Source organism: Sapajus apella, unplaced genomic scaffold (assembly GCF_009761245.1).
Source record: "Sapajus apella isolate SASKATOON/1434 unplaced genomic scaffold, GSC_monkey_1.0 scaffold40, whole genome shotgun sequence".
Lineage (NCBI taxonomy): Eukaryota > Metazoa > Chordata > Mammalia > Primates > Cebidae > Sapajus > Sapajus apella.
This window is the reverse complement of record NW_022436980.1, coordinates 21,816,690-21,888,778: the sequence shown is the minus strand read 5'-3', so window position 1 is coordinate 21,888,778 and position 72,089 is coordinate 21,816,690. Positions and strand designations below refer to the sequence as shown.

Below are 72,089 nucleotides of genomic sequence, written 5' to 3'. Positions count from 1 at the left end.
ATAGTAAATAAAAAACAAAAAAATGGCATATATATGTATAAATATATCAGCAATTTAAAAAGCATAAATATGGATTAAAATTTCTATTAAAAGGTTGAACATGGCTGGCCATGGTGACTCAGGCCTGTAATCCCAGGACTTTGGGAGGCCAAGGTGGGAAGATCACTTGAGGCTAGGAGTTTGAGACCAGCCTGGTCAGCATAGTGAGGCCCCATTTCTATTTTTTTAAAAAAAAGGTTGAACAAAGATATGTATCTTTGTTCGCAATAAATATATATAGTGATATACGCATATCACTTTATTAGATTCCGTAGGAGTTAAAGAGGTAGAGCAGAACTTGTTTTTCATGGAGTTTAGGATCCACATAGTTGCTTTTTTCTTTTTTTTTGAGATGGAGTCTCACTCTGCGTCTCAGGCTGGAGTCTGGTGGCATGATCTCAGCTCACTGCAACCTTCGCCTCCTGGATTCAAGCAATTATCCTGCCTCAGCCTCCTGAGTAGCTCAGATTACAGGTGCTCACCACCAAGCCCAGTAATCCTAGCACGTTAGGAGGCCAGGGTGAGTAGATCACTTGAGGTCAGGAGTTCAAAACCAGCTTGGCCATCATGGTGAAACCCCGTCTCTACTAAAAATAGTTGCTCATTTTTTTTAATCAAATTATGAAATTCTGACACCCAAGAAGAGCTTGGTATATGTATACAATGAAAATTAGAAGTCAAATAACTTTCCTTGGTCTTTTCCAATGTTTAAGAGAAGCCCATACATAGTTCATATACAAGTCACTTATGCAACTGTCATTTTGATATGGTTATTTCCCAAACATTGTTATGTTTCCTTAAAATGTTCACATTAGCATCCTCAAATGAAAATGCTATCATTGTCTTTTTAGGTTTTAAGATGCCTGAGTCTTAAAAATCTATAAGACTTTATTTTAAATATATCAACTCCTTATTTTAAACACAAGAACACATCTTGAACAGTATTAGGTTTAAATTTATTTCCAAATGACAAACTAAAAAAGGTATGCAAAGCAAAGTAGATAACTCTACATGAACCTTACCCAGCACAGTGATTTAATGAGATGCCCTTTCATTTGCCCTTGGTTTAGAGCAAAAGCAAAACTGACTACTCAGGGGGAGAAGTGGTAAATGAGAAGTGAAACTTGGCCTGTGGTTTCATGTTTAAAGCAAAAACACGGATTCAGAGCATTTGAAAATAGACGAAAAATGGCCACCTCATTTATACTTTTAAAAAGATGTTAATGCACTTCGGACCTGACTTGTGTATGTTAATAGAAGTAGCTTAAAATCGGAAAATTAGTAAATAATTGAATAAAAGTCAATGTGGAACTCTATTGCTTAGTCATGAGGATTTCAAATCAATGTCTTTTCTATAATTCAAACACAGAAAAGAATATTGCCAAAAAGTTTGTAAATGTATATTTAGCATGATAAATAATATTAAAAAGCCAAAATATGGTTTTACCTATTACACTGACAAAGATTTAAACATCAAATACTAAGGTTGACCAAGATTGGGGCTGCAGCTGTGAGGGAAGCTTATTGAGTATAAATTGATTAAACTTTGTAGAAAAAATTTAGAAATCTAAAGCAAATCCACTTCTAAGATTTTACCATAGAAAATCATTATGGCCAGGTGAAAAGATATATGCACATGTATTTTTATTGCAGCACTGTTAATAAAAGCAGAAAAGTGAAAATAATCTAAATGTCCAAATTAACTGAATAAATTAAAGTTCATGTACTTTCTTATAATGGAATACTATGCAGCCTTTAAAAATACTGTACCACGTACTGAAGTGGGAAAATCTTAATAATAAATCAAATAAAATTAAGTGAAAAAAGCAGACAACAAAACTGTATCTGTAGGATGACCACATATTTATGACTATTTTATTCATATACAAATGCAAAAATACCAGAACCTTATACAGCAAAATGTTAACTTTGTTCATGACTAGGTAGTGAAGTTGCAGGTGATTTTTATTTTTATTCTTACTTGTATTTTCCAAAAAGAACATGCATTAACTTTGCAGTAATAAAAAAAGCTTAAATTCAGTTTAGGCTTTTAATGAAGTACACAAGATAAAAATAGTAGCTAAACTTATTATAAAACATTAATTCTGAGTTATATGTCCTCTAGTTTTTCAATCACTGTGTTTCTGACCTGTGAGTGAGTATAATTCCTACATTGGCCTTGAGACCTCCCCTAGTAATCATTTGATTCTTTCTAAAACAACGCTCGGTTTCCTTTACAAGTACCCAATTCCCTAAAAGCAACAGTTTTAGAACTGCTGTGCTTTAAAATTTGAAAATGGTGATGAACATCCCAGCAGGCAGGCAGGACCTTTATTTCCCTATAATGGCTCTTAGCAGAGTAGCTATTGCATCCTGCAGAGGGACTCATCTGGTGCCATGTCTATCTACAAGGTAGGAAGAGAGCTCCCTTAACCCTGGGGGTGGGGAACAGAAGAAACCACATCTTCATTTTTGTATAGCCACATACTTGCTTCTTCCATATCAGACATTCATCATTGTTGAACTAAACTGAACATGCTAGAAAAATCTCACCATTGATTAAAATTAAAAACATTTACAAATGTAAAATACTAAAATTTTATATTTATATTTTTGCTTGAATTTCTTTTGCTACTGATACATTGTAATTATGAGGGACAGGGAGTCTACTGCAGTCACAGGCCATTAGGAACAATCTAGCCACTGTCTTTTCACTTTTTAAAATTATTCCAGTTGCATTTGACTAGAGAAATAAGTGATGAATAGTGCAATATCTTTTACTTGATTCCAATTCAGCCCTTTCTTGGTGTGACTTTGATTTTCTATTTAAATTGAAGACTTTTCTGAATGCAGATCCAATATGACTAGTAACCAAAAATAGCGATTTCTAATCACTGTGTGATAGCCAAGAGTCGCACCAGCCATTGCCAGGGAATTATAAATCCACAGATTCCAAACCTATATTCCATATTAGATAATAAGTAGCTTATATGACTATGCATTTTTGAGAGAGAGTGAGGGTGACATTATGAAGTCAAATAATTGATCAGAAGATAAATTCCATAAAGGCTGTTGCTGTGTTTTGAATCACCTGCCAAAGCTCGTGTTGAAATTTAATTGCCATTGTGACAGTGCTGACACTTGAGACCTTTGGGAGGTAATTGGGCTAAGAGGACTGCGCCCTCATAAATGGATCAGTGCCATCATTGAAGGAGTGGGTTCATCATCATGGAAGTGCGCTAGTTATCACGAGTTCTATGCTCTTATTCTTTTTCTCCTCACCCTTCCAGCTTTCTCACTTCTGCCATGGGATGACCCTCACAAGGCACTGGTGCCATGCTTCTGTACTTACAGAACTGTGAGCCAAATCAACTTTTTTCTTTATAAATTACTAGTTTACGATATTCTGTGGTAGCGGCAGAAAATGAAATCAGAAAACTGATACCAGGAAGTAGGGCTATTGCCATAAGCAATATCGAAGCTGTGGAAGTGGCCTTGGAACTGGGTAATGGATAGAGGCTAAAGGAATTTGAGGAGCAGGCTAGAAAAAGTATAGGTTTCTGAGAATGGACATTAAGGGTGATTCTGTTGAGGGCTCATAAGAAGACCACAGAACTAGTAAGAGCCTGAATCTTCTTAGATATTAAGTGGTCCTGACCAGAGTGTTGATACAAATGTGGACAGCAAAGGCTATTCTCCTGAGATCTCAGAGAAAAAAGAACAAGGTATTGGAAATTGGAGTAAAAGCCATATGTGTTAGAAAATAGGAACCAGGGGTGGTGGCTTACACCTGTAATCCCAGCATTTTGGGAGGCTGAGGCAGGTGGATCACCTGAGGTCAGAAATTTGAGACCAATCAGCCTGGCCAACATGGTGAAACCCCCATCTCTAATAAAAAAATAAAAATAAAGACTAGCTAGATGTGGCAGTGTGCACCTGTAATCCCAGCTATTGGGAGGCTGAGGCAGGAGAATTGCTTGAACCTGGGAGGCAGAGTTTGCAGTGAGTCGAGATCATGCCACTGCACTCCAGCCTGGGCAACAGAGTGAGGCTCTGTCTCAAAAAATAAAAATTAAAAAGAAAAAAAAATAGGAAAGACTTTGGCAGAATTGTGTTCACGTTCTAGGACTATATGAAACGCAGAACTTAAAGAGTAAATAAACTAGGATATCTAGAGAAAGAAATATCTAAGCAGGAAAGCATTCTGGCTGCTACGTGGTTACTTCTAACTGCATAATGGGATGACTTAAAGATGAAATTTATCATTAAAAGAGAATTAGGACATAAAGGCAGAAAATTCACAGAAATGGTTAGGTAAAGAGTGAAAACGTGTGTTTGGGAGAGAATATTAAGGGTGTGTTGTTAAAAAGAGATTAATATGGATACAAAAAAAGCCAAGTGCTAATCATTCAAACAGTGGGAGAAAGACCCCAAAGACACTTTAGCAGTCTTTAAGACTACACCCTCATCACAGGTCTGGAGCTCTAGAAGGGCAGAATCATTTCAGAGGATGGACCCAAGGCTCCCTACACAATCTTGTTGCCAAGAGTCACCGTGGGACTCTGTTCCCCACATTCTGGTGCAACATTCTTTGGCTGCCCCAGTTGTGACTCAGGTGGCTCAGCCCACTGCTCCAGAAGATACGGGCCATAAGCTTTGGCAATGCCCATGTGGTATTTAGTCTGTAAGCGTGAAGAATGCAAGAGCCATGTGGCATAACTGCCTCCACTTAGGTTTCAAAGTGTAATGTCTGGGGGAGCTGTGAAAGTGGAGTGACCCCCAAGATTACAGAACTATAGGAATATCAGTGTGAAACCAGCTTGAGAGAGCTGAAGCATGGGCTGAACCCAGCAAAGTCTTAGAGACAGGGCTGTCAGAGGCCTTGGGAGCCCATCTCCCTGCTCAGTGTGCCCAGGATGCAGGACATGGAGCCCTATTCTCTAGATTTAAGACTTAATGTTGCTTTCCATGCAGGGTTTTGGACTTGCTTGGAACCAGTTACCCCTTCCTTCCTGCTTCTCTCTTTTGGAATGGAAACACATGTTCTATGCCTGTCCCACCATTGTATTGTGGAAGTAGATGACTTGTTTTGATTTCACGGGCTCACAGCTGGGGAGAATTAGTCTCAAGATAAATTGTACGTGGAGTGTCACCCATATCTGATTCAGATGAGACTCTGTACTTTGGACTTTTGAGTTGATGCCAGAATGAGTTAAGACTTAGAGGGCCCTTAAGATGGAATGAATGTATTTTGTACTTAAGAATAAGATAAATTTTGGAGGAACAGGGATGAAGTGCTGTGATGTAAATGTGCCTGCCAAAACTCATGTTGAAATTTAATTAATTTCCACTGTGACAGTGTTGAGAGGTGGGACCTTTAGGAAGTGATTGGGTCAGGAGGACTCCACCCGTATGGATGAATTAATGCCATTATTATGGGAGTAGGTTAGTGATCATGGCACTTTGGCTGTTTCCCTCTCTTTTGCCCTTCCACCTTCTGCTCTTCTGTCACGGGATGACTCTCACCAGATACCAGCACCATGCTCTTGGATTTCCCAGCTTCCAGAACCATGAGCCAAACGAACTTATTTTCTTTATAAATTACCTAGTCTGTGATATTGTGTTGTAATTGCAGAAAATGGAATAAGATAGCTGTCAAAGTGCTTTTCTGACTAATTTCCCCTTATTGGCACTTCCGAAAAAGGGCAGGGTTAACTCAGCTATCATGATATAAAATGTTTAAATCATCAATTCACAATTTTTGTTATGACATAGCTGCTGCCACTGGGAGGGTAAGATAGCATTGTGGTTAGAGAACACTGAAAGACCTGAATTTGCCATTTATTAGCTATGGAAGATGAGAAAATTTCTTAACTTTCCTGAGCCTAATTTCTCTCTATAAAATAGGAACAGTTATACTTGCCTTAGAAAAACACTGTTGCTTCTAATTAATTAAGATGAAAATGTAAGGAATTTGGCAAAGTACCTGGTACATACTAAGAGTTTAATAAATAAGAGTTGAGAAACATCCCCATTTTATAGACAAAGAAAATAGCCCTCAGAGAAATCATTTCACATAATTATTAATGGACTAAACCAGAAATGAAACCCTGATTTCAGTTAAGCTCAGACCTATGTGATCGCAAAGCTCATGGTATTTCTGATTCCCAGATTTGCTCTTTCTCTCTCTCTCCCCCACTACCTTTGCCTAATTGCAGTAATTTTCCAATTATTTTTCTTATTTTCTTCAAAGCAGATATCTCAAATCCTTTGCCTATTAATATAAAAAAGATGCTTCTTGAGGGAAAAGGAAGTCCATTTTATTAAAAATATAACTTTTTCTAAAAACTGTAACATGTTTTTTTCCTGTTATATAATCTTTTAATTGTGATCTATCACAAATGGCATCTTCTATTCCATCGATGGCCACTGAAAGTCTGTAGTCAATTCAAAATATGTGACACACAGGAAATGGACAGTTATCTATTTTGCTTAATCTAACACCCAAATCCACACTAAAACACGAATGCTATGACACCTAAGACAGTGTCCTTCACCAGAAAACTTTTTTTAGATAGAGTAGATATGGCTTGAACCTGGGAGGTGGAGGTTGCAGTTAGCCAAGATTGTGCCAATGCAGTCCTCTCAAAACAAAAGGGGTGGGGGAGAATATGTACTAAGTTCTATTATCTCATTTTCTCTATCCCTTAAAATTTTTCTGGTCACAGGTTTCTTATATACCTATGGCAACAAAGAAAGAAAAATAAATGTAACCCCGAATCTCACACCCTAGATTTTGTGCCTAACTGGCATTAGGAGTTTAAACTTTTACCATCTTCCTTATTAAATGTTACTTGTTAACGAGCTGCCCTGGGCCATGTGCAGAAGAAATATGGTAGATAATGCTCTTGTCTTTCTGGAACTTCATTTACACTTTTTGGAAGGCACATTTGTGTTAATGATTTCATTATTTTAATAGAACTCCCAATTGTAGTTTTAAGAGACAAGGGTTTTGCTATGTAGAACATTATAAACTGCCCAAAACAGAAACTTGATTTAAAGTTACACTAAGTAAGAAACAGCGTATTCTGTGTATCACTTTTAAGAGAAGTTAAGAATGTTATGAAGTAAAATAATGAGTTAATTAATCACTGACCCACAACCAAGGAGAAAAACATAATTTTTTAAAAGAGTGTATGATACTAGAGTATTAATCCTAACATTTATTTTTAGCATTAAGGAATAATTATCCCGGCTTACTTTATTAAGATACATAGGAAATACATTAAAATGTTAACAATGGCTCTTCTAGGTATTAGAACCAAGGACAAATTCATTTTTATCCTTAATTTGTTTTTCTTCATATTTTTCTGAATATTTTACATGTTCTATATTGAATATGTACTTTTAAAACATTAAAATAAAGGATGTTGGAATAAATGTCATGCATCACATAAAACAAATATTTTTATATATTTATATGTTATATAAAGTATAAATATTATATATTGTATTTATTTTGTATATTTGTTATATTACAATAATATGTATAATTTTTGCCTTTTCTTTCAAAATCAAAATAAGAATTTTTTAAATGTCACATCCAATTTTACATTTGACATCCATGACTGATATAATTTAAGTTCAGAAAAAATTATGTAAATTAAAGCTCAATCAAATAATATTTGTTCTCATATCAAGCACAGCAAATCATTGTTTTGATTCAAAGTTTCAATTTTGCTTTTACCAAGTTGACTTGTCTATTAAATCAAAGGTCATTTAATTTGTTTATGTCCATTAAATCAAAGGCCAATTTAATTTATGTAGACACAACTTTCATTTGATTTTAAAGTATTTCCACTTTTAGATTAAGTGTAAATTAGAATTGGTTGGACAGAATAATACTTTGAGCGTTACTATTTATTTCAAATGTTCTATTCTAAAATATTTGCAAAGAGCATATTTTATAAAAATACAAAGATTTTTAAAGTAAAATATTTTTTAAATAACATTTTTATTTAAGCAGACATAAGAGGAAAATGCCATCTCTGAATGCTTTCGCTTTCCCTTGGGTTTACCTAGAAAATTTTCTAGCTTCAGGTATGTCTGAAGATTGCTCACTAAGCAATCAAAGAAAGAGAATCACTGATCTGACATCAGTTTTCCATTACAACGGTACAGCTTTGTTACAAGAAAAATGCAAAGGGAGATGACTTGCAGCAAGTATCTACAATTCTCATTGCAATAATTTTTAAAAATTGAAATTAAAACCAAAATCTATGTTTATGGAGTATTTATTTAGCACCCAGGAACTGTTAAATGATTCACATGTTATCTCAATTGAATTCACAAACAACGTGTGAAAAACAATCTGTGTACCCAGTTCTCCTTCCTTTCCTCTTTTTTCCACATGCAAGTCAGACCTTCACCCCAGTCTGAGCGTTCGCTCCATCTCTTCTAGCTCCCTCCCCCAGTTCTTGCCTAATCCCATTTTGGGTTCTTCTGTGCAAACCTGAGCTAACATATATAGAACAATTTTTTTTTCTGAGAGAATATAAATTTTCTGAAGGTTAAAACATCTTTTTGAGAAGCGCTTTCAAATATGTCAAAGACATTAGCATACTATACAATGGAATGATAAGTGTTTTGTGCATGTTCATGCTACTAAGGTCATGTATTAAGCAAAGCAGAGAATTGTAAAAAAGTGCCCCTAATATACCTCTTGGTTAACTGGCTTTATAAAATAGTCCTCAATAACTCCTTAGGCTGTATAGGTAATCGTTTTTAATACTATAAATACAACTAATATCATTGCTATGACCAATGTTTATTTATTTGACTTTCCCACTATTTCCAACCTTTTTTTTTCCTATTTCCCTGGATAACTACAATGGGGATTGCCTTAAAAATAATGAGCTGGGACCGGCCATGGTGGCTCACACCTGTAATCCCAGCACTTTGGGAGGCCAAGGCGGGTAGACTGCCTGAGATCAGGAGTTCAAGACCAGCCTGGTCAACACGGTGAAACCCCATCTCTACTAAAAAAAAAAAAAAAAAAAAAAATACAAAAAGTATCCAGGCATGGTGGCTCGTGTCTGTAATCAGCTACTCAGGAGGCTGAGGCAGGAGACTCGTTTGAACCTGGGATGTAGAGGTTGCAGTGAGCCAAGATCACACCATTGCACTCCAGTTTGGGCAACAAAAGCAAAACTCCGTCTCAAAAATAATAATAATAATAATAAAATGAGCTGGGCACAGTGGTGTGTCTATAGTCCCAGTTACTAGGGAGGCTAAAAGCAGGGGGATTGCATGAGCCAGGAGTTCAAGATCAGCCTGGACAACGTATAGCTGGTTCCCCTTTCTAAAAAAAAAAAAAAAAAAAAAGGGCAGAGAGAGAGAGTAAAGTAAAAAAATATATGGAATGATAGAGTGGAAAACATAAAGGCTTTAGAATTAGAAAAATGAAGTTTGAAACCATAACAGCCTACCACTAGCAAAGTCTGTGTGACCTTGGACAAATTATTAACATTGTTCTTCAGTTCTCTTATCTGTAAAATGAAACTAACATTATTTAACTTGGGATTATTGAGAACTAAACAAGAGAAGTGACTTACGTCGGTCTTACAACTAATGTTTGTTTTTATTTTATATTCTTTTTTGGCCCTGTCTGCACTGAGACAGATCTATAAATATTCAAAAACGAATTTTAATTTAAAAACAATTTAAATGTGGGGACAATGTTTATCAAGCTGTTGTTGGAAGCATACGTATAAACTACATATAACATATATTAGGCATAATATGTACTTACCCACATATGCAGACCTATTAGAGCCATTTGTGGTACTCATTTGTGGTTAATAAATTTATTTTGGCCTCTGGGCAACAAATTTTATAAATTGTATTTCAGAACTATTTTTGTTGAAAGCATTATGAATGCATTTTTCTCTCTATGTAATGCTGTAAAGAAAACACATTTAGAAAGATAAGATCATTCATCCCTATACCTGTGGCTCTTTTTCCTTAGAAGTTTCTCTAAGTAAAGTTTTTCATCTGATTTGATTAACACAGATGTGTATATACATACAACTATATCAGAAATTATATATAAAGAGAAGGAGAAGGACTTAGGGCTTTGCTTAGCGATTGGTTTTGCTCTGAACATAAGAGAAAATTCTAGCTTTACGCAAGAAGTTTTCTCTTCAAAGGCCAAGAGCTTTTCTTATCTTTGATATCTTTGGCAACTTGTTCAGAAAAATCTACAAATCTAGATCTGTGAATGTTTGAAATGCTCCATTAGACATACCAAAAATTCAAACTACTACAAACATGTATGTCTCTGTAGAAACAAATAATATATATTATTCTTTCCTCCTGTCTGTAATTTTGGTGCCTGCAACACTGCCCTCCGGGATAATCAACTGATTTTGGGCAAGATGGGTAAAGGAGGACAAAGAAAGGGGTGGGAAGTAGGAAACAGCATCATGATTGTTGCTGATTTCCCATTTATTTTGGGGGAAAAAGATTGTCCTCTGAGGTTTTTGTATCTAAGATGACAAGCCAGGTAATAACCTAAGAGACTGGGTAGACTTCTCAGGAAGTGTCACAGTGGCAGGTGGAACCCTGAAGAAAAACCCATGCCCTGTCAGAGCATCTGAACCCGTGGGGTGGGGGAGTGGGAATGACCTGTGCCTACTACCCCCTTCCTCTCTCTCTACCCTTGGACAACCTTGCCAAAGGCAGTTGCTGTAAATGAATGACTTCAGCCACTGAACCTTCCTTAGGCAAATGAATTTCCTCCATCTTAACTCTAATTTTCCTTTAGCTATTTCTGTTTTTGTGCCTCCTGAGTTCTCATTAAGGTCAAAACAGCATTAGTGGTTTTTAAAGTGTTAAGTTGATTGGTATTTTCTCACATTTTACAGGCAAAACAGAAAATGAGAAACAAGGTATCCTTCATGGTCTTAAAAACAATCTACTTGAAAATTTCAGTGTGCAGATCCAGTTAAATTTAGACTTAAATTCAGTTAAATTTAACATGCCAAATTTCAAATGGAAATTTTGTTCTGTACATTTTAAAATTTGTAACAACTGCTTACGATATTCTATTTAAAACATTATCACAATGTGCATGATAGAATTAAAGGGTCATTTGTATAAACTGTTATAGACTACAACACAAACATTGCTTTCAGAGGAATTGTTAAAATCATCTAATCCAACCTACTCATTTTTAAAATGAGGAAACTAAGAGAAATGGAGAGTCTATTCAAAAGCAAAATCACATTGTGGTTTGTTTAAAAAAAACAACAACAACATTCAGCTGATACACATGTGTACAAGTATAAAGGTTGTTAAAAAATGTTGATATATTTCTGCTTCAGTGGGTAAATTGCCACTGCCCTGTGCCCTCTGAGTGCCCCACTCTATCCTGGTCTCCCGGCACCTTCTCTAGCAGCTTTTGGGCCCTTCAATATAGCAACTAAGGCATTAACATCTTGCAAACAAGAGATCCCTGGGAGCCAGGCTTCTCCATTGGCAGCCAGGTCCTTTCAGTTTGGCTGATTGCATAAACATGCAGACTGATAGTTTTGGTATCTCACCTGCATGCAATCAATGACAGAAAATTAAATAATGGGAGTGAAAACTTGCTGGGCTACCCAGCATCCATTCTCATGCTTTCATTTTTCTCAAATTAATTCAGGACTCCCTACTCTCATCCCCAGGCAGTCATCTACCTGGTCTTTCCCATGCAGCTTATGTGTTTTCTTAAAAGTTGAACCCACTCTCAGCCTCGTGACAAAGCCTTGATAGACTTCACTATAGGGTGAACATGTGACCAACCAATCATGCTGTTTGGAATGCCAGGACAGCATTGCTCTCTCTTCCTCTGTGCCCTGTTGAAGCCACCCTATTAAACAAGGGTACCAGACTTAATAAAGTTTACACAGTTGACTGTAAAGAGAAAAGACAAAGACAAAACTAAGCAACACAACACAAAACAAAACAAAACATAAAAACGGGGTCCTTGCTGGCATGACAACTTCTAGATTAACCAGCCTACACCTGGACCTTCCAAATAACTGAACCTATAAACTTCTTTTGTTATTGAATCTTGTTTGAGTTGAATTTTCTTTTGCTTGAACTCCTAAGGGACCTAACTTATAAACTAGTTCCGAACCAGAGCTTTGCCAAAATTCTCTAATGCCATTCTTTAGTTACATGATAAGGTAAAATTTCTTAAATATGTTCTGAAAAATACAAATTCCAAGAGAAATTAATAGTTATGGTTCTGGAGAGGAACAGCTCAATAAACAAAGTTAGACAGACAGACCTGGATTATTTAACAAAGATTTGTGGGATATGCAGAACATCATTTTCATTTATTATTCCCATCCTATCCTTTTAAAATTTATTCATTAGAGCACTCTTCTTCTGCCCTTGCCTGAAGAATTTGGCAAGTCCATTGACTTTTCTTCTTCTTCTTTGGGAAGAGCTTTGAAGCATAAAACACAGTGTTGATTTTGTTCTTTCCTTCCTCTCACTATTCACCTACTCACCAGCTGCTCAGAGAAAGGTGGAGTGGGGGTAAGGTTGCCAGATTTAGTCAATAGACATACAAGATGCCTAGATAAATTTAAATTTTAGATGAATAGTAAATTATTTTTTAGTATAAGTATGTCTCAAAGAGTACTTGGGATATACTTATGACAAAAAGTATTCATTGCCCATCTGAAATTCAATTTTAACTTATATTTTTAACTTAAAGCCTTATATTTTTTCTGATAACCTTAGGTGAGGCAGACATAAGAAATAAGGGGATTTGGTTTGTTGAACAGCTTCCTGTTCTTTGGGCATGGCAAATGGCGAAGTAGTTATGCAGCTGAGCCAATTTTGAGGGTTCTTTGAACATTTCATCATAGGAGATGCCTCCAGCATCAACTCTCAAGACTTAAGTGATGCTCCTCATTCCCCCAGGATGTCCACCCCTCTTTAGCCTCTGGTCCACCAGCAAAGGGACTACACACCAGTTACTACCCTGATCACCATCCCCTAGTTGATAGGCAACAATGAAGCCTCTTTGCCCTCATGCAAAGTGGATTCCTGGCTTGCCCATCAAAGTCCTAATGAACCAGCTTCTTCATTTAGATTTTTCAGGAGAGAATCAACTTGTCTAGAGTGGCCTGGCATACTGGAAACACACATTAAACTCTTTAAGGAGTCCCACGGAAGCCCCTGCCAGCCTGCTGGGTTTGGTGTAGGAGACAGTAACTTTCCCAGGTGGATAGCACAGCTACTAGTCACTCCTAAGGAAAGCTCACAAAAACCCTCTCTTTATTCTCTGAAGGGATCCAAGAGTTAGGAATCCATTCCCAGATATTATGCTTGTACCATCTGCATATTGTGATTTAGCAACTTACTTGAGATTTTTGCATTTATTTTCTCTTTATGCCTTGTTGAAATTTCAATTTTGACATTCTGTTATATAGCTTTCTTTTCTGGGAAAATTCTCACAACTTTTAATATAGCATGACTAAAGCAAACCTGAAGGAGAACTGAACTGCCTTCCTAGACTGGCTGTCTCATGCATGACCTCTACTCCTGACTATTTGCTGAAAATATCCTCCCTGTAACAAAATACTGCCAGGCATTTTAGGGGACTAGATTATTATAAGATTCCTGGTGAAACCACAGTTCTCATACCATACCTTGAAAAATTTCTGCAGGAGTTAAAAGCGTTTCCCCCTTATTTTATTCTTCTAATCTCCCATCTCATTCTACAAAACTCCTCCACAGAGGCCTTTGCTCCTCAGGCTTCTTATCTAAGTAGTGCCACGTGTCAAGTCCAAGGTCCCTGAACAGAAAGATTAGACTGGGGAAAACAGGAGTATATGCTTCACCGGATCTGTGACCCATAATAACCTCTAACTATGAAGCGTGGGTGAGAAACTTCTTCATCCGGCTACAAAGACCTCAGTTTCTTAGGTGTGAAAGGAGGAAGTTGAACTACTAGCATCAAATGACCCCTCCAACCTGAAAATCATGTGACTTTGATTCTAAATTCATAAAGGAGTAGGACATGGATGCTACAATAGTCTTATACCTTACGTTAATTATAAGAATTAAAAGAAACTTCACTGAAAGGAAAGTGACATTGACAAAGGGAGGAAGAATGTTTTTGTGGTAGATTTCTAAGGAAAATGTTGCAGAATTAAATGATCCTACTTGGAAATAGAGAAGACCTGTGAGGACAGCAGACCAAGCTATTTCCAGGAAGTGGATTTCACTGGGCAAGCAGAGACCTTGGTGTCTCTCACTCTGTTTGGCCCACTTTCCAGAGTCCGTGCTCTGCCAGTGTCACTGAAACAACAAAGGTTTGGTCTAGGTCCTGCTGCTCACAGCACAGAAAGCCAATCCCTGAGACAATGATTACTGCCAAGGAAGAAGACTTTAATAGAGTGCCACAGCCTAGGAGATGGGAGATCAGTCTCAAATTCATCTCCCTGACCAACTAAAATTAGGGGTTTATGTAGCAGAAAAGAAGTGTAACTATGAATGGAAAAACAGGAACTTGGGAGGGATAAGGGAACAATTATGATGAATGAGGGGCTCTGAATCTCAGTGTATGGATGCTATGATCTGGTGAGTTTCAGTTCTGTTACACTTTTTGAGAGGGCTAGGGGTCCTCTTCTCCAGAAGAAACTCAGATAAAACAAATGTAAGTTTCAAGCTTTAAAAAGAGAAGGAACGATTTCTATCTTTATCCAAAATAACTGTTTGTAAAACTATTGGGTGGGTTTCCCCGAGTTTGAGTCCAAAGCCTATCTCAAGTTGGGTAATCCATTAATGGAAGTGGAATCTCAATCTCTCTCCCTCCCTCTCTCCCTCCCTCTCTCTCTCTCTCTCTCTCTCTCTCTCTCTCTCTCTGTCTCTGGTTGTGGCAAACTCTTAGATCACACTAAAAATGCCTCATTTTTCATGGTATTAGGTGGTTTATCAGGACCCCAGGAGGAAACAGCTTGCCAAAATTAATCAAAGGGTATTTTCCAAAGGAGATCACAAGGGACAGTGCAGTGGCCTGGGGTTTCTAAACACAAAACTTTTATCTACATCCAAAAAGAAGAAGAGAGAGCAGTCCTGAGCCCCTGAAAGAAGACAGCATGGTGCCCTCTCCACTTTTCTCTAGAGAAGGCTTCCAACCTGAAGCAGCCCTAAAGGGAAAGTGCCAAAATAAGTACCCTTGAAGCCATTAAAAGACATTTTGAAGTCATCCCAGTCCTTGCTAGCTAAAGTACTTTTCAAAGCAACTCTCTTAATGCTTCCAGTTCGTTGAAAGTGTCTCCTTTCGGAGGAGAAACCAGAGGCAGTAAAGTCTTCTAGCAACGCACACGCAAAACAATGCTGACTTTCTGATGTGGGTTGGGGCCAGTACAATCTTAATCTAAAATGATTCCTTAAATATGTTCCTCTATCCGAGATTAACGTACTAGGCAGAAAAAAAGTTCTGAAAGTTTGCTACTTGGTATTCTTTCTAATCAAGTACAGGAAAGACTGATTTTTCTTTGGATATACTCAATGTGAATAAAATTAACCTATGACCTAACTCCTAGATTTAAACTGGAAGAAAGTAAGCTCTAGAGCCTTGTCTTACATTCCCACCATTGTTTCAGAAGGCCACTGGAGTCAAACTGTCACAGCCTTAGCATAGACTTGTTTCATCTGAGGACCGTCTCGTGTGTCCTGCTCTATCCACTGTATTTCTTCGTTTAAAAATTTCAGCTGGATCTTTTCTCTTCATTGCATTTTTACCCAAAAGAATAAGCCAAATTCCTGCAAGATTTAGCAAATATAAGGCAAAGTACTTCCTCACTTCACTCCCATACTCACAACAGATGTGGCTAATCAACCGTTTCTAGTTTCTGGAAATCGTAAAATATGTCAGTGAGTTTCTCCGTCAACAAATTCTGTTAGCCAAAGGAAGTAGCTTCTGTGCCCTGCCTCTTTTAGTCCTTCACGCCTTTCAAGATGCTATTAAATAAAAGCTTTGTTAGGCTCTATTATAATAAATCATTACTACATAGAAATAGCTCGTTCCCCTGTAATTAACTTTTAACCAGCATTACTAATCAATTATGCTTCTCTTTCTTATCTGCTCCTGTTAATCTTGTAACATCCCTTATGTTAAGAAATAATCATAACTAATTAACATTTATCCTTTAGGTAGGTCAGGCTACTTACTAAAAATACTCTGCAAAACAATCTTTCTTCTTATGAGTTACTGTTTACAACCTGAGCGAGAATCCTTCCACTTCCGGGTAAGACTGGGGTTCAACTGGGATGGGGAGTACATCAAATAAGGGGGCATATCACTCCCTCCTTGTCTAATGCTTTAAGACTAATCAAATCAAATTCTGTAATATTAAAGTTGGAAAAAACTCTCTTAATGCCTAAGATAAGTAGACCATGTAATACACTGTACAAAAGGAAAGAAAAAAAGACAATGTAATGCACTTAGAACAAAAGACTTGTCATACACCATACATAACATAAAAGATTAGCTTTAAGAGAATGTAGGTAAGTACATGATGGTCAACTTTATCTTTCACTCATTTGTTCAACAAATGTTAACCATTACCAACCCAAACACTTGCCAGATATTGTTTTAGGCTTTGTTTATAGGCTCATCCTAGACTTGAAAACTTGTCTGGAGAGTAACCACCAGGTCACCATATGTAATATCCCCTGATTGGTCTAAAACAGGTAGGATTTGGGTGGACGGATTGTAAACCTGATCCAATTGGGTATTTCATATAATCCTATAACAATTCATTGTGTATATTGATTTAATAAAACATGCAAACATAATACTACCTGATGCAAACTCTTTGATCTGAGTGATAGAGGATTTGTATAAATAGACGAAAATAAGCACCCAAACTGAAGTCCTACCTGTTCACTTCGTTCAAATCATATCTCTTTAAAAGATGGATACTTCATCCAAATAGTTGGCTTTTTCTGTTCTATGTTCTGGGCTACACCAGTTTCTCCAATATCAGAGTTTCCTTTCCCACCACCTTGATTCACCATCCTGCTGTCCAAAGCTCTTAATCTTCAGAGGTTCACTTTGTCCAGACTTATATGCTGAATTCTAGTAAGCCAGAATGAATGCTCATGGAATACAGTTAGTGACCAAACAACACCAAAGTGCTATTGGTTTGCTTTCTTTCTAGAGGATGTACTTAAAGAACAATAATCAAAGTTCAAAGGGACCAAAATCCTTCTTCCCACTTCTCTCACATGAATTACCACCTCCGTTGTAAACAAGTGATTATTTACAAAGCTTGTTAAAAAAGTAGTTTAGGTAGAATTGCTCTATTGTTCCATATTTTGTTTTCTCCTATGATTTAAGAACAGTTTTATTGTACATATCTTTACAAATATTTAAAATAAAGAGAATTATTGTAGTTTTAAAAGTAGAAGCACAGGCCAGGCACGGTGGCTCATGCCGGTAATCCTAGCACTTTGGGAGGCCAAGGCGGGTGGATCATGAGGTCAGGAGATGGAGACGATCTTGGCCAACATGGTGAAACCCCGTCTCTACTAAAAATACAAAAAAAAAAAAGAATTAGCCAGACGTGGTGGCAGGCACCTGTAGTCCCAGCTACTCAGGAGGCTGAGGCAGGAGAATCACTTGAGCCTGGGAGGCGGAGGTTGCAGTGAGCTGAGATAGTGCCACTGCACTCCAGCCTAGGCAACAGAGCGAGACTCCATCTCAAAAAAAGAAAAAAAGAAAAGAAAAACAACAGAGGCAAAACATGGCATGGGTTATGAAAATAGTTACTGAAACAAAGCTTATCTCAGGTAAAAAAGGAAACTGACAGTGCTACGTACGCAAAAAGATCTTAGATTGTACTTGTTGACCAGGAGGTAACCGGTAATTAGGAGAGTAAACATTTCTGCCCTCATCAACTATGCAAAGTGCATTGTCTTTTCATAAAATTTTGCAGAATCTTACCTTAAATGGGAAGATCACAGGTTCTACATCACTGCTTTTTTATTCTAACTAAAAATCATACTTCAGTGTTTTTAAAAAGTTACATGAAATCTAGAAAGCCAAATAAGAGGCCAATAGAGAAAAAGAGAAGGAAGCCAGATGCATGCCTGTATTTCTGGAAGGAGAGTTTCTGAAAGGCTTTTTTTGAAACCTCCTTAGCTAGAGCTAAAGTTTGAGGTTAGCTGAGCATCGCGTGCCATTCTTGAAGGGTCCTAGCCACTGACTCATTTGCTTTATCATTTCTCATGAAAACAAGAGGTGGCAGCCATCACCAGAGAGCAAAGGGGTGACTTGGTGACTGATCTCGTTACTGAACTAAGGAGAGCACTCACACGCAAGGTTCAGAACCTCCCCATACCCAGAGAAACTCTGCCACTTTGCAGAAAAGAAATTATTTCTACCCAAGAAGACAAGTGGCAACTGGAAACAGATGTGAAGAGAATAAGAATAAAAACCTTCTTCAGAAATATAATGACTGTAACAAATAATCAGAGTTTTTCTAGTTCCCGCCTGTACATCATGCTCTCAACTATGTATCGCAGCTTAAAACAGAATTGATCACGGTTCTGTATTTTTTAATTCTCTCGCTTTCTAAATACATCAGATCACTTTAAACAGTCCAAAGAGCTCTTTATCATTTACTTCCTCTAGGGTAAATTCAGGTGCAATTTTAATAGACTGGTAGGGGCAAATGCCTCATGCCCACCCAAGGGGTTGAGGAAAGAGTGATGGACATGGTGAGCCAGGGAATGTAGAAAGTGATCAGAGCCCTATGGGAAATAATGGGAACGTCACAGGTTTCTTCTTTTCTGGGTCACTGGGGCATGACTTTCAATTGAGCTTAACTTAAGACACAGAGATTAATGTCATTGCCTGTGGATTTTGGAAAGAAATTGCAACAGTTTGGGTTGATCACTTACTGAAATCGAGACGGGGAGAGACAGATGCTTTTCTACTTTACAAGCATATCTATTTCAATCCCTAAAACAACCAGGAGAGTTAAGTATTTTTATTCCAGTTTTAGGATGAGAAAGTGGAGGCATGGAGTTAATGGAAAAGGAGAGTGAAAATGATGGAATCCAGGCAGACTGGCCCTTTGCCAATCCGGAGTCTGAATGTTTCAAAAGCACATCCGCCTTTTGAGTGACCAACAACAAGCATTCTTGTATAACTACAGTTAATGAAGCGTGTCCTCCTATATTATCTCTATTTATTCTCATTAAAGCACAGAGAGAATGCGCTATCCTTAAGTTTGTTACCCAGGTGAGAGAAATGAGTTTCAAGGAGTTCTCCAGATCACTCATCCAGGAAGTGACAGAGCCACCACCAGAAACCAAATCTTGTGCCTTCAAATCAAATCCTCCTCTTTCAGTTTTGCCTCTCACCTCTCGTCTCCACTCCCATCCTCTTATGATTCATGGGAAGGTTGTGAGCTGCCGTAGACTCACACCCACTTGCAAACCCAACTGGAGCTTCAGCCCGTCAGCTTTACAGCTTCCTTGTAGCACTTGTATCTTTCATCAGTTATTTGCACTTCAATGTGACAGAGGATCAGAGGTGAGATTTTTTTGTGTGTGACACATTGTAATAATCCAGAGTTGTTAGTTTACATTAGGGCTCACTGCTGATGTTGTATATTCTCTGGGTTTGGACAAACGTATAATGACATATATCCACCATCATAGTATCATACAGAGCCTTTTCACTGCCCTAAAAATCCTATGTGCCACCTATGAACCCCCGCTACTTCCCACAATCATTCATTTTTTTACTCTGAGGTGAGTTTTTAATGGTAGGGAAAAAAACATAAAAATTCGAACAAACAGCAATACAGAAGATGAGGGCATTTAGTACCTAAAATATGTGGGGTTATGTGGGTAGGAGAATTGAAGACCTAAGGAGAAACTTTGCAACTTTGTAAGTGAATTAGTGACACATCTTTCTCTTCCCCACCCATCCCACATCTTGCTAAAGACTCAGCTCAGTGGTTTGCAAACAGTTTTTCAAATTTTATTTTAAGTTCCGGGTTACATATGCAGGATGTGCAGGTTTGTTACATAGGTAAACATGTGCCATGGTGGTTTGCTACATCTGTCAACCCATCACCTAGATATTAAGCCCAGCCTGCATTAGCTATTTATCCTGATGCTCTCCCTCCCCCAACCCCGATAGGCCCCAGGGTGTGTTGTTCCATTCCCTGTGTACATGTGTTCAAAAACTCTATCGTGAAGTCAAAGCTTACATATGTATACATCACGTATTAGGTAAGAACATAATTGACATAAATTTATGTTAAAATGAAAGCATAGCTATTTTAATCAGATTTATAGTCCTATATGCACTTCAGCATTCACTTCAGCTGTTTGAATAAAAAGAAAAAAAGAACAAAATAGGAAGCTGGATCTCTCTCAACCCTTATGTCAAAATACATTTCTGGTTCAGTGATGTGCTAGAGTAGGTATATATCAGCTGGCAAGAGCCAAGTGCGAACATCTTTTCCTAACTTTATGCTCAGTGAAGTCACATTGGCAGCTAGAAATTGGAGATGATGGGAGTATTTACACTTTGGAAATTGGCAAATGCTACAATTCAGAGTTTTTTGCTGTTGTTTTGAGAGCCGATTTCATAGGCATCACTACTGGTAGGAAGAAAATTGGTATCTTATTAACTCTGAAGATAATATGGGAGTTTTCCTTTGAACCATTCCCAGTCCAATAGTGAAAGCTTTTTTATAAAATCTAAAATATTTTTTTAAAAGACACATTTTACACAGACATGTAGATTAATGGAAAAGAATGGAGAACTCAGAAATAAGACTGCATACCCACGACCATCTGATCTTCGACAAACCTGACAAAAACAAAGGGGAAAGGGTTTCCTATTTAACAAATCACACTGGGAGAACTGGCTAGTCATATGCAGAAAATTGAAACTGGATTCCTTCCTTATACCTTATACAAAATAAAAACTCAAGATGGATTAAAGATTCAAACGTAAAACCCAAAACAATAAAAACCTTAGAAGAATATCTAGGCAATGCCATTCAAAATATAAGCACAGGCAAAGATTTCAGGATGAAAACACCGAAAGCAATTGCAACAAAATTACTCCAAAACTTAAAAGTTTAAACACATAATAGACATCATTATCTCATAGAGCTTCTGTGTCTCAGTTACTGGAGAGCAATTTAGGCAAGTGGCTGTCTCATGGGGTTGCAGTCAATGTGTTAACAGAGGCTGCAATCATTTCAAAGCCTGGCTGGGGCTGGAAGATCCAATTCCAGTTTGACTTGCGGACTCACAAGTTGCAGGAAGGCTAAGCTCCTCACCCCACTTTCCTTCTGATATAACTGTTGGAGGATCCTCATGATATGTTAAACGGCATCTCCCAGAATGAGTAATTCGAGAAAGTACAAGGCAGAAGCCACTATGCTTTTTCTAACGTAGTCCTGGAAGTCATATGTTGCCATTTGCACAATGTCTTCTTGTTACACAGGACGGCCTAATTCAATGAGGGAAGAGAATGTACAGGGGCATGGTTACCAGGAGATAAGGGCTCACTGGGGGCCATCTTTTGAGACTGGCTGAAGTTTGGAAGAACAAAAAAAGCAAAGAATGTAAAAGTATCTTAATATCCATTAATAAAGTACTGGGTAAATAAATTTTTAAACTTAAATGTTATAGAGCATTTAATATATAGCTGAGTTAAATGTTATAGTTTTTAATATATATTTAATATGTAATATAAAAATATAATGTGTTTATCAAAAAGAAGGAAGCAGCCTAAATGTGTTGCTGTGGAAAAGTGCCCAAAAAACATTCAAGTATATAAAGCACATATTTATGCATTTATAATAAGACTCCCTCAATATTTTTATAAAAGTAGACATTTATGCATAGTTACATGCATAAGAGTGAGAAATTTCCTCAAAAATTTATAAGGAGATCTATCAGTGGGTGGTGAAACCCGGGGGTGACAGTGGTTAGGGATATATAACTTTTTATTTTATGCTCTGTACTTATACTAGTAATGTTTGAAAAAAGTTACACTGCAAATATATTACATGCATGATATTTAAAACTAGCTAAAATTATGTTCCACAGAGCTCTAGAGGACAGATAACCAAAGGGGAATATCATTTGAGCCAAGCTCAGACAGACTTCTCCCTGACTACCTCCTGTTCAGAGGAGCTGAGTGTGCAGACAGGAGAAACATATGTTGCTTTTCTGAATAGAGAACTGAGTGCTACCCAATCTCTTTAGTCTTCGGCCTTTACAAAGCTGGATTAACAAGACAGTGATTATCCCAAAAGTAGAATTCTATTGTGGCAGATTTCTCCCTACTCTGAAGTCGTAGGGTCCATTAGAGAATCTGGAAGCTGAGAATCTGCAGGGATGGGAGGGTGTGCAGTCAGCGGCAGTTACGCAGGAAAAACCTCTCAGCACCTTGGTGTTAGCAAAACTCAGCTCCAGTGGATTTCCAAAGCATCCACTACTATTATAGCAAGGCTGGGGCATCTGAACATCTGTCTTAGAAGATTTTCAGGAACTGTAGTGGCTGGGAGTTGAGTGATCACTCTTGATGAATTACCTTGAAGTGATGGAGACCCAGGTCAGTCCATGCTCAGATGATTACAAGGCCAAGTTTGGGGTTTGAAGCCTCAAAAGAAACCCTCCACTGAGTTGAGGAAAAGAATAGCTAAGAATTGTCTGCAGCAAGAAACCACAAAACCTCTGAGTCACAAAGCTTTAAGAAAGTCTTCTAATAGCTTGTATCAAAATACAAATAATATAATGATAAGAATTATACAGATGTAGTTAACATTTATTGAACACTTATTTTTCATTTACTAATTCATTTTATAGATGAAAAAGATGAGAATTGGAGAAGTTAAGCAATCTTCCCAAGGATATTGCACACCCTTTAAAATTTTTCAGTTTTAACAAACAATTCAAAATGGTCTTTGCAAAAAATGAAATTTTGATCAAACATTTTAAGAGCTTCTGAAACATTTCTATAAGACAATTGAAAAACCACTGCTTTGCTATTTAACCACTGGAACCAGTAGGTGAAATTTACAGAAAGGTAGATTTCTGTTCAATATAAAACATGTCTGTTCATAACTAAATTATCCAATTATAAAATGAAATTTTCTGAGAGGTAGTTAAGTTTTCCATCACTGGCAATGTTCAAGCAGAATCACTAGTATTACCTGTTAGGTATGTTAGAAGTGTGAACAGCATACAATTAGATTTCCTTCTAAAACTAAGATCTGATGTTCTCTGAGAACATCCACTTCACTTTGCTTTTTCTTTCTTTCTTTTTTTTATTTCTTTTCTTGAGATGGAGTCTTGCTGTCACCAGGGTGGAGTGCAGTGGCACAATCTCGGCTCACTGCAACCTCTGCCTCCAGGTTCAAGTGATTCTCTTGCCTTAGACTCCTGAGTAGCTGGGACTTCAGGCATGTGCCACCACACCCGCCTAATTTTTGTATTTCTAGCAGAGGGAGGGTTTCACCATGTTGGCCAGGCTGGTCTCAAACTCCCGACCTCAGGTGATCCACTTGCCTCGTGCTAGGATTACAGGTGTGAGCCACTGAGCCTGGAGTTCACTTTGTTATTCTGATTGCACAAGGCTGAACAAGTATATTTCCTGAAATTTTGGAATTTGAATACTAATAGTAAACATGTATAAAGCACTTATGTGCTCGGCACTGTTTTAATTGCCTTACATTTGTTAACATAGGTCCTCCTTTTACTGGCCTTTCGAGGTATGTATTATTTAGGCAGAATTACATTGAATTCTAACTTCAAAATCTAGCTACCAAGTTCATGTTCTTCAGCAGTCTGTGATATTTATGCTCCATATAGTGATACAATTGCAAGTCTATTACCCTGCAAGTGGAGAAGAGTTTAGCTAAAATACTGCAGATAAATGAATAAACAGATGCAGGAAGTGGTTTGTTACATAATAGGGAGTTTCTATCCATGTTTCTATAATTGTGTCACCAAACCACAGGTTGGTACTTTGAAAAAAATCAGTGCTATAAAAGCTTTCGTATCATTAATATTCCTTAATTCTGAACTCAGTAAAAGCTTAACCAAAGATAGTATTCGGAGAATACAAGTTCTCTAGCATTTTTTATTTGTTTGTTTCTATAACTGTAGGATTTGTTTCCAAAGAACAACAACCATAAGACATTAACAGTTCCTTTCTTGAATGCAAATGATGATTAGGGGCTGGGGGCACCTAAACGGTGAGACAAGGTCTTGATTCCTATTGAGCTTTTATAATTTTGGTTCAGAGTGATGTCAGAGGCCAGACTTTGTGTGTGTATGTGTGATAGGGTCTCCCCCTGTTGCCCAGCGTGGAGTGCAGTGGCGTGATCTCAGCTCACTTCAACCTCCGCCTCCCAGGCTCAAGTGATTCTCCTGCCTCAGCCTCCAGAGTAGCTGGGATTACAGGTGCACGCCACCACACCCGGCTAACTTTTATATTTTTAGTAGAGAGTAAACAGGATTTCATCATGTCGGCCAGACTAGTCTCAAACTCCTAGTCTCAAGTGATCCTCCTGCCTTCGCCTTCTGAAGTGCTGGGATTGCAGAGAAGAGCCACAGCACTCAGCCCAGACTATTTTTTACTCAACACTTGGCTCTGTGGGGGTGGTTCCATCTTAATTTCCAGCCATTAGTTTCCCTTTGTCAACTTTTCTTATTTTTAATTGAATTCATCTCAGTATATTTTATGCATTATTTTATATGTCACCTTAATTCCTTTCTGGGACAAATTAGAAGTATGAATAAATAGATTCTCATCATTGGGAACAATTATGTAAGACTAGATTTAGACTCTCTACAAACAAAAAACAGACATATGAATTACACAAATCTAAAAATGAAGAGATACAGATTATAAATGACAAAATTTTAAAGATGTGCAGTAGAAATCCAAGCGTCTATGCAAGGGAAAGTAGTTTAGTCATAAGATAGAAAGTATTGAGATGAATCAAGAGGCTAAAACATCAAACCACACAGATGTAAGCAAGAAGCAAAAACTCTTCATTTAAAAAAAAAAAGGTTTACAAATCAGAGAAAATGCATTTTGTGTTAGTATGCCCACCTACATTTTTTGAACATGATATAATTAAAATATTTTCTGATGGAAGAAAATTAAGAGGTTCGAGAATGAAGATGTACAAGGTCCTGAAAACATAATGCTGTGTTGCCTTTGTACATATGTACAAAGACTGTAGAGTAAAATCTCTTACTCTAAAAAAATTCTGAACTAATAAAAATTCAGGTGTACTTTTGCTCTATGTCAGTAAGATGACTTGCTGGCCTTTCTGACCTTACCTAAGATTATAGCAAAGCACTAATAAATTGAAGAACAAACAACAATTAACTTAGACTGTCACACCACAAAAGCAGAGTAAGAATGAGAGGACTCCACCCCAGCTACCCACACAAGAACCTGGGCAGGCTAAAAGTCAAAGCCTGTTGTGGCCTGAGACACAGGGTTTGATTTTTACCCTTGCCAGATTCTTGTGTGGGGGTTTCATTTTTACCCTGCGCAGGTTCTTGTGTGGGTAGCTGGGGTGGAGCTGCCCACACTACAGGAAAAACATTGAGAGGAAGCCCAAAGGTGTCAGGAAGAAACATTCTTCAAATTGTTATCCATTTTTCCTAAACAGAAAGTGTCCTCGATCTCATGTCTTCGCTTATCCCTGTTGTATTTGCACCAGTCAGACCATGAGTGATGATGCTGTGTTGAGGTTTTCATTCATTGAGAGCATTTCCTTCAAATTGTCACTAAAATATAATTTGAAAAAAATAAAGTAGAGCTGTAAAAACTAGAATATGCTTTTCTCTTAATGTCGGTCTATACAAACACAAATATACCCAAGTTCCTCTGGAACTCATGAGATGCTTTCATGGGTAAGCCAGAGGGCTGCTGTGTTTGGAAAAGATAATACCAGACACAGTGGTCATTAATTTAAATGTAACTTCTAAACTCTGAAGCAGAAACTTTAAAAAGGTCATACATCTGGACTACTGTTTAGCATCCACTTTCTGAAACACCCTCCCCCTATACCTTGAGGTGTGTAAAAGCTGTGACTTAGTTTGCATTTTATGAACAACAGTTTTACTTATTAACGTAGACAGTAAAGTCATGTGGGTACCACACATAAAGTCCTATGAATCTTCAAGAATGATGGGAATCTATTAAAGAATATTTTTCTCTGAACGTGTCATAAAGTTCTACAAATGTTCAAGAACGATGGGAATCTATTAAAGAATATTTTTCTCTGAACATGTCTTACTTCTTAAAGTTAAAAATAGTTGGAAGATAACATGTATTTAATCCAGATCAACAGTGAGGTCAAAACAGGAAGCAGTCTTTAAAAACACTGACAAAGTAATGGTAACACATGATAAAAATTAATGTAGCAGAATGGAAATTTTTTTCTAATAAGAAACATCTTTATGATAAAAATGCACAATTAAAATGATGTTTTGAGGGTTTAAAAACATCCATGGCCTTTACTGTTTAATATTTGTATTAATCTAATAAATACAATCAGTTCAACGATCAAATAGTGGTAAAAGGTTATGATAAAAACCATCATTTCCCTTTCCATTTCTCTTCACTCCAGTCCCGCAGTCTAAAAGCAACAGCTTTTAAATCTTTTTTGGTCTTTCTATTACCTTCATATTTCTAAGTTTAATCTCTTATCTGGTCTATTATATGCTAATAAGAAGTCTGCCTGTCTGTGGTCTCTGCTTATTTTTTCTCTTTCTCTTACATTTGGAGATGTTTTCTTCAAATATCTAATGATCCTTGGCTATCTTATAAAGAGGCACTAAGAAGTAATGGGAAGTTCTGGGAGGAAAGAAGGGGTAAAATAAATAGCTCATCATTTTGTGGTGAAAACATCAAAGCCTCTAGCAGTATTTTTTTTCCTCTAGAACTATTCATCACTTATTTAAATACATACATACATAAAGCTCTTAAATCTCCTGTTCAGCTGGAGACCAAGTTCCCATAAAGAAATGAGACAGTTAATGGTTAGAGCCTTCAGTCAGCAGCTCACTTTCAAGAAACCTGGTATTTTCAGCCCCAGTGGATTATTTGCCTTTGAAAGGTTTGAATAACAGGTTTGAATACCTTAAGTATAAAAAAGAAAAAAGTGAGTATTCAAAATTATATGCATACCCATGATTTAACTAAATTAAAATATGTATAAAATAGCTTTATGAAATACATCAACATTTTAGTATTTATGGTTGCTTCTCAGTGGTGGAATATAATGTAATTATTTCTTTAATACTGTTGTTTATTTTCCAAAATTTCCACAAAGCATTCACACTAATTTAAACATATGGGAAAAAATACTTGATTTTTAAAGAAACACATATCAGGGTGCTAACAAGAAAACCGATAGAAGTGAATGTTAGTTTCAGAGTAAAATCATTTTTCTGGTCCTAGCTTAAAAGATTTTTAATTTCATCCTTGATATATACATGAATATTTATAAAATATGAATAGGATATTAAGAAATATTCTATTGATATATTGAAATGTTGAATTGGCCGCTTGTATATCAGAATCCAGCTGAACACTGCTAAGAACTTTGAAGCCATTCGTGAGTCCCGCCTCAGCTCCATTCTCCATTCACCTGAATCTGGTATTTCATTAGCTTTTCATTAGTTTTATCACTTATGTGTATCTTTAAATAGCCTATGACCTTGCTTTGCATCTTTTGAATTTTATACAAATGGAACCACATTGTATGTATTATTCTGCAGGTTATTTTATCTTCAATCAATGTCTGTGATATTCATCCATATTAATTTTCCCAGTTCTATAATTTATATATACATAATATGCATCTATGGCATTTCATTTTATTAATATACCTGAGTTTACTTATCTATTCTTCCATTGACTAAACTTGGGTTGCTTCTAGATTCTGTCATACAATTTTACCTCTTCTTTTCTAACCTTTGTATTTCTAATTCTTTTTCTTGTCTAAACTTATTAACTTAGCATCTCTAATACAACACTAAATAACAGTAGTGATACTGGACATCCTTGTCTTGTTCCTGCCTGCTAATTTCTCTTTTTCCTTTTCTTCAGTTTGTTTGGTTGTCTTATAAAATTTCTTGACTGAGAAGTAGTTTATTTTTTTCTTATTTATCAATATAAATATTTAAGCCTTTAAGAAAAACACTGTATTAGTTATGGGTTCTAGTAGCTATTGTTTATATTATCAGTATTTCCTAGATATGAGTACTTTTGTTTTATATTTCCTCTTTGTTCCAAGACTGGGCTAAGAAAAAAAAAATTTAATTTATAAGATGTTGCAGCTTTCAGATTTTAATTTGCTTCTTAATTTTTCTCTTATTATGATTACAGAATATTGTTAATATAATTTCTGTCTTTTAAAATTTCTTATGGAGTTTGTAATATAGAAAAGAATTTTGTTAATTTTTATGAATGTCCCTAGGTACTTGGAAGGGTTGTCTCTATTTTCAGGGTTCAGAGTTCACGATATATGTAAGTTAGATATACCTTGTTACTCATGTAATTTAGGTCTTTTACATCTTCAGTATGTTTCCCTGACTCACTCTGTCAGGGACAAAGTGAAATAATTCAACAACCACAAGTGTACGTCAGTCCAAATCCTCCCCAATGGATTTTTTTTCTCTTTGTGAATATGGTTATGTACTTTGGTCCACTGATATTTATACCTTTCTACATTCACATTTTAAGTACCCTTCTTTTTCTTATGTTACGCTTTTGTTTGTTTGTTTGTTTTGTTTTTTGAGACGGAGTTTCGCTCTTGTTACCCAGGCTGGAGTGCAATGGCGCGATCTCGGCTCACCGCAACCTCCGCCTCCTGGGTTCAGGCAATTCTCCTGCCTCAGCCTCCTGAGTAGCTGGGATTACAGGCACACGCCACCATGCCCAGCTAATTTTTTGTAGTTTTAGTAGAGACGGGGTTTCACCGTGTTGACCAGGATGGTCTCGATCTCTTGACCTTGTGATCCACCCGCCTCGGCCTCCCAAAGTGCTGGGATTACAGGATTGAGCCACCGCGCCCGGCCATGTTATGCTTTTTGATGTGAATTCCATGATGGCTGATGTATCATCACTTCTTCATTTTTTAAAATTTGTACTTGCCTGGTATAGCTATTGTTTTTTGCTTTCTGAAACATTTTGTCTTAAATGTATCTCTTTTATATAGCATCTATTTGAGTTTTGTTTTATGGTCCCATTTAAAATATCTTAAGTATGATACACTTTAATTTATTGATATGTATGTTATTTTTAAATTATTGATAGGATGGGTATGTTTGCTATGGCTTTATCATATGGCTCTTGTTATGTTTTCTAAATTTATAAAGTCTCTCACTTTAGTTTGGTTTATATTTTGATTACCTTTATTATATGGTATTTAACATCTATGTTCTCCATTTCTTTAGATGTGTCCATTAATTTCTTCTAAAACCAATGAGAAATCAGCATACTTTCATTTCCTCCCCTGTAACTCTGCCCAGAGGTAAGAAGCCAAGCTTTATAGTTATTACATGGTTTCCTTATCAAGACATTCTGCTTTCTTCTCCATTTTCATTTTTAGTCCATCAAAATGTAAAAACGTATACACTATTGAACAAGCAATTTTTCAATTACAAGCTGCTGATTTTGTACCCTCAAAATATACTTGCTTATTTGTGAATTAAATACCCACATAATTAGATTAATTTATTGTGGACATAATGAAATTACACGCAAAAACAGAGTTTTTTGTTTTCTTACCTTTCTCCACTGAATTATCAGACACACCCCTGGGGTAAAGACTCTAAACTGAATACACAAATTTAGATGAATAGTCCTTATCTTTTCAGAATTGTGTATCCTCTGAGAGTCAAATTTACATTATTCACTCTCAGACAAAAATGATCACATTTGCTCAGGCAACTCACAGTTCAGAGACTGCCAAGGAACTCAGATGCTTCAGCACCCTACTTTAGACATTCAATAGTATTGGAATTATAGACATTGTCGACTTTAGAATCTCCCAATCACAAAGTGAGGAATGAAACACAGTGGAGACATCTGAAAAGACATAAACAGCATAGTCAAATCAGCCATGCTTGATTAAATATGTAATAACTCCCTTGATAATCCAACAACAGCGTTGTTCAACAAGGGCCAGATTTCAGATGACTCTCATTTCCCTCCTTCTTTGCCTCTCCTCTTTTCCTGTCCTGTTCTCCACCTCTTCTCTCTTTCCTCCTTCTTCCTCCCAGCACTTTTTCATTCTCCCTTTTTCTTCCTCGCTTTTCTTTACTTTCTCCTCCCTCCACTCCCCACCAAAACAAAACAAAACAAACAACAACAAAATGCAGATTCGATTTTCTGCTCCACCTACTGGTTCTTTCAAGAATGTCTTATTCTTGAGAAACTGGAGACACTACCTGGCATTTAAGGGAAATAATTTTTCATCAAAATTTTAGTATCAGAGAAGACCTTGATAATTTATAGACTAGGATCATTTTTAAATGTTAATTTAAATCCCAATTTACCAAACATACAAACATAGGGTATAGATCATGTTAACATCTTCTATTTGGAAACAACCATTGTAATATTTAAACCCTTATTACAATTGCGTTCCACTGGTCTCTTTCAATTTCCTTCCTCCTATTCTATTTGTTCAGCTAGCTGCTTCTCAGCCGTCCTTCCTGATACCTCATCCCGTGTTCATTTCTCTGCCCCCAGTTCATTCTGTGATGCTCCTTTATAACATTGCATGTACTTCCTTGGGTGGCTTACCTTCTTCCACTTCAGTTATCACTTTTAAAAAATTTGTAGACTTATGTTTCTAGGCTGAGCTCTCCTGAGTTCACATCTCTAAATAGTGGTATAGGTAGCCTGCAAGCATTTCAAGCTCATCAAAACTGCTCTTCTCATTTTTGTTAATGACAATCTGCTTCAATTATGTATTGTTTAACAAACTGCTCCAAACTTAATGACATATAACAGCAACCATTTTATCATGCTCACAATTCTACAAGTCAGGAATTCTGATAGGGCACAGCAGTGATGGCTTGTCTTTGCTCCACACGATTAGGGCACATCAGCTTGCTGTTTGGGGAGATACCATATCTCCCACACATTACTAAGATGAAGAGTGGGGTGGGTGGCAGAGAAGTTAGGGATGAAGTAGGTCCTTATTTGCTTCTTAGAAATACATTATTTTTAAGCACCACACTCATGTTGAATAGCATATAAGATCAAGTACACATTAAAGAACAAAAAGTACTTTCAGCAAAATTTGTATTGAGGTAGTATTTCATTTTTATTTCTTTCTTTTTAAGAAACGGGGTCTTGCAATGTTGCCCAGGCTGGAGTGCAGTGGCTATTCACAGGCGCAATCCCACTACTGATCAGCATGGGAGTTTTGACCTGCTCCATTTCCAACCTGGGCCTGTTCACCCCTCCTTAGGCAACCTGGTGTTCCCCCACTCCTGGGAGGTCACCATATTGATGCCAAATTTAGTGTGGACACCCAATCAGCATAGCGCACTACGGCTCAGAACTAGGCTCAAGCGATCCTCCCACCTCAGCCTCCTGAGTAGCTGGGACTACAGGCATGTGCCACCGCACCCAGCTTTTTTTTTTTTTTTTTTTTTGAGACAGTTTCACTCTGTCACACAAGCTGGAGTGCCATGGCATGATCTTGGTTCATGTAAAACCTGCCTCTCAGGTTCAAGCAATTCTCCTGCCTCAGCTTCCTGAGTAGCTGAGATTACAGGGGCCTGTCACCACGTCTGGCTAATTTTTGTATTTTTAGTAGAGACAGAGTTTCACCATGTTGGCTGGGCTGGTCTTGAACTCCTGATCTCAGATGATCCACCTACCTCGGCCTCCCAAAGTGCTGGGATTACAGGTGTAAGCCACCATGCCTGGCCTGTATTGAGGTGGTATTCATTAAAATGTTCTTTGAAGATATCTGAACTAATTATTTTTAATAAACTACAGTTTGAACTATAAGGAATTGCTGAATTTGTATATTATACTAATGGTTAGAAGAATGTCAAGCAGCAGGTATGGAACAGATTCTAAAAGCCGGTCTGCCTTACCAAGTCATCAAATGGAAACAACCTTATCCAGATCTGAGCACAGATAAATTGCTAGAAAGACTTTTATTTATGAAAGCATTATTCACTTGCTGTTACATAAGAGGCATTCAGTCAGTACAGTTTTGTGAAATTTGATACCTCTCAACCATCTCATAAGAAAACACATCCATGACAGAGTCAATGCCGCGACTCTAAATGACTGCAAAGTCAGTTTGCTTTTTTGCTTTCCTAAGTGGCTGTATTTGCATCAACCCTTTGAAACCACGATGGGTTAGATTATGACAAGTTTTATGTTCAAACACATTTTGAAACATGAAGGGATTAACAGTAAAAGGATTATTTAAAATATTCACTGAATGAGCTTAACATCTAGAATAGAGCTGGCTACACTGATTGGAAGAGGAAATGATGTTCAACTACCTTGCTCTGCTATGTGTTAGTGAATATCCAGTATAAAACCACTTGTAGAAACAAGTCTGTGAGTACATTAGTCCATTTTCACACTGCTCTACAGAACTGCCTAAGACTGAATAATTTATAAAGGAAAGAGGTAATTGACTCATAGCTGGGAGGCCTCAGGAAACTTACAATCATGGCAGAAGGCAAAAGGGAAGCAAGGCACCTTCTTCACAAGGCAGCAGGAAGAAGTACTGAGCAAAGGAGGGAAGAGCCCCTTATAAAACCATTAAATCTTGTGAGAGCTCATTCAGTACCACGAGAACAGCAGGGGGGTGGCTACCTTCATGATTCAATTACCTCCACCTGGTCTCTCCCTTGACATGTGGGATTTTGGGGATTATAATTCAAGGTGAGATTTAGGTGGGGACACAAAGCCTAACCATATTGGTGAGGTTTTATGTTGTACAACCTATGACTTGATTTCAGGTAACAATACAAGGGAATTCAATCAAGCCATTTATAAATGTCTAATTGTCACTAACTTAAATGTGCTAATTTAGGTTTATTATGATCTGGATTGTTATGTGTGTTTCTTTGGGAAGAAAAATGAAATTTTTAAATGTGGGATTTCAAATGCGTAACTCATAGTTGTGGCAGGGATAATACATCCTTGAAAACAATTTCTAGATGGGCTTTTAGAGATACTGGGAACTTCTGCTTTCACAGACTAGGAATAAGACAGTTATACAGACAGCTAAACAACACTAAGCTTGATACCACAATATATTGCAAAACAGCGTTGGAAAACAAAGATTAACAGGTCATCCATTAGGTAGAGGTAGTATAAGGAAAGACCCACCTTCATATTTTGTAACAAGTGGAGTGTGGATTGAATTAAATAGACTATGTTGAGAGGAATACTAAAAGTAAAATGTGCTGAAAGGGTAGAAGAGATTGACTCTAAGGAAGGTTTCTTGAAGGAGATTTAAACTGGGCATGGAAGGGTGAACAGGTGTATAATACATTCCAAGCAGATGGCAGCAAGCAGCCTGAGAAAAGGCCAGAGGGGGTATAATTTGGGGGAAGTTCAGAAAAGTGGTGAGTGGTGGGCATATGGTCTGAGGCTGAAGTGCAAAGGGAAATGTAGATAAGGCTGAAAAGCGAGGTAGGGGTTAAATGGTAGATTGCTTGAATGTCGGACTGACTTTAGATTATCTTCCACTGGAAAGAAGAGGCTTTTGAGTTTTTCAGCAGGACAGTGATAATGGGACCTAGGAAAATAATTCTGAAGGGAGGGAAAGGTCAGAGTGCCCAGAAGTAGGGAGGGCATTGCAAAAGTTCAGATGAGAGAGTATGCGAGACTAATGCAGGGTAGTGGCAAAGGGCAGAGGAAGGAAACCAGGAGCCATTTCAAAGGTGGACTCAGCAGGAATTGATCAGAGCAATGCGGAGGGTAATAGTCCAATCTAGTGTGTGGTTCTGAGTGTGAAACACTGTGTGGAGGTTTTGAAGGTGACCACAAGTTTCTTGACTGCCCCCACCCCATTGAGATTTGGGATCCAATTCCCTTCCACTTGAATCTGGAACTGGCCTTAATGACAGACTTGTCAGGAGTCCAATGGAATGTGAAGAAAGTGAGGCAACATAACCTCAGAGGTTAGAACAAAAAACCACCACATTGCCTTTGCCTTGTTCCATGGAATTCATGTTCTAGGTCACCCATAGACAATAAGCCTGCAGTCCAAGGTGAGCTGGGCCTTTGACTCACCCTCATCTATGTAGACATGCAAGTTAAAAATATGCAGAAGATTCCTGTCTCTTTAAATTGTAACAGCAAAAGACACATGGAAGGATAAGTCATAAACATTTGGCTTTCAAATCTCATACTCTTTAATGTGCAGAAGCAGTCACTTTAAATACTCAGCTGACTAGGAGGGTCAGCAAAGTACAGTGATGAATAGAAAGTAGTGGTTAAAAATTTGCTCCAGCCGGGCGCGGTGGCTCAAGCCTGTAATCCCAGCACTTTGGGAGGCCGAGGCGGGTGGATCACGAGGTCAAGAGATCAAGACCATCCTGGTCAACATGGTGAAACCCCGTCTCTACTAAAAAAAAATACAAAACATTAGCTGGGCATCGTGGCACGTGCCTGTAATCCCAGCTACTCAGGAGGTTGAGGCAGGAGAATTGCCTGAACCCAGGAGGCGGAGGTTGCGGTGAGCCGAGATCGCGCCATTGCACTCCAGCCTGGGCAACAAGAGCGAAACTCCATCTCAAAAAAAAAAAAAATTGCTCCAGAGAATTTACATCTATCCCCTCCCGACACCCCTTATTACCATGAATATGCATGCATAAGACAGGTGTTCAGGCCATTTGGAGGTGCACTGTGGTCTTCAGGTAGATTGAATAAACATCAGTAAGAATTTGAAAGAGAAATTCACTTTGAGTAAGAGCAGAATGACCTATTTTCTGGTAGTTACGTGATTTTTTTTTCAGACATAGCCTAATCCATAGAAATGCATGGTTATTGAAGAACATGAAAACAAATGCATAGAAAAATTATCTTCATTTAGCCATCATAGCTTTAAACACAACTAAATAGGCTAGCACTGTAGCATTACATCATCACTAGGTAATGCTAGTGATTAAAAGCTAAACTGAGGTTGATCTGCACATTTGTTCCTATATGCCTATATCGTTTTTTCTAATATTAGCTTTATTGAAGTATTATTCACATGTACAATAAAATTCCATGATTTTAAGTTCAGTGAATTTTTATAAATGCACACAGTCTAGCAGCCATCACCACAATCAAGATGTAAAACATTTAAATCACCTCAAAATACTTTTGTTCCCTTTCACAATTCTGCATCCCCCAGCCCCTGGCATCCATTCATCTGCTTTCTGTCATTAAAGCTTTGCTTTCTCTAGGATTTCTTTCTTACGTGTGGCTTTCACTTGGCATAAGGCTTTTGATGTTCACCCATGTTACTGTCATTAGCAATAGTTATTCCTTTCCATTGCTAAGTATTTTAATATATGCATATATCACGAATTGTTTATCCCGCTCACCTGCTGTTAGTCATTTGGGTTGTTTCTAATTTTCGGCTATTAAATAAAGCTGCTATGAAAACAGAGTACAAAACTTGCATTTTTCTTTAGTAAAATACCTAGGAATGAGGAACGATGGCATTAGTATAGCTGACCCTTGAACACAGGTTTGAACTGCAGACTTCTTCTTCTTTGCAGATTTTCTTCCACCTCTGCCACCCCTGAGAGCAAGATCAATTCTTCCTCTTACTACTCCCACTAAGCCTGCCCAACATGAACACAATGAGGATGAAGACCTTTGCAATGATTCACTTCCACCTAATGAAGAGCAAATATATCTTCTTTCTTACAATTTCCTTAATAATATTTTCATTTGTCTAGCTTGTAAGAAGAGTATGTAATACATATAACATAATACATGTGTGAACTGGCTATGTTACTGGTAAGGCTACCAGTCAACAGTAGGCTAACAGTGGTTAAGTTTTGGAGGAGTCAAAAGTTGCACAAGGATTTGAGCCTGTGCGTGGTAAGGAGTTGGCATCCCAGCCCTAATATTGTTCAAGTGTCAACTGTACTAAGAAGTATTTGTGTTTTTCTACATTACCCTGGCAACAAAAATATATAAATATTTATTGGTCTTATTTCATAATCAAATTTATTAGCAGTTCATCCATTTTCCAGCCCTAAAAAGGCCACATGCAATCACATACATTCAACATGTTCCAAGACAATGTTTAATAATATATATGAGATGCTGTTCCTTATAAACTTTAATATATTATGAAACAAATAAAATAATACATTCCTATTATTATATAAACAAAGAAGTGATACATTAAGAATCCTATTGTGATTTTCTCTTAAGAGCAAAGAGCTGCAGAATCTCTAATATAAAAAAGAGGACATTTGGCCAGGCGTGGTGGCTCACACCTAAAATCCCAGCACTTTGGGAGGCTGAGGCAGGTGGATCACGAGGTCGAGAGATGGAGACCAGCCTGGTCAACATGGTAAAACCCCGTCTCTAGTAAAAATACAAAAATTAGCCGGGCATGGTGGTGCAGCCTGTAGTCCCGGCTACTCGGGAGGCTGAGGCAGGAGAACTGCTTGAACCCAGGGGGCGGAGGTTGCTGTGAGCCGAGGTTGTGCCACTGCACTCCAGCCTGGGTAACAAGAGCGAAACTCCGTCTCAAAAAAAAAGAGAGGACATTTTCAATGTCCATTTTGCTAAGAAATGTGTATATGAAATGCCTGTTAAGTTTCTCATATTATGTATATTTGCTTTAAATAAGGAAATTATTTCTCATTTCACTTTCCAAATGAGGAACATTGCCTAAATTCATGACATCCCTAGGATTGTTCTTAGTCTCAACTTCCACATGGAGATGTCTGAAATAGAAAATTTAAATATCAGAATTCAGGGATATAAGCTTTCACATTTAAAAGTGCAGAGAATCCCAGCATTAACAAACTATGGTTCCACAAAAATCAAAATTACAACTCAGACATCTCTTAAATAATAGTATTGTCACTTTACAGTTTACAAACTACAGAAATAACTGAATTATACCACATGCAGAGATTAAGAATATTTCAAGTGCTTCTAAATACCTATTATAAAAAGGTTATCTACGTTACAATATTATGTTCTCTGGGAAAAGATATATAAAGATTACATCAGAGACTTCAGTACTGACAAAATTTTTATCTTCAAGTGGCATTCTAAAATTATTATGAAGTCTCAACTTCACTGAAATAATAAAATGTATCCCACGACAGATTTTTGTGGCAGAAATGAAAACTTTAAAAAATACATGAAACAAAAACAAGATGAGAAATTTCCTGATACATATAATACTATTTACATTCCCTTATCTCAATACTTGGAAACTCAATGTCCTATTTTGTAAAATGGTCATATAAAATGATGCTAAATGTATAAATGAGGTTTAATCAATTGACTGACAATCTTCCATCTCACCATTCATCACTGACAGCATCCAAAACATGTCACCATCTGCCTACAAGGCAGGGTGAAGAGTTGAGAAGGCCGGGGCACTAAGGCACAGGTAGCTAACTGCCACACGGTGGCAACAGTGCCAGCCAGTGGCATGGAGAGCACACATCTTCTGCCCTCCAAACCCCTGCATGGCCACTCTGCCTGCATCAACGCACCCAGTCCCTTGGATGGCGTAGAACTTCCAGAATTTCAGCTTCTTTGGAATTCTCTGAGGGTGAATGCATGTACTCCCATCTATGCATGTCCAAAACAAGAGCAAAAAAAAAAAAAAACATAAAAAATAACGACACATGTCTCTTTACTTAAAATAAATAAAAAATAAAATCCTAGGAATTAAAAAAAAAAGTATTATGCTTCTTTGTCTCTACTGTGCCTGATGTGCCTTGTACCAACTAGACCTTTAAAAAAAACTTATTTGCTAAACAAATAGTTTCTTAATAACTCTTGAGTATGCTTTGGCTAATATTAATATCCCAGAACCAAAATACACTTTTAATATAAACCAGGGTTTCATATTTTAATTGTATACCAGGGTTTCATAAAGTGTAGAACCTCAGATGATCCAGGGGCAAACTTTCTTTAGCTTAATACTTATGCATACCTCTTCCCAGAAAAACAAATAGGCAGGGAAGGTCCAACTCACCTGCTAGCCACCACGACCCAGCCTATGTTCTCTCTCCCTGTAGTGCCTCCTTGCCCTCAGAGCTGTGGCATTCACCCTGTCACCGCTTAAAATATCCAATTTGACTTGCTTTAATTATTTGACTGTGATTTTCTTATAAAATCAGCAAAGTCAAAACTAACAAAGACTTAGGTACAACATCTGCAGTGTCAACTTTCCTATTTTGTGGGTGTTTGGGATTTGGCAGTGGAGGGATAACAAGTACAATGAGTTATCTCCTTACCGGGCAGTTAGAGGTAAAGACATCAAGATGCTTTCAATTCTGGATCCTGGAGTGAAGAGGCCAAACTTTGTGCCCCTATCATACAGCAGATTAAATTCTACATACCTGTCATAAATACATCAAATAACATTAAAGGCCAGCTCAATAAAATCTGAAGACTAACCCATAACAAATACTTAAAAAGGGGCGGGTTCTTCCCCCCAGTTCCCATCAGCTGGAATTGGCACAGAGGACACCAGCCTACAGCCCATTGAGAGCTCTCCATCTGGACAGGCAGAAATAAAGGGGTATTCTACCCAACAAACAATAGAATATAGATTCTACCCCAACATAGAGCAGTTACAATACAAGGTTATGTTTTCCCATAAATAAACAGAATTGACACACAGCTGGGAAGTTTAAGACACAACAACAATTAAGAAAAAGAAATGGCATCCCTTTTCAGGATAATCCAGCTCCTTCTGGCCTTCCTCATAGTCTGGGGTGTTTAGAGTCAAAGATTTCACTTCATTGCCTGTAACTCACAAGTACTACTACTAAGATGGTGTAATTCTGCATCTGAAAGGCCAACTACAGCTAACAATAATTTACTAATAACAGATTAAGATATTCTATATATTCTTCTTTCTTAATAGCATTAATAAGCAGTCATATAATTCAGTCTCTCTGCAGATTAACAGCAATCATAATAAAAGGTAGTGTTGAGTTGCAGCCTTTTTTTTAATACCCTTAGCATCAACTAAGACTTGGTTCAGTATATTAACTGCCATAGTCAAAGCTAGACTCCATCCAGCTTAAAAACCTGTATCTGCCTTTAACATAGGATGTAAAAGGGTCTCCCTCTCCAATTTCAAAAGGATAATTCCAACTACTCAGAAGAATTTAGAATGATTCATAAATCTGAAAAGTTCAATAAACAGTGCCCCTTTCAGATCATTTCTTATCTTATTCAGAAATTACTCCCTTGGTCTAAAGTTCACTCACATATTCTTATTTACCTATTGGTTACTGTCTTGATGCCCATCTATAGCAAAAGATTCTCTAGATTCCCACAATACTTTAATTTTTAAAAAGCACGTTTTTATGTAGAACTTGTCAAAAGCCCTGCAAAAGTGTACAGAATTTTATCTTTGGCTCCCTTTCTAATTCTGACCATTTATCATTGACTTTTATGTACAAAAAACTATTTAATACCTTCTTATGTCTGTTTCAAAAGATAATTTAAGTGAATCTTCTGAATCCTTTTCTAAGCCCATGGGAAATAATTCCATCTTTTGGCTACCTTTTCCACCTGATAATACCTTTCTGAAACAGGTAACTGGTCAGGACTGCAGTATTAGAAACCAAAGACAATGTTGATAGTTCTAGAGAAGAGCTGGGGTTATCCTAGGCCCCAGAGTTTATTGCCATCTTAAGGTCCAGAGATAAGAGAGGCAGAAAGAAGCTGTCTTTGAAGAACAGTCACACACCATACCACAGAAAATTAATCTAACATCCCACAGTCCTGCCTATCTCAGGACACCAGACACGCCGTAATACACACACAGTGACTTTCAGAATGACCTGCCATCAAGCAATGTAAAACACAAACCATTACTCTTGTCTATGAAGTTTTAAAGGATTTACCTAATTAGTATTCACAAAATCTGCCAGCTTTGCCTATGAAATCTTGTGCAACACTTTACTTTGCACAGAGTTTTAGATTGTCCTCTTAGGTATGTCTACCCACTAAACCATGAGGCTCTTTTTGGCGGGTTTATGTTATGGCCACCTGGTAGCCAAGATAGTGCCGCATCTCAGGGCCCCAAAAACAAATATCAAGTGAAAGCAGGAAAGAGTGGTAGAGGTATATTCAAGAAATTATGGCAACGAACAAAAAAAACATGTTCAAAAATAGATGCATTCTTTAGGAAATTTCTAACAAACAAATTATTCTCATGTTTTTCAAGTTGATAAATGGGAAGCAGATAGCACAGCACAGGCAGTCATAATAAGGATATACACAAATGTTTATCTTTAGACTTGGAATGTTATTTAGGTTGGCCTCTTTATGGCAAGGCTTTACCTCCTTAGTACCCAAAGCTTCTTTTACCTGACACATAGCTAACATCAGTAAGAAAATCCACTTTATAGCCATGTTCCAGTAGGACACAGGTATTTAAGGTAGTAATGAGACACTGATCGGGGCCAGCAGGCTGTATAACTTGGAGTGGATTTACAAGTACACCGGCGGCCGGAGACAACCTCAGGCTGGACACCCACTGAGCTCGCCAGGCTCACTGCGCAGAGCAGGGTGGCTAAGGTGAGTATCACGGTGAGAATCACAAACCTGCTTCAACCGCTTGGCTTTATACACTACACAGACTACAAGTTTGAAGTCATTGTGACCCAGTTCCACATCTGAGATCTTATATTTACCAGCTGTGTTTCTCGGGCAACAGACTAACTTTGTGAAAAAAGATGATTACACCTATCTTACAGGTTTGATGAAAAACATCAGATATAAAATGCTTAACATAGAGGCTGGCAGAATTTCTGAAATTAGTTCCATTAAAATAACTTCTGTAAAATCTTTAAGATGAATGAAAAAAGGTATGATTCCAAATTTAAAAAGCAGCAAAGACATTAAATAATGCCCACATCTTGACATAAGGCCACAGGGTATTACTAGAAGACTAACTAAAAGAAATCAGCAGAATTAAATTCAGCAAGTATTTAACTACATAAGCCTACTATGAGTCTCTAATGTATAGATGAATTAAACTTTGTTATATTTATAATACAACTTTACACAATGTCTTTTAATTCATTTAATATTCATCTAGCTATGAAAAGAAATTAACACAATGATTACAAAGTATCTGACAACACAACACCCGCTATTATTAAGAGCTGCTCCACCTCCCCCAGTTATGCCATGAAAGAATTCATTCTCCAGTCACTTACCGTCCTCTTCTGAGCTGCTGCCACAGCTTCTCCTGGGGGGTGAATGAGTCATCACAGTGCTTTTTCACAAGGGGAATATAAGAAGGCACTACAGCCTTGGCACAGCTCTGTACAAAGCGAAACACCTCCTCCTTGGATGGAGAGTCAAGATCATCAAAAAAGATACCACCAATGCCCCGCCGCTCTCCACGATGGGCTATAAAGAAGTAATCATCACACCTGGAAAACACAGCGGGGCCAAACCAGGGATCAAATGGAAAAAAGAGACATGAAAATCAATGTGAGCTTTTCAGGTTACAGCACTATCCTCAACTAATCTCAGCATAGTGTCCTTACTTGCTGTCCAACTATGAAAATGAAATGAGGACTTTAGACAGATTCTTTTGCAGGTATCACCCATGTAGAAAATGCTTATCCTCTTATCTTCAAAGCAACCAGACAAGTGAACACAAGTCTATGTAAAGGATGTGAACTCTAAGAACTTTAGTGAAAAGAGAAACACTCCAATATTGACACTGTATTTCTTGGAACCAGTGATGCTGCTACCTTCAGAAGCACTGCTTTTGTAGGAGGCAGGAAGACAGGAATCTTCCACTAACAATGATACCAACCATGTTGCAAATCCAAGCTCTCTTGAGTTCTTTATTCACCAAAGGAAGGTACTATAAACAATCTCTCAGGTTTTTTTGAGCAATAAAATTTGATGGTTCTATAGCATGAACAACAGAGCAAAAAGCTGGTGGAAAAAAAGTTCAGAGAATAGTTTTTATTCTTTCATATGTCATATCAGACATATGAAAGCTTACCCTGTGAGGCAGCACATAAAACTATTCATCGTTCTTGAGTCGCCTCCCCTCTATGTCTACTAGACATACAGTTTTCTTAAGAAGCCATTTCCTAACTGCTGAACTTGTAAAATACTTTACATCCTAGAAGTAGTTATTTTGATAATCACTGCATAAAGGTCCCTAAATGGAAAAAAAATCTGTTCAAACAAAAACTACAAGCTATGTAAAAAGTCACCTTAAATACAGCTTCAATTGCATAAAAAACAACAAAAAGCAACAGCTGAAAATCCCTAGAACTGACGCATTAGTAGAACTCACCTCAACTGTGACTTGTTGGCTTTCTTTATATGCACATTTTATTAACATGGTCTAAAAAAGTATATCCTGAGCAAGGTTGTAAAGTCAGCTCTTAACCCAAGTTATACTATTTCAAAATGTCTCTTCAAAAAATTATAAAATTAAGTGATCTATTAAACACTATTTCCTAGTAGGTGTTCCATTGCTTACAATAGAATAGCGGAAACTGTATAATTTATAAATAAAAGGAATTTATTTTTTATAGTTATGGAAGCTGAGAAGTCCAAGGTTGAGGGGCTTCATCTAATGTGAGCGTTCTTTCCAGTGGGGTCACTGAAGAGTCCTGAGGCAGCGCACAGCATCACAAGGGGAGGGGGCTGATCACGCTACCTCGGGTTTCTTATAGAGCCACCAGTCCCACTCCCATGATTTAATCCATTCATCTATGAACGGATTAATCCATCGGTCAGGGCTCTGCCCAACCACCTCTTAAAGGACCTAAATTTCAACATGAGTTTTGGAGGGGACAAATATTCAAACCAAAGCACTTATACTAAAAACTTCTTAACTAGCTAGCATTCTAGGTATGTTATTACCTAATACTGCTTAAAGTCATCTCAGTAATAGCTAGAGAAAGGAACCAAAAAAACAGAACTATCTACTCTATCAGTCCTCCTGGAAGGATGCTAACTTCTGCGAGAGAGAGGAAAAATCAAACAAAAACCCCATATCTGCATGCATCCGTGGCTCTGCAGTTTTCAGTAGTAATGTTAAGAGGAGAATATTCAAATGTTTCATCTTTTCTGAGGATTTTAAAGCTGAACTCCATGCTCTTGCATAAATGATATTAACATTTCACAACTATTAGCTGTAAAAACAAAGCAAAAAGACAAAAACTCTTTCTGTTCTTCCTTTTTCAAGAATGACAATTAGCTCTAAGCTGAATTGAGAACTTTACTTGGATTCCAAACTGTTTGTGCCAAGATTCCATTTGATAGATAACAAATATTCTGGGTCTTCCCACAACTTTTGTTTGTTTTCTTATTTTACCATTAGAATTTCTTTAATAAATTCTCCAATTCTTATTTCCCTTTGGCCAAAATCTCTGGTATGTTGGCATCTCCCTCCAGCAGTTCTCCAACCCCTCCCATGCCCTTACACATTCCCAAGTCAACATCAGGATAATTCTCATCTGGAATGAGAATTTAACATCCCACTCTAGATTAAAAAGCCTCTCATTCTCAAGCATAGATCACCTTATAGTTTACAGTCTACCATTCTAAATCATTTGGAATAAAAAGATGTTACTGCTCAATTTATATTAAAATATTTCTAAGTAAATAATTTAATAAAAACACTTAAAACTGGTATACTAATTCTTCAGATGAGCAAAGTAAAAAGACCCATTTTCATATGTAGAAGAAGCCATTTAGTGACAGTAGCCTTCAGAAGGAATGGAATGTAATTTTGGGTTCATGAAAGTTCAGTTCTTTTACCTACCATTTTTTAAATTTGGGGTAGAGATCTGAACCATGCTGGTCACAAGCTTCCTTTAGAGTTCTGTGAAAATGGACAGCATCTTCTTGGTTCAGGTATGTTGGTGTGAGGTCACATCCACCACCAAACCACCACTGCTTATTACCTACAAAATCAAGACATGGGATTCTAATATGGACTTTGAAATTCAGCATCACTGGCTATATTAGGAAATTTAATTTAGTAGCTTAATTTATTAAGCATAAAATGGGTGACAATAAAAAAACATTTTAAGTGATTTTAGCTCTGAAGACCAGTAAGGTCTAGGCAGAACAAAAGAGTTTGTAAAAGCAGCTGGGTGCAGTGGCTCATGCTTGTAATCCCAGCACTTTGGGAGGCCAAGGCGGGCGGATCACCTGAGGGAGTTCGAGACCAGCCTGGCCTATGTGATGAAACCTCGTCTCTACTAAAAATACAAAAAGTAGCCAGGCATGGTGGCAGGAATCTATTATCCCATCTATTTGGGAGGCTGAGGCAGGAGAATCGCTTGAACCAAGGAGGTGGAGGTTGCAGTGAGCCAAGATTAAGCCATTGCACTCCAGCCTGGGCGACAAGAAAGTAAGACTCTGTCACAAAAAAAATAAATAAATAAACCATAGTAATAATAATAAACAACAGAACAAGTAAAAAAAGTAAAAGCAGAAAGGAAGAAAGTAAAAGGTAAGAGAGCAGAACTTGCAAGGAATGATATGCAGGGCAGTGAATGATAAAACAGCGTACTGGTGGATCAGGAAGTAGACTGCAACTCTAGCCCTACATGAGAATCATGAGAGGAGCTTAAAATAGCTCCTCTGAGCACCGTTAAAAAAACAGAAAACCACACATCTCTGGCCTAGGAATCTGTAGTTTATAAAAGCTCCCCAGGGGATTCTCACACTCCTTGTATTAAGAACCACTGCCACTCCTCCCCTTTCCTAGAAAGAGTAAAAACACTTGCTGACGCAAACTTACCACTTGAGAATAACTGTTTCACATGCTCACAGGTGTATGAGTTGTCAATACCAGTTATCAATTTTAGACATAAAAGCCTGAACAAAACTGAATGACTTCAAAATGAAAAGTTAAAGCAATGACTTCAAACACCTTCACCTACAGAGACACCAACAGGAGTAGGCGTGGCACTGCACAGGTGCTCTGAAACATGGTATCAGATAAGAAACGGGCTGGGACTACAAACTACATGCACAGGATGCATAATCAACTGCATCCCATTTTAACCAATTGCTAATGCACTGGTGACTAGCAAGGCTATGTACATGTAAAGTATTTTCCCAGAACAAGTTCTCAATTTTAACTTAACCTCGTACATAAGGTGCTCCTTCAGATGTAATGAATTCATATTTGCAAAGAACCCTAGGTGCACCCTGAAGTTCAGGTTCATTAAATCATTCCTTATATGTTGGAGGAAATATGGGAAGGTCAGAGTCAATCAGTATTATTCTTCTTTTTTTTTTTTTTTTCTGAGACGGCGTCTCTGTCACCTAGGCTGGAGTGCAGTGGCACAACCTTGGCTAACTGCAACCTCCGCCTCCCAGGTTCAAGTGAATCTTCTATCTCAGCCTCCTGAGTAGCTGGGACTACAGGCACGTGCCACCACGCCCAGCTAATTTTTTGTAGTTTTAGTAGAGATGGGGTTTCACCATGTTGGCCAGGCTGATCTCGAACCCCTGACCTCAACTGATCCGCCCACCTCAGCCTCCCAAAGTGCTGAGGTTACAGGTGTGAGCCACCGTGCCCAGCCCCATTCTCACTTGTCATGTCTTGTGCATGATCCATTGTACTTGCCAAGAAATTGCCTTTATGTGACTCCTGAAAGACCCAGTTAAGACTATTTATTCTTTCTCATTTTTAGATGTTATGCCGTCTTATCTGTTTTAAAATGCACATTTTGCACAATAGTACTTTCCACAGCTCCTGAGATCCTTACCATCGGCTTCTTCTACTTCAAAGTATCTGTAGTTGAAATGGATAGTAGGAGCATGAGGATTCTTGGGGTGGATAACAGAGCTCACACCCATAGCACAAAATGGCAATTTACCTGGAAAGCAAAATACAAGTAGTGAGCTATATTCAGTTACCCTGAATGACTTGAAACAATCTAACTCTAATATGACTTCTAAGTCAATTTTCAAAAGCTGCTTCTTAATTTGTCTCTTAAAAACATAATTTTTAAAAAGGAATTGTTGACATGTGGCATATGAACACAAATGGCTTTTTTCAGAAGCAATATTTATTTTATAAATAAAACTTGTGGGCAAAATAAGGTTTGCAGGAACTAGTAAAGACTATCAAGATTGTCTGATTTACCATCTTTAGTCTTCAGAACTTTTCCTCTGCTTCTCATTTGTTTTGCTGCTTCCTCAGAAAGATTTCCATGAACAACAGAAATGCTCACCCCAGCCTTTTCGAAAACGCGCCCATCTTGAAGTACACAGCTGATGCCGCCACCTCCTGTGTATAGAAATGTAAAATAAGGAGAGAATGTAAGAGTATGTTCAAATCTGAAAGCAACCCTTGCATGAAGATGGTTATTTTCCTCCTGTTTCCCAATCTTTTATACCAGTGTATTTATTATTTTATGTACAATAAAATTAGATAACTAGCTTAGCTTTATGACATACGCTATTAATACTGGGCACATACTGGACCTTCTCATATCACTAAACTTAGTATTTCTCCAACATTCTCCTGTCATCAACTAAAATCAATCCCTGGAATATTCTCCCTTCAAATACTACTGTTCAGAACAGCAACCCAGCAGTTATGATATATGAGAGAAAGCTAACTAAGGTAAAAAATAGGAATGGGTAGACTTGAAGGGTGTTCTATTATCACTGAATTTAAGAGATCAATATTGTTTCAAAAATTTCTTTCTCAGTGTGCTGCTTGCCTTTTAATTTGATTTACAGGCAACTAAGAAACAGTTGATATTCAAACTCTGAAAGAATTCAGAACCTTAAAATGAGTGAGACACACATTAGTATTCAGGTGTATGAGCCTTACTACTCATTTTTTTCTTAAGGTACTAACTAGGGTCACTACAAGGGCATTGTTTCATCAAATTTCATGTTTGGATTGTTTTATTTCTAAGAACATTTAGAGCTGGATAGGACATAAGATGATCCTGTACAACCCTCATATATTCCCAATGAGAAAACTGAGGACCAGAGAGGCAAAATATCTTATCCTAGATCTAACCGCTGACAAGTGGCTGAAACAATGTGTCTAAATGCTGTCTGTTTCAGACAATATTCTAAGCACTTCACATATATTCTATCCATATACATGTGTAGCATGAGGATTAAATGAGATGAAACATACATATGTATATTTCATAGATGGGAAAAAAAAGAGTAACCTCTAAGGGTCACACAGCTAGTCTAGTACTTGAGGTTGTGTCCTGGTTCAGTGGTCTTTGCTTGAAAACATTACAAGACAGAAAACTAGACTCAACTTCATTCCATATAGATGTGGTAGTATCACAGATCAAAATCTGCTGGTGAGAAGTTGCTGTTGTATTTCCAGCTAGGAAAAGTCAGGAATCCTTCAAGTTTCCACTCAAGATGTCGGTTTCACTGTATGGGCAACAACATGTCATGAACGTATATGCCTCTATGAGAGCTGGATTTTGATGCTCAAGTGTTTTGCCATTGAAAGGGAAGATTTTCCCAGCAGGAAACCTGATGGGTGCATTTGGTAGCGCTACTGAGAAGCCAATCAAATATATCTTGTGCAATAGTAAAAGTGGGAAGAGCCTGACACAATGACACCCTAGCTGGAGGAGTTTGGCTGACACTTAGCGAGGAGATGAGTTCTTTCCAACTCCTAAAAAGGAAAAAGGGCAAATTCACCCAGAGAAGGAGATGAAATGTGTTTCATAATCTATTGAAATTTATGTTCAATAGCAAACTTTGGACATCTAAGCTTGTTAGTTGCAAACACCACTTAACATTTCTACAAAAAATGCTGCTATGGAATTGCAAAGATTTTGAAATGCAGTACTCGAGTGACAGCTGATCCGTCTCCATACCTGCAAGCAGAGGGCTGGCGACCCTTTCGGCGTCCCTCTTTTTAACGGCAGCCTCTAACCAAGCAGCCTCTCTGTGGGTACCCCATCCCGTACTGTGAACTATTATGTTTTCTGTCTGCAACCTGGAACCTGACCTTTTTTCCCCTCGTCTCCACCTTCCGCTAGTGGCCGGCTTCCTTACCTTCCTTCCTCTCCCACCGGTCCACAGAAAAGCTGGCGCCCCCGTCTACCTGTGCCAGAGCCTGGCACACCTGCGCCTGGGTCTCCAGGATCAGCAGCTCCATCTTGGTCTTCATGTCGGCCGGCCTCCTTCGCAGCTCGCCCAGGTCGGTCACAGGCGCGGCCATGAAGCAGCTGCAGCGGCGGGCCAGCTCATCCTCCTCCTCCGGCCTCCCCAGCGAGGGTTCCCGCGTCCCCGAGCTCTTGGGCACCATCTCCGCCCGCTGCACATGCCCGAGGGCGGCGGCGGCCAGCCCCACCACCCCCGCCAGCGCCGCGGCCAGCCCTGTCCCCCGCCAGGTGCCGCCTCTCGCCGTCGGGACGTGCCCCAGCCCGCGGCTCTGCTCCGTGCCAGCCGGGCCAGGGGGGCGGCAGATGCGTCCGGCTGCGCTGCGCGGGGACCCGGCGCAGAGCCCTCCACAGCCGCGGTGAGGCCAGGCGCGGAGCCCCCCGCAGCCGCCCCGCGCCGCACGCCAGCAGGGGCCCGCGCTCAGCCTGCCCAGCTGCAAGGCCATGCTCCCACGCGGTCACCCCGGTCAGTGCCTGGGTCCGACTCGGGCCGCAGAGCCCCCGAGAGTCCGAGCCCGCGAGCCGCGCAGGCAGAAAACCTCTCTGGGAGGGCCGCCGCGGCGTCGGGCTCCAGCGGCGCGGGCGAAGCGGGGCATGCTGGGAGATGTAGTCCCGCGCCTGTCGCCGCCTGCAGCGTCCCCGCGGGGGCGGGAGACGAGAATCCCGAGCGCCCGGAAGCGCCGGTCTGAGGCGAGGAGAGCGGGGCGGGGACGTGCTGTGGAAGCGGCTGGAGAGACAAGAGCGGCTTTCTGGTCACGTACGACCTTCGGGGCGGCTGTCTTTCGGCCTTGGGGAGAAGATGGAGTCGGGCTGGGAGGCTGAGGGCGGACCGGGGCAGACGTGGCAGAGACTGTAGTCGCGCTTCCGTTTTCAAACAGCGTTTGCAGAATACAGACCCCGGCCCAGGAGGTGCAAACCCGCCTTTCGCCCTGGTCCTGGTCCGTTAGTTTCTAGGGCTTGAGGGCGCGGGGCGAGCGGGCTGCGAAACGTCTGCTAAGGATGATTTTGTAAAGACAGTAGGAGAAGCTAGTCATGGGCTGGGAGGAGCATCCGGAGCAGACTCTGTGATGCAGTCCACACCACCGTTGCGTCCTTAAGATGGCCCCAGGCGTTGCTTCCGTGGTGCCTACTTGTTTAGAAAGAGGAAAGGCAAAGTGTTTCCCTTAACCAGTAGAAAATTCCTGCCTTGGTGCGTTTTGGTGATTAACAAATAAGAATTTTAAACATAGTTATTCTACTGTAGGGTGCTCTCAAATATTGCTCACGTTTAATGCTTACAACAACGGCCGCAAACTAGGCAGGGCAAACGTCCGCGCTTCCTCCCACTGTGTCCCTTCCCCCACGCTTTACAGAAACGAGGGAAGAAGCTAAGAGATTTGGCAGGCAGCTCTTCGTGCCCGCCGTAACCACACCACAGCTTCATGGTTCCTGGGCGCGAAAGTGTGAGAACTACTGTCATGGGCTAATTTGTCCCACAAGTCTCCACGGTGATTTTAATTTCTAGTAGTAGATGATAATTTAAGCCACTGGTAGCTGTTGCCACAAGTTTTTTCTTAGTGGCAGCATGCACTGATGGAATCTCAATGGCTTTTGAGTCAGACCAGTTGGTATCTTATCCACCCACAACTGCACCTGGCAATTCTCCCACTGGGACATGATGTTAGCAAGGTGGGTGCGCTTGCCCAAGCCTCACCACCGAGAATCAATGGAAAGTAAAGGCTTGGGTTGAGAAGTGACTAAGCTACTTTTAGGGAAGAAAAACAGTTAGCTTTTAGCCATAGCACAACCTGCCAGGAGGCCAAGTTAGAAGCGGAGGCAAGGAAATAAGAATGATCATTGTAGGAAGGGTTGATGCCCTCTTCTGGATGCCTGTGATTGGGGTTGGGCTGGGCCTGGTGATGAAAAATGAACCTCATCAAATGAAAAGGAGCCTCTCTGCGCTGTTTATTTGTAAGAAACCCCTTGATTATTGCTCTAATTCTGCAAATACCCATAAGGTTAGTAAAAGCTAAGTAAGAACAGACTGTTTTGAACATTCGCCCAGTCACAAAGGCTGATGCTCACCAAATTGTGTACTAGCTTCCAGGTTTCCATCCCTCTCATCCTTCGCCTTTCTATGCAAAGGGCCTCTCTCCGTTCTTCCTCTGGTTCCCAACACCCTCCCTACAGGCAACCTGTTATTTAATGCATAAGAAAAGCTTCAATAGCTTGGTTAGTGTGAGTTTAAATCACCTTTCTGGGGGTTCAAATTGTTCCCAAGTGGGATACTTGTATTTCAGTCATATTTGTCAGTGTGGAGAAAAAAAAAAAGATATCACCGATCTAAGTAATTTCTTACATCAGAAAACTAGTTGGGACAAATAAAAAGTTTCTAATTAGTTGTAGAAAGTAAGGTGTAAATTAGAAATTCTCATCCATTTTTTTAGCTTCGTTTCTTGCATCGCTTTGCAACTTTTTTATGTGATCCTATCACAAAAGTGATTCTGACTAGCCTTATAGGTATTAGTATTAAATATTATTTTTCAAAATCCACGTTTCTCAGAATCTTTATGAACTTTTCCTTCTACAGCCCTGTTGAACATAACTTATTTTAGGCCTGCTGGTGCATATTCGAGAGAGTTCTAATTTTTTTTTTTTTTTTTTTTTTTTTGAGAAGGAGTTTCACTCATGTTACCCAGGCTGGAGTGCAATGGCGCGATCTCGGCTCACCGCAACCTCCGCCTCCTGGGTTCAGGCAATTCTCCTGCCTCAGCCTCCTGAGTAGCTGGGATTACAGGCATGCACCACCATGCCCAGCTCATTTTTTGTATTTTTAGTAGAGACGGGGTTTCACCATGTTGACCAGGATGGTCTCGATCTCTTGACCTCGTGATCCACCCGCCTCGGCCTCCCAAAGTGCTGGGATTACAGGCTTGAGCCACCGCACCCGGCCTGAGAGTTCTAATGTTAATCCCTCTGGTAGCTTTACTGCCTTCTAACAACACACACACACACACACACACACACACACACACACACACACACACACACACCCGCATTCTCACTATTTTTACTAAACTATACTATTTTCAACAATTATCAAATTCTGAAAGCCAAAGTTAAGAAATGTGTTGCTAAATTCACTTAGTTCTGTTGCTTTCAGATAGATATAGAAACTCAGGCTATTAGTAACAAAATATTACGGAAAATCTGTGTTTACCTTGGCATGCTTCTGCCCAACTCATCAGAAATTTTGGTGGGGTGATGGGAGGAATGGTAAGATGAGAACGGAAGTCGAATTTTTAAAATGTTAACTCATTTTTTTTGTCCTAGAACTTGTATTTTAAACTTTTAGGTCTATAGTAGCAAATGCTTACATAGATCATTAAAACAATTGGTTCTTAAAGCTGTATATAGTCTAAATATCCAATACAATTTAGTGTTGTTGACCTGCTTTTTCCTTAACTGGTGTAATTTTAAAATTATTTTTTCACAAATGTATAGATAACATTTCAGGGAGATTTTATGTAAGGGACCAACTCATGTTACCTATCCTTTCAGTCCCCTTAGCTTCTCCCTAATTCTTCCCTGTAGTAATATTGATTGTAATGTCTGGAATTGCAGCAACCATTTTGTGACTAAGACACTGAAAGTTCCATGTCAAAGTTTGTGGAGCAGTTAGATAGAAGGAGTCTGAGTCCTGATAACATCCTTGATCAGATACACCAGCCCTGGGCTGCTTACCTTTGAGCTTCTTGTTATATGAGAAAAAATAATTTAAGAAAGTGTTTGTCAGGTGTTTTGTTGCCGCTTACATCTTTCTGATATAGACCTTTTCTCACTGTGGTTCAAATATCTACCCTGGGACCAACCAATAAAAAAAAGCCATGAGTGAAAAAAAATGGCATCATCTAAGAACATGAGCTCTCCCATTAGTGTTTTGTGGAACGGAAGTTGGTGAGTATGTGGAATATCATTTCTCGAAAAAGAGAAATGTGATGAACAGAAAGTACTGTAAATCATCAATGCCCACAATAGGGACAAGCTTTTGAATGTGTTTCTAGGGTTTTGAGCCTGCATATCTAAGATTAACAAAAATAGGGAATTTAGAAAGAAGAACTAGCAAGTACAGAGCAGAAGTTTATTGGGAGAACAGGAAATAATCAGTTCGATAGAGACAATTATTAATAGAGATATTCCCACCAGTTGAGCTAAAGCTCTCTGACTGTTCCATTTGCCAGGGTATAGGAGCTTCCTGGCCACTCCATCCCTTCCGTATAAAAATGTTCTTACCATCCATTCTCAGAGTCTTAAAAATGTTATGGACCAACCAAAAGGGTGGGTCATCTGAGAAGATGCTGAGGACAAAGTGTTGGAATATATATATAGGTATTCCTCTTGTGAGGCAATCAAAGAACAATGGGTATTGGGTACCTGTCAAGTAGTCCTCATCAGACAGAATAGAAAAGATATTTAATATTGTCCCTGTACCTGCCTCCATGATGCTTTCAGGGCACTTGCAACCAGTAGTACTTGCTCAAGAAACATGAAGCTACATCTACTTGTGTCATTGAGAGTTCGTCTCCTCTGGTGGACTGGAATACTCTCTTGAAAAATACATATTTAAGACCTTTTACTTTAGACCCATATCAATATCCATTTAAACTTGAGAGTCAAAAATCAATTCTCTTTGTTCTCTGCATCTATCTAGAGTGATCTTTTCTCCCACGTTTAACTCTTCAGCCTGGGTCAGGACCTGGTTCTAGAATTAATGTGGTTGAATGAATGCAGGAGGAGGGAAAAACGCATTTGAAATACTCTCTTACTACAGACATGTTGAACTTTTATATTAGTATGTAAAAATGGAAATGTGAGGCCAGAAAGGATGAGGGCTGGAAAGATACATTTTTGAGATACCCACAGTGCTGGGACGATGAGCTCATCCAGAAGAATTCTTAAAACAAAAAGATAAAGGGCTCAATGTCAGAACATGGTACGACAGACACATTTAGGGACAAAAAGCAAGAAGTCATGGGACCTTGAGTGTGATGTCACAGAAACATGGAGGGAGACAGCATCAAAGAGGAGAATGTAGTCAGCAGGCAGAAAGCTTTACACTCTGATCAACCGGAAAACAAAAGTACTGAGTAGAGGCTAGGGAATATTATGAAGTCATTGGCTGTTTTTGAAACAAGAGCTTTGGAAAACCAGTTGAGGTGGCAGCTGAAATGAAAGAACATATAGTAGCTCAGGGTGGGAAGTTGTAATGTTGATCTTTTATTTGGAGTGAAAGACTAGAGCATGGTTCTGTTTGTTTTTGCTGAAGGAAGTGGGGAAACAGAGAGAACTAAAAATACAAGACTATACACCACTCAGAGACCTCATGGCCAGTCTAAAGGTTTTATTTTCTTCTCTTCCCAAATTGCACCATTCAGGCTGCATTCAGGGAGTATAAAGGTCAATGGGAATGGAAAAGAGGATTGAGCAAAGAAATAGCCATTTGAGGTTCCAATATACATAACCTTCAAAGGACCTGGACTGCTTTCTCCAAATAGTTGTCCTCACCTTCATTCTAACCAGTCCTTAGGCAGCCTTCCTGTGTAAAACAGGAACTCAACTATAATTGAAGGGTTATGAGACCTCTGTAGGGTAACTACCCTGAGTCAAACTGAGTCCTGAATCATTTATTCTTTCTATAGACATTTACTTAGCACCTTCTATGTGCTATGTTCAAATCAAGCACCTCGCTACCCACAAGGTAGCGAGGACCACTGTTGTCACTCCTCACAGGATAGGTTAGGAAACTGAAGCTTACATGGGTGTAGAGATAGACCAAGTCTGGACCTTGTCTCTAAGGCTCTATTAACATTATAACACTGCTCTTCATCTGACCCTAATATAATGTTAATAATATTTACTAAACAGCTGCACCTTACTAGGAACTTCAGAACACACAGAGGAGCTGCCAGCCTTTCCCATCCTCCTAGGAAAAATGGATTCCACTTGAGCCACCAAATAATCTCTTCAAATGATCTATTACATAGGCAATACTCATTTTGGATGGTCCTATGGGACCATGACAGTGACCTTGGAAGCAGAAGCCAGACATATCATTCTTACTAATCAATAGGAAATTATGATTGTTATGTGATCGTATGTATGTATATATACATATATATGTATACATATATATATGCGTGTGTGTGTGCATATATATATATATATATATATGTACAAATACCTTTTGAGACACAGTCTCCTGTTACCCAGGCTGGAGTGAAATGGCACAATCTTAGCTCACTGCAACCTCCGCCTCCTGGGTTCAAGTGATTCTCCTGTCTCAGCTTCCCAAGTTATTGGGATTACAGGTGCATGCTGCCATGCCCGGCTAATTTTTTGTATTTTAGTAGAGACGGAGTTTCACCGTTTTGCCCAGGCTGGTCTCAAACTCCAGAACTTAGGCAATCCACCCACCTTGGCCTCCCAAAGTGCTGAGATTACAGGCATCAACCATCATCTCCAGTCGTGATCTTTAATATTTTTAATAGAAACATTAAAAACTCAGTTACTGTAGGTTGTAGATGAAAAATGGAAAAACTAATTGTGTTGGTACATTGCAATTTAACACATTAGAAACATTGAGAATTCATGTGTTTTATTTCTTCACACTTCTACAGAATAGTTTGAACAGGCTTCCCTTCTTTTTCTTATTGTATAACTAAAGATACGAAGCAAGCGTCTTTTCTATGCCTTGGTGAATTGTCAGACTTTCTAAGTCTGGATCAGCTTTCAACATTTGATCCTCTGTGCTTTCAGTGTTGTGAAATATTCCAATAGTTTCTTTAATGTGAAATGGGTTTTTTGTTTGTTTTTTCCAGCAGCACTTCCTCTGAAATATCTTCATCCAACACAAGCACTTTCTTCACATATGTCAGAAAGTTTGCCTTCACTAACTTCCTGTGTTGGTTAATTTTATGGATCAAATGTGCTGGGCTACAGTGGCCAGATATTTGGTCAAACATTATTCCGGATATTTTTGTGAGGGTGGTTTTTAGATGAAATTAACAGTTAAGTTAGTAGACTTTTAAGTAAAGCAGATTGTCCTCCAAAATGTAAGTGGGCCTCATCCAGTCAGTTGAAGGTCTGAATGGAACAATAGACTGATTTCCCCTGAACAAGAAGGAATTTTGCCAATTCTGCCATCAGATGGCCTTCAGACTTGAACAGCTACATCAATTATTCCCTGGATCTCCAGCCTGCTGGCCCACCCTGCAGATTGTGGACTTTTCAGCCTCCACAGTCCTTAAAATCAATCAACCACTTCCTCTCTCTTTCCATATATGTAAACATATACACATTCTATTATTTCTGTTTCTCTGGAGAACCTTGACTAATCTAGTTCTTCTGGGTGAACATCTGAGTGTCTCAAAAGGCCACAATGTCAACATTCCCTTGGTCAGCTATTTTTTCTGTAATTCCATTTATGTTCAACTAGAATTTAACTTCCAGTTTTGTTGCTTTCTGTTTCTTTGCTGCACTTTCATCTTTCTTGACCAGTTCCCTCTTTCAATGATCCATTTTTGTAAAATGTCACATGTATTTATCATGGGGCAACAAGGAAACAACATGGCTACACACTTTGCATAAACTGCATAAACTGAAGAACAAATTAGCACTGACCAATCACAAACAGACTTTGAAAAAAGTAGGATGATTGGTCTTGAACACGATGCATATATATTATTTATGTAGTGATTTGTAGACTGAAGAGCTAGCACCAGGTTTGTACTTTACACAATTACCCATAGTTATCAATGTGGTAACTGAAATTTGAACTCTGTTGTTCGGAAGCTGGTGAAGTTTAACCATATCATGATCATGATCATGAAATGAAATTTATGCCTCTTAGAACCATGCAATGCCAAGACTGCCTACACTTACTTTTGAACTGATTGTCTAAGTTCATAATAAAGAAGTCTCTACCTACCATGAAGGACCATGAAGCAAAGAAAACAAGGTTCTTAACAGAATCAGCAGCATCTCTATAAAAATTCTATTATTTTATTAACTTGAATTCTTAAAATGCTAGACTTATTTTTTGCCTATTTTCTGTGAATAATTGACGCCTGTAGAATCACGTAAAAAGATACAAACATAAGTAGTTTGTGGCAGAGACAGCTAGTTGTCCAACAGAAATCAATTTTTCTCTTCTTTAATAATCATATTCCAGGTTTTAGTGGCGCTCATGAAATGCTTCCACTATCCTCCTATCCTCTCTTGAAGCTTATGATCAAATTCTGGCCAGTAGGATGTGAACAAAACTATTGTGTGTCACTTCTGAGTTTATTCTTCAGAGGAACAAATGTGCTTCCTCTGGCCTTTTTGCTACCGGCTAGGATACAGCAGTGAAGGCAAGAAGTGGAACAGCCACTTTGAACCCAGAAATGAAATCTGTGTGTTAAATAAGGATGACAGAGCAGCGTTATACATCTTGGACTATGTCTCTAGAAAGTTATATCAGAGACAATGAACTTCACTTTTGTTTTAGCCACTGAATTTTGAGATCTTTTGTTATAAACACTTTAACCTAATAAACGCAGGCATATATTCCTTTTTGAGAATAACCAGTAGCTTAACGTACTCACATAGGAAGTTTATGCACATTACACTAAATAGTGAATGGATTGTCTATATTCTAACTTTCATTTAAAGATGACAGGAAGAAAGGCTGAGGGCCCAAGTGTAATGGCATCCCCTTCTCAAGGAATAAACTGAGCAGGAGCCACTGAAGACAATTAATGGTCTAAGGCAACCAACATAGACAGGATGGATAAAACCTGCTTGTTGCAGAGTGGATGTGATGTTTTCCATTTAGCATTTATTGTGCCCTAAGGCTGTGAACTTTCATTCTTAACAACCAGCTGTATTGGGAAGGGGGACCTCCAATATTTAAATTGAATTTCCAGGAGCTGCTGGGGTCTAACGGGAGAGAGTTACTTGGCAATACCGTATTTATAGAATTTGTGTCAAAAATAAATATCAGGTGGTACGAATCAGTTTAGTCATTGACATGAATATAATTTATCCAGCTACAACTACTGAAATATGTGCATCATGAAATTTGTCTCTTTTTTATGGAGCACATTAAAAAGGATCTGATACATCAACAAATGTTTGACGCTCATATGTGTACACTAGAGGGCACTCACTTTCTATTAATTCGCAAACCAGTATCTAGAAGCATCACCTTGGGATCTTGTTAAAAATGCATGTTTTGAGGTTGTAGAGGAGCCCGTAAACCTGCTTTTTAACGGGATGCTCTCTAAGAGCATAGTAAAGAGAATGGCTCATGGAGTCTCACAGCCAGGGTTTGAAAACTGACTTTGCCGTTTGTGAACTTGGGCAATTATGTACCTCCCTGTGCCTGGATTTCCTCATCCATTGAATGAAGTTAGAAATAACACCTGCCTCTTAGGGTAGTTGTGATGATTGGATCAGTCAACTTAGAACACAACCTAGTGCATGTCAATATATGCTAGCTCTATTATTATAAGTATTATTTTTAATAATCATATTCATTGATTGTATAGCAGGGTACCTGAAAACCACTCTTGAGAAATACAGAACTATTTTAAAAATTTAAAAAGGGGCCAGCAAGGTGGTTCACCCTGTAATCCTAGCACTTTCAGAGGCCAAGGTAAGAGGTTTGCTTGAGGCCTGGAGTTCGAGACCCACCTGGGCAACATAGCGAGACCCACCTGGGCAACATAGCAAGACCTCATCTCTACTAAAAATTAAATAAATAAATTAGTCGGATGTGGTGGTGTGTGCCTGTAGTCCCAGCTTCAGGAGGCTGAAACAGGAGGATCGTTTGTGTCCAGGAGTTCAAGGCTGCAGTGAGCTGTGATTGTTCCACTGCACTCCCGCCTGAGTGACAGAGTGAGACTTTTATCTCAGTCAATCAATCAATCAATCAAGAAGGATCCTCTTAAAAGTGAGTACCCAGTCAGGCCAAAACCTCATGTTCTGACTCAGCTAGAGTGATAATGAAATGGCAGGAACAACAATTGCAGCATGGAGAATGGAGCAAAATGAGGCTGGTCCTCATATACTTTGTGAAGGAGCTTGTACATTATTCATAAGTTCATAGAAATCCCTTAAAAGGCATTGAAGCAGAAGATGGTATGATGAGGTTTATGTCTGAGATAGATTATTCTGAAAGTGAAATTTGGGGTTGGAGGCAAGGGAGGAGCCTGGAGGCAGTATATCGGGGAGCTCAGGTTGATGTAATGCTGCTTCTTTTCCAACCAAGAAAGGATCTCCAGAGAACATCAGGATTATCCACATCAGTGACTCACAACGATTTGAACATTATAAATCCTTCCTTCTTTGGAGCTTAAACTGGAACTCAAGCTTGTAATAAAATACTCTACCTCAACCACACCCCCTCATTTATACACACATGTAGTACAGAGTACCTGGCAGCCATCCTCCCTAGGTTTTGAGCAGCAGACTGCAAGGAGAACTGTGAACTCTGCAGTCACCAAAGAAAAACTGGACTGTTCTCTGTAGCACCAGCAGCTGAGAAGGGGGTACATCCAGCATCTCACCTGGTGATCCTGTAGATTTTGAGGTAGATTTTTAGGAACTGGCAGCTTTAAAGTGCTTGACCTAACAAATACTGAAATAAACTTCAGTTCTGCTTATCATGCCCCTAGCTGGAATGGGAAGAGCTGCCACAGGGGTGGGAGAGGCCAGAGGAAGAGAGGTGACCTAGGGTGCTGCTCTCCTTGACTCTCTACCTAGAATCCTGATGCCATCCTGACACCATTAAATTATCAGTGCCAGGGAAAGCAACTATATGAGTATTTTCTCCAGTACCTGAGGAGTGGGTATGAATGATTTCATGAGAAAGGAATTCATTCCTGGGGGCCCCTCTGCCAGGAGCAGTTCCTACTTGTGTACTCAGTCAAGTCTTATGTATCACCTACATTTCTAATCTTTCAGCTAAAAACATACAAAATAAAAATAACGAAACAGCTCTTCCTTCTGTTAAAGTTTTTGAGATTGCAGAACCACGGGATATTGTCTTAAGACTGTTTAGAGGTAGAAGGAACCTACTCCAGTGGTTCTCAGACTTGATTTAGTATGAGATCTCTTTAAACAAAATCTTATGGAGAAGTCCAATTCCTATGTGAACAGAAAGCAGAGCTGCTTTTGTTGTAGGGGTGTCCTGGCTGGACAATGATTCTCCTGTTTGTCAGCTTCGAACACAGGATTAGTGAATCACTTTTTTGAACCCCTAGCATGAAGAAGAGCTAAGTCTGAAAGTCATGATTAAATGAATTCCTCCATTTTACAGAGGACAAAAATGAGCCCAAGAGGGTTAACAATTATTTTAGTAGAGTGGAAGACCCATAAGGTGGGTACATAGACATAAGCTGAAGATCACTTTTTCAAATTAATGGTAGAGAATAGAGACTGGAAAGGATTTTTTAAGAGTTTCTTTGGCATTGGATCAATGAGTCAGGAAAAACAAAACAAATTAGAGCATGTAAGGGATGAGAAGAAGGTTTAATTTAGATCCAGAGAAGGATTTCCAATAGAAATGGATACAAAACTTTGTAACTTGGAAGTCTCTGGCCTGGGCTCTGTTCAATGTACCAAAGTTGCTTATCTGTCTAGAGAGAATGAAACCCAGCTTTAATTACAAACCCATATTCAGGTGGAGACTGTCAGCCAGCCACTGGCATTATCAAACGTCCATTAACATCTTTACAAGTTAGACACAAAGGCATTTTTTCCTTCTGGACAGAGTTTTTGCAGATCCATAGTTTACACAGACAACAACATGGTGATTTTCTGATGACTCGTGGGAGGAACACTACCAGTTCCAAACTTTCCCTCTTTCCTCTCTGTGTTGACAATTAAACTCAAAACTTACCTGGTCCAGGAAATGTCTACCCACCTGATTCTACTTGCCATTGCAGCAACTTTTATTCTTAATTTACTTTGTTGAACCTCTGTTCCTCACCTGTAACATAAGAATAAGAAAATTTCTTACTGTTTTTGTATGAGAAAAAGGGAACAAGGTATGTTAGCTGTTTTAGCACAGCGCCTGACACTTAAAACTTGGTTTCTCGTCTGATGTGAATCTCTGATAGACTTAGTAATTTGACTCAGTCAAATATTCTATAAAAATAAGAAATTTTCTTAATATTTCTATCTTATAGGTGAGAAACAGAGGTTCAGCAAAGTAGATTAAGAATAAAAGTTGCTATAGTGGCAGGTGGAGTCAGGTGGGTAGACATTTCCTGACCTTGTAAGTTTTGAGTTTAATTTTCAACACAGAGGGTGAACAGAAAAAGTTTGGAACTGGGTAATGTTCTTCCCATGAATCATCAGAAAATCACCACGTTGTTGTCTGTCTAAACTATGATCTGCAAAGAATTTGAAATAGATCAAATTTCTCTTTATCTTTTAGATAAAATTTCTTTTAGAATCCACTCTAATTACTAGGGCCCTGTTACTTTTTGTTTCATCTGTTCCCCCTTTTGTGTCTTTTATTCTGGAATAATAATAAAGTTAACTGATGATGTTAAGAAAGTGGAGACTAAAGTTGATACCCATATTTAACGCTGTAGTTTACCTTTAGTTTCAAAGTTTTTAGAATTTCTTTTCTTATTTATTTATTTTTGAAAGAAGGTCTTACTCTGTCACCTAGGCTTTAGTGCAGTGGGGGCAATCTGGGCTCACTGCAACCTCCACCTCCTGGGTTCAAGTGATTCTTCTGCCTCAGCCCCCCGGGTAGCTGGGACAACAGAAGCCCACCACCATGCTAGGCTAATTTTGTATTTTTAGTAGAGATGGGGGTTTCTCCATGTTGTCCAGGGGGTCTCAAACTCCTAACCTCAGGAGTTCACCAGCCTTGGCCTCCCAAAGTGTTGGGATTACAGGCATGAGCCATGGTGCTCAGCCAGCATTCTCATTTCTAACGCTTTTTTCATCTTTAGGTGGTTAGAAAACATCTTTTAGCTATGGTTAATAAGTTCTATAGCTTTGACCAAGGGTAAGTATCTCTGAAGATAAACATATGGTCAATCCAGATGAGCTAAAATTTACCGATGTTATTCAAGTGGAAATTTTAGAACTGAAAAATTTAGTATCTGAAATAAAGTCTGAAGATCCATTTACCAACAGATTCAAGATTTCAGAAGAAATCTGGAGATTGAGGTTCTTGAGATTGAGGACAAATCAATAAAATTTATTCAATCTAAATAATAGAGAAGAAACAATGATTGAGATAAGAATAGACAGAGCCTCAATGACATGTGGGACAATATTAAGAGATCTCTATATCTTTGTAGTTACAGAGAGAGAGAGAAAGAGAGCAAGAGAGAGAAAGGAGAGGAAATGGAGCAGAGAAAACATTTGGAAAGATAATGGCCCCAATTCCTCCAAATTTGGTGGAAAACATCAGTTTACAAATATAAGAAGCTCAGCAGAGAGAGATCCAAGATGGCTGATCACTAGCAGCTCAGGATTGTAGCTCCTAGTGAAAGCACAGAGAATGAGAGGACGCCACACTTTCAGACAAATTTTTGTTGCTCACGGACCAGGAGACTCCCAGCGGAGGAGCCCCACCGGTCGCCAGCGCAACTCTTGTGGCCGGTCCGGTGATTTTGCCAGCTCATCGGCGTGGCGGTTCCCGGTGCAGAGTAAACGGGACTGGGGCCCCTTTTGGTCAATGTTTGGAGCTCCAGGAAGGCAGAGTTGCCTATTCAGCTGAGTGAAAAAGGGACTCGAGGGAAACCAGACCGGAGATTCCCGGGCAGAAAAGCACCATGAATCTTAATGCCGCTGTTTTTGCCGGTGTGGTGGGTTGCTCAGATTCCAGCATTGGGAATCAGCAAGTTGGACGTCCACTCAGGGACCTAATTTGAAAGCTGGTAATTACAAAGACAACAGGTGGATAAATTTATAATGACGGGAAGAAACCAGCATAAAAAGCCTGAGAATACCCAAAATCAGAATGCCTCTCCCTCTACAGGGGATTGCAGTTCCTCATCAACAAGGGAACAAGGCCTGATGGAGAACGAGTGCGTTCCATTAACAGATTTAGGCTTCAGAAGGTGGATAATAAGAAACTTCTGTGAGTTAAAAGAACATGTTCTAGCCCAATGTAAAGAAACTAAGAAACTTGAAAAAAGGCTTGACAAAATCCTAACGAGAATAGACAATTTAGAGAGGAATATAATTGAATTAATGGAACTGAAGAATACAATATGAGAACACCACAAAGTATGCACAGGTTTTAACAGTCGAATTGATCAAGCAGAAGAAAGGATATCAGAGGTCGAAGACAAACTTAATGAAATGAAATGAGAAGAAAAGATTAGAGAAGAAAGAGTAAAAAGGAATGAGCAAAGTCTCCAACATATATGGGACTATGTGAAAAGACCTAATTTACATTTGATAGGTGTACCTGAATGTCATGAAGAGAATGAATCCAAGCTGGTAAATATTCTTCAGGATATTATTCAGGAAAACTTTCCTAATGTAGTAAGGCAGGACAATACTCAACTCCAGGTAATACAGAGAACACCACAAAGATATTCCTCAAGTAGAGCAACCCCAAGACACATAATCGTTAGATTCGCCAGGGTTGAAATAAAGGAGAAAATTCTAAGGGCAGCTAGAGAGAATGGTCAGGTTAGCCATAAAGGGGAGCCTATCGGACTCACAGCAGATCTCTCAGCAGAAACCCTACAAACTAGAAGAGGGTGGGGGTCAATAGTCAATATCCTCAAAGAAAAGAATTTTCAACCCAGAATCTCATATCCAGCCAAACTAAACTTCATAAATGAAGGAAAAATAAAATTTTTCATGAACAAGCAAGCACTCAGAGATTTCATTACCACCAGGCCTGCTTTACAAGAGCTTCTGAAAGAAGCACTACACACAGAAAGGAACAACCAGTATCAGTCATCCCAAAAACTTACCAAAAGGTAAAGAGTATCATCATAATGAAGAAGCTATATCAACTAATGGGCAAAAGAGCCAACTAGCATTAAATGACAATATTAAACTCACAAAAATCAATATTAATACTAAATTTAAATGGATTAAATGCCCCAATCAAAGACACAGACAGGCAAATTGAATAAAAAGTCAAAACCCATCGGTACGCTGTATCCAGATCTATCTCACAAGCAACGACACACAAAGACTCAAAACAAAGGATTGGAGGAAGACTCACCAGTCAAATGGAGAACAAAAAAAAAAATAGGAGTTAGAACTTTCCTGTCTGACAAAATAGACTTTAATAGTAACAAAGACTAAAAGAAACAAAGAAGGACATTACATAATGGTAAAAGGATCAATGCAAGAACAGAAGTCAATGATCATAAATATATATGCACCCAATATAGGAGCACCCAGATACACGATGGGTTCTTAATGCACCCAGATACACAAGACAAGTTCTTAATGACCTATAAAGAGACTTGGACTCCTGCACAATAATAGCGGGAGACTTTGACACCACATTGTTAATATTCAACAGATCAACGAGATAGAAAATTAACAGGGACATCTATGATTAGAACTCAGACCTGGAACAAGTAAACTCAGTGAATATTTATAGAATTCTTCACCCCAGATCCACAGAACATACATTTTTCTCAGTATCACATTATACCTGTTTTGAAAGTGACCACATAATTGGAAGTAAATCACCCTTCAGCATTTGCATAGCATTTCACAGACTTAAATGAAATATTGGTTGGCTGTTTGTTTGTTATTTTCTTCCCTTATTCCTTCCTGTCCCTGCTGTTAAGCACAATTATCAGCATAAAATAGGTTTTTAATACCTATTTTTAGATTGCATTCCAGCCTCGGCAATAGAGGAAGACACCTGTTCTCTCTCCCCCTTTCTCTTTCTTTCTTTCTTTCAACAACAACAACAAAAAAGAAGCTCAGCAAACACCAAGAAGAATGAATACAAAGAAAATCACACCTTGGAATATCATAGTCAACCTGATGACCACCAAAGATAAAGAAAAAAGCTTGGAAGGAACCAAAGATGAAGGACACATTCATACAAAAGGAAAAATAATATGCACAATGGCTGACTTTTTTTTTTAGGTTTCAATACTTTATTCAAGTTTTTTTTAAGTGATGTTAATTACAACATTTGAAGGGGAAGATATAATTCCACACAAAATGGAAGACTCTAAAATGTACCCATTAAACTGCTAAAAAACAAATTGAGTGGTGAGAATACAACAGAAGTCCAGTTTAGATTCTGAATGTTGTACCATGTGATTTCAATCACACAGACTCTTCTGAGCTTATAGCTGGAGCACCTGGAAGGTATTTCATACTCTGGTACAAGGACAAAAAAACACAACACAAGAAGGAGTAAGTCCTGAATTATGGGCTTCATCACATCCACCCTCTCCACCCCAAAATGGCACAAAAGAAACAGTGACCACACCCTGCAGACCTTTTGGTGTAAAAGAGGTGACAATGAACTGGGGTGGGAACAGGTCATGAAGATCTATCTAAAAAAGTCCCATTCAGGTGAGTTTGTACACACCATCTAGCAGCAAGCCTCTCATCAATTAGGGTTGGGAAAGCAAGGTTCGATTCTCAGGAAATCACAATTTCATTCATTTACTCAATATGAATTTACAAAGTGCCCATATATTATCAGCTTCCACTTGCAGCCATTTCTAGATAAAAAGAAACCTGGCGTCTCAAAGGGGCCACCAAATTCCCCCCGAGTCTACCACTGAAAGGATCTTTTTTGGAAATGGGTTTTTTTCTGTACCTCTGAAAGGGTAACATCTTAAAGTTGAATCATCTTTAACCTGGAGGTCTAAAATATTTAGCAATACTTGCATCCCAGACATATAACATTAAGATATACACTAAATTCTGAAGGTAGCTATGCTGCAAAATAGTTTAAAATTAAACAATTGTACAGTAGTCATTTATGCTTGAAATTCTAGTTGTAGACCAAGCTTGTGGCCACCAGCATTGATGTGCTTGCCATCCAGAAGAGCTGACAGTGTCAGTTTGATACCTGGCTTTAGAGTCTGAGTGTATCCTAAACCTATCAGGCTGAAGTTGTTCACTTTAGCCGAGAAGCAGGCGTCTGGGTCAATCTGATACTTGGCTGCTATTCCGAAGCCCGTGTTACTGTTTCCTGCTGTCCTGGCGAGATTGACAGTGGGCTCCAACTTCTTGTTCACCTTCTGGTAAATGGAGCCGCCAAACTCTGTCCTATCATTCACATTAATATGAAACTGGAATTCATCAGTCTTGTAGCCAACTGCAAAGTTGCTCTGGGTCACTTGGGACTTTGCAGTCTCTAAATTCATCTGGTAGCCAGCCAGCCAGCCCTGGTAACCCAGCACCGGAGCACCCCAGATGGAAGGCCCAGCAATGTTGAAATCCACGTCGCAGCCCAGGTTAATGTGCTCCCACCTGTACCCTGTCTTGATTTTAGCATTTTTTCCCCACTGTTAGGTGAGAAGGACGAATCGAAGGTCAGAGTCCACGTGTAAGCTGATCTTCCACAGTAATCTCGGTGCCTAGTGTATTGTCAGTGTTCCATTCCTCTGCAAACGTCAGGCTGTCCTCAGTCCATCTGTACTTGGTTTCCAGACTGCCCGTCACTTCGGTGGTCTCAGTGTTGGCTGAGCCTGAGCTTGTAAATTCCAATCCATTCTCCGATTTTGTTTTCAAGTCAAACTTTATTAAGCCAAATCCATAGCCCTTGGTGAAGACATCCCTGGCAGATTTGCCAAGATTGGCCTATGTGGGTGGCACAGCCATCTTCTGCTCTGAGGCGGTGATGGCGGGCTCAGCAGTGGCTAGGCGGAATGGCTGACTTTTGTTGGAGGCCAGAAGGCAATGGAATGACACATCCAGAGTCCTAAGAGAAAAGCAAATCTATCAACCCAGAATTCTATATCCAGTGAAAATTACTCCTCAAAAATGAAAGTAAAATGAAGACTTTTTTCAGATTTAAAAAAGTTGAAGGAATTAATCACTTTCAGACTATAAAAATGACTTTTTCATAATTTTTCTGAAAAACAACCAAATGCTTAAAGGTAAAATAACAAAAATGTGTGACTGATTTCATAACATATGTGTGTATATACATGTTATGTGTATATATATATGTAATGACAGCACAGTAGCACAAAGGATAAGGGAGGAGGCATACTGGATTATTCTGTTGTAAAGTTCTTAACTGAATATACAGAAATACAATACTAATTCTAAGTAGACTGTGATAATTTGAGGATTAATACTGTAATAGCTAGAACAACCACTTTAAAATACAAAGAGGTACAGCTAAATACATAGTAGAGAAATGAAGACAGAATACTAAAAACAATGTGATTAATTCAAAGAAGGAATAGAGAAGTAAAAACATGAAAGCAACAGAAAACAAATCGCAAGATGACCCTTCCCAATCATTTTAAACAGGAGAAGGGAACAGCTCTCTTTTCTGAAACCCCTAATCATTCTCACAGAACTTTTTTACATTATATCTTGCATGATAGTCATTTGTTTACTATTTTTTTTCCTCCTACTAGATTAAAATTTCTTGAGGATTAGTACTGTGATAAAACAGAAGAAGAGATTAAAACTATGCAGATCTTCAAATTCACTAGCAATTCAGTTTAACGGTCTTCTAGAAGTCTTGTTTGCTCCTACTTGGATAAAAAAAATAAGTAGCCAAGAGTAGGCTCAAGCAATTTTACAAGTTCTTTTCATATTCCAAGTTAATTTTTTGCTTCTTGACCTATTGAACTAGTCATTTTCACACAGTGCCAACTAATCAAGAGGTTGCCATAAACTATATCTAAATCAGATAGCAAAGGAGTTTCTTATTAATGAGAGTCAATTCTAATTTATAGATTGTGAAGCCACATCACCCTCAGCACTGAAGTGTGTCACAGTTGCCTTAATGTCAGCCATGGGTGGGAAGTGACAGCATGACTGGTGTATATGATGATCTCAATTTCAGGTGTAATGATGCTAATGTTTACTGTGACCAAAATTCCAGAATAATTCTATAAGTAAGTGCTTAGTTATCAGACGTGTTCAAATTTGGGATTCAGGAAACAGGTGATCATACTTAGGACAATAGTATTCACTTGAATTAGCATGAAAGTTCCTAAAAACACTCTTCTTCAAAAGTTTATCAGTATTACAGTATCCATAATTATTCTTCAAATGATGATATAAAACTTGCTAATTTTGGTCCAAGAGTAAGTGAACTCACTCTATTTTTACTACTGATAGTTCTAGTAAGTGCTACTAGAGAATTAGCTTGTAAATACTTTGGAAAAAATAATGGTTTTTTTTTGTAGCCTTGATAACCTAGGTATAGATATATCGAATGTTTTATCAGTAGAAATTCTTTTTTAGTCCTTTAATTTTCATACCATATTTTAAAAATCAAAAGAAATGAATTTGCTATTGAGTACATGAAAATGTTTAGAATGAATTGATCCTCCCTAAAGCTTACTAAGATGAAAAACTAACTCTAAAGTCATAACCAAATGTTTAACAGTGTGAGAAAATCAGAATATCCAGAAATAAAACCAGAAAATTAGTATTCATTTCATTCACACTCAAATATCCTTTTACTCAGTGTCCAGTTCCATTACATTTTTCAAAAATTCTACCACAGAAGCAGCCAATAACTCTATCAATGTTCATTATCAGGCTTCTAATCAGATGAGTATCAAGAAATCATTTTCTAATTCCAATTAAAAAAAAAAAGCGGCCGGGTGCGGTGGCTCACACCTGTAATCCAAGCACTTTGGAGGCCAAGGCGGGTGGATCACCTGAGATCTTGAGTTCAAGACCAGCCTGACCAACATGGTGAAAGACGGGGGTCTTTAAAAAAAAAGCAAATAATTTTCCTTGAAATTTAATTTCTCTTGAGAGTCTGTTGTCTTGTGAGTCTGATTTTTAAAACCTTACAAACATGTAATTCAATGTTAAAAATAGGAAATCATCTAAATGTTATGCTTTTCTCCAAAAGCACAAAAAGGATAGATGCAAATACAAGAAAACTCATTTTTGTCAAAAGAAGAAAGGGATTACTAAAAATAGCATGAATATTTGCTTTTTTTCTTTTAACATTACAAGTCTCACTTTCTTTGAACTCCTTTTGTACTTACAATTAACAGTTTATAATTTACTTTTTATGTTTAACAGGTTTATTAACAATTATATGAAGACATAATTCACATACTATACAATTCACCCATTTAAAATATATAAATATCTCTTCAGTCCATTTGTTTTATGGTATTTAAGTCCATTGTTTTTTTGTTCACTTTCTGTCTTGATGACCTGTCTAGCGCTGTCAGTGGAGTATCGAAGTCCCCCACTATTATTGTGTTGCTATCTCATTTCTTAGGTCTAGTAGCAATTGTTTTATAAAATTGGGAGCTCCAATGTTTGGTGCATATATATTTAGGATTTTGATATTTTCCTGTTGGATTACTCCTTTTAGCATTACATGATGTCCCTCTTCATCTTTTTGTCTGCAGTTGCTTTAAAGTTTGTTTTGTCTGTTATAAGAACAGCTACTCCTGCTTGCTTTTAGTGTCCATTTACATGGAATATCTTTTTCCACCCCTTAAGTTTATGTGAGTCCTTATGTGTTAGGTGAGTCTCTGGAAGATGGCAAATACTTGGTTGGTGAATTCTTATCCATTCTGCCATTCTATATCTTTCAAGTGGAACATTTAGGCCAGTTATTAATACATTCAATGCTAGTATTGAGAAGAGAGGTACTATCCAATTCGTTGTGTTATTTGTTACCTGAATACCTTGTTGTCATTGTTGTTTCATTTTGTTTTTGTTTTATAAGTCCTTTGAGATTTATGCTTTAAGGAGGTTCTATTTTGGTGTATTTGAAGGATTTGTTTCAAAATTTGGAGCTCCTTTTAGCATTTCTTGTATTGTTGGCTTGGTGATGATGAATTCTCTCAGTATTTGTTTATCTGAAAAAGACTATCTTTCCTTCATTTATAAAGATTAGTTTCACTGGTTACAAAATTCTTGGCTGATAATTGTTTTGTTTAAGGAGGCTAAAAATAGGACCCCAATCCCTTCTAATTTGTAGGGTTTCTGTGAAGAAATTAGCTGTTAGTCTGACAGGTTTTCCTTTATATATTACCTGATGCTTTTGCCTCGAAGCTCTTAAGATTCTTTTCTTTGTCTTGACTTTAGATAACCTGATGGCTATGTGCCTAGGTGATGATCTTTTTGCAATGAATTTCCGAGGTGTTCTTTGAGGTTCTTATATTTGGGATGTCTAGATCTCTACCAAGGCCAGGGAAGTTTTCATCAAATATTCCCTAAAATAAGTTTTCCAAACTTTTAGATTTCTCTCCATTTTTGAAAACACAAATTATTCTTAGATTTGGTCATTTAACATAGTCTCAAACTTATTGGAGACTTTGTTCATTTTTTAGATTCTTTTTTCTTTGTCTTTGTTGAAGTGGGTTGATTCAAAAGCCTTGTCTTCCAGATTTGAACTATTTTCTTTTGCTTGTTCAATTTCAGTGCTGAGATTTTCCAGTGTATTTTGCATTTTTCTAAGTGGGTCCTTCATTTCCAGAAGTTGTAGTTGTTTTTTATTTATCCCATCGGCTTCTCTGGAAATTTTTCCATCCATGTCCTGTAACATTTTTAAGATTTCTTTAAGATGGCATTCACCTTTCTCTGGTGCCTCCTTGAGTTGCTTAATAATTGGCCTTCTGGGTGGGACATGGTGACTCATGCCTGTAATCCCAGCACTTTGGGAGGCCAAGATGGGTGGATCACCTGAAGTCAGAAATGAGACCAGCCTGGCCAACATGGCAAAACCCTGTCTCTACTAAAAATAAAATAATTAGCTGGGCACTGTGACATGTGCCTGTAATCCCAGCTACTCAGGAGACTGAGACAGGATAATCACTTGAAGCCGGGAGGAAGAAGTTGAACTAAGCCAAGATCATACCACTTCACTCCAGCCTTGGTGGAATGAGATGGAGCAAGACTCCATCTCTAAAAAAAAAAAAAAAAAAAAAAAAAAATCGGCCTTCTGAATTCTTTTCCTGGCAATTCAAAGATTTCCTCTTGGTTTGGATTCTTTGCTGGTGAGCTGGTATGGTCTTTTAGGGGTGAAAAAAAAAAACAAACAAACAAAAAAAAAAAAAACCTTGTTTTTTCATGTTACCAGAATTGTTTTTCTGGTTCTTACTTATTTGGGTAGACTATGTCAGAGGGTAGATCTGGGGCTCAAGGACTGCTGTTCAGATTCTTTTGTCCCACAGGGTGATCCCTTGGTATGGTGCTGTCCCCCTTCCCCTAGGGATGGCCTTCCTGAGAGCTGAACTGAAGTGATTGTTATTTCTCTTCTCCGTCTTTCCACCCAGTGGAGCATCCAAGTTCTGGGCTGGTACTAAGGAGTGTCTGCAAAGGGTGCCGTGATGTGATCTGTCTTCAGGTCTTTCAGTGGCAATAGTATAGGGAGTATACAAGTTTGCCATAGGGTTGTCTGGATAAGTTTTGTGTTAGCTGGCCTCCAGCCAGGAGGTGGCACTTTCAAGAGAGCATCAGCTATAGGTAGGATAGGGAAGGAGGATACAGCCTTCCTTAGTGTGACCTGGATAAGGATTTGGGTTTCTCAGGTGGTGGGTGGAGCCAGAGAGCTCCAGGAGAGTATGTACTTTATCTCTGGCTACCAGGGTGGACTGAGAAAGACCAGCAGGTGGGGGGCGGGGTTAGGTATGTCTGAGCTCTGACTCTTCTTGGGTAGGGCTTGCTGCAGCTGCTATGGGGGATGAGGGTGTCGTTTTCAGTCCATTGGAGTTGTGTTTCCAGGGGGATTATGGCTGCCTGTGCTGTATCGTGCAGTTCACCAGGAAGTGGGGGAAAGCCAGTAGTTGCACACCTCACCCAGCTCCCACACAATCCATAAGGCCAGTCTCACTCCCACCCTGCCCCCGCAACAGCACCAAGCTTATAACCAGGCAGCCAGTGAGCAGGGCTGAGAACTTGACCCAGGCTACAAGCCTCCCTGCTGAGAACAAGAGCAGGGCTTTCTGCACTCTCGGCTCACTCCTTCCTCCAGGTTCTGTCCCAGAACTTCACATTTGTTTGAAATTGTTACAGGACTTTGCGAAGATGGCCATTTAGGAACAGCTCAGGATTGCAGCTCCCAGTGAAATCACAGAGGGTGAGTGGACGCCACATTTTTATTGCCCACAGACTAGGAAATTCCCAGGCAGAGGAGCTCCACGGTAGCCAGCGAGGATGTTTCAGCCGGCATGGCTGTGCCGGCCGGCGCCACTGCTTTGCCCCGCGCGGCTGCTTTGTCGGCGCCCAGTTGCAGCGGTTCTCCGTACAAAATACACCGGTCTGGGTGCCCTTTTGGCTGGCGATTGGAGCCACGGGAAGTCGCCCATTCGTCTGTTTAAAAAGGGGACTGAGCAGAGAACCAGGACAGTAGATTGCAGGGCAAAAAAAAAACAAAAAGCGCCACAAACCTCCGTGCCGCTGTTTAAGCCAGCACAGTGAGTGGC

At 38.7% G+C, this 72,089-nt stretch overlaps 1 protein-coding gene, 1 long non-coding RNA gene and 1 pseudogene across 3 annotated transcripts; 1 reads left to right on the top strand and 2 right to left on the bottom strand.

Moving 5' to 3' along the window:
- Nucleotides 1-37,200: 37,200 nt before the first annotated feature.
- On the bottom strand, nucleotides 37,201-49,021 carry CPOX (coproporphyrinogen oxidase). Its single transcript, XM_032299299.1, has 7 exons — nucleotides 48,392-49,021; nucleotides 46,488-46,631; nucleotides 46,108-46,218; nucleotides 44,145-44,286; nucleotides 41,560-41,778; nucleotides 38,614-38,718; nucleotides 37,201-37,942 (listed from the first exon to the last, which is right to left on the bottom strand). The coding sequence occupies exons 1-7, from the start codon at nucleotides 48,942-48,944 to the stop codon at nucleotides 37,855-37,857; spliced, it is 1,362 nt and encodes a 453-aa protein (XP_032155190.1). The 5' UTR covers nucleotides 48,945-49,021; the 3' UTR covers nucleotides 37,201-37,854.
- A 132-nt stretch (nucleotides 49,022-49,153) lies between these two features.
- LOC116565567 lies at nucleotides 49,154-58,109 on the top strand. The gene is made up of 2 exons (XR_004275504.1): nucleotides 49,154-50,495; nucleotides 55,356-58,109. It is a non-coding gene; the product is annotated as an uncharacterized LOC116565567 (long non-coding RNA).
- A 6,542-nt stretch (nucleotides 58,110-64,651) lies between these two features.
- Nucleotides 64,652-66,336, bottom strand: LOC116565565 (annotated as a pseudogene). The gene has a single exon (XR_004275503.1). The product of XR_004275503.1 is annotated as a voltage-dependent anion-selective channel protein 1 pseudogene (transcript).
- Nucleotides 66,337-72,089: the final 5,753 nt, after the last annotated feature.

Bases quoted from the DNA above. Each gene is read 5' to 3' on its own strand.
- CPOX (XM_032299299.1), bottom strand. From the start codon at position 48,944: ATGGCCTTGCAGCTGGGCAGGCTGAGCGCGGGCCCCTGCTGGCGTGCG. The intron at 44,287-46,107 runs GTAAGGATCTCA...TTGATTTTGTAG, and splicing joins TGAAGTAGAAGAAGCCGATG to GTAATAAGCAGTGGTGGTTT. The intron at 41,779-44,144 runs GTAGGTAAAAGA...TGTGTTTTCCAG, and splicing joins TACCCCAAATTTAAAAAATG to GTGTGATGATTACTTCTTTA.